This window comes from Durio zibethinus, chromosome 13 (assembly GCF_047325235.1).
Source record: "Durio zibethinus cultivar Kanyao isolate XHJ-2024 chromosome 13, ASM4732523v1, whole genome shotgun sequence".
In the NCBI taxonomy this organism is placed as follows: domain Eukaryota; kingdom Viridiplantae; phylum Streptophyta; class Magnoliopsida; order Malvales; family Malvaceae; genus Durio; species Durio zibethinus.
In genome coordinates this window covers 12714376-12786464 of record NC_143174.1, presented here as the reverse complement: position 1 = coordinate 12786464, position 72089 = coordinate 12714376, and the positions used below count along the sequence as shown (strand labels likewise).

Below are 72089 nucleotides of genomic sequence, written 5' to 3'. Positions count from 1 at the left end.
GTTTCAATTCCAAGAAATTGATCCATGATCGATTTTGAATCAATAATTTTGTACATTTTCCATGTTGAAACTAGGAACTTCTTGGATGTAGCATCTTCTTTCATGTACCTTGCATCCAACTTATCCTATACTTTTTTGCTGATGTGCATGTAATGTAGGTATCAAATAAAGAATCGAACATACCATTTAAAATGCAACCCATGTATGCATAATCATTATTCTTCCACTTTTGCCTCTTGTCAGTTTTATCCTCTCTCTCTCTCTTTTTCAATTTTAGAGTAGTGAGAACATATGCAATCTTCAATGTTGTGATGAAAATGTGAATTTTTTATTGCCACCTTAGAAAGTTGCCTCCATCAAACCGTTTCAATATTTGGAATTTGGTTGTCATCTCTTTTTATGGAATTGAACTTGTCCATATTGCTTGAAAATAAGCCTTAAAGATTGTTAGAAAAAAATTAATGTATAAAAATATATGAAATCAACTTGTGAATTCTTGGATATTGTGATCTTTTTGTAGTCTCCTTGTTGTGTAGTTGGAGTAGAACAATATGGACCTTCAAACACAAATGAAACAACTTCAAGGCATCCTACAAATGCCACTTTTCTTAAGGTTTATTTCGCACCAACTAGTTATAGTATGCAAAAAGAGTGAACTTAAATACCTCCAAGATACAATAAAGCCTTGTTTGTTATTACATTTGCACTACCAAAACAAACTACTAAGTATTCCTTAGTAAAAGTGAAAATACATTGTCTTCAACAAAGTTTTGTAGCAAACAAAGCTAAAGAAACTTATTTTTGAATTGGGAAAAATTTAGGAGGAAGAAGATAGTTATTTTGAATTGAATTGTGTTTTTGAAATGATCTCACATTAATCTTTATTTATACATATTAAATCATGAGGTTCAGTCTTTGATTATATTGTTTTAATCTAAGATAACCTCATTTTGATTAGTAATGTCTTTCTAAAAAATTACAAACACACTTGTTCATTTGAATAAATTAACTTTTTATACAAAGAAACCATTTTTATGTTTCTAAAAATTATAACTTTGCACTCAAAGCGATCAATTTAACTTAGAAAGCATTTGGCTACCCCTTTGTATTTCCAACTTCTATGATGCTTTTGAAATAACGTAGTCAACCCCTCTTTAAAGCAATTGACTTTTTTCATCTTACAAAATGTATTTGGTACATGAGTAGTCAATTCTTTCATATAGCAGTTGACTTCTCTCAAATTCCAAAAAGGTTGCACATTCGGCCTCTTATAGGATAGACAACTTCTATTTGTTAGCTTTCAACTCCTATAATCTCAGACTATTTTCCAGAAGATTATCAAACAATAGCAGTTAATCCCTTAGGGTTTGAAATTGACTCCATTCATATCTGGCCATAGCAAATGATTGCTCTAGGCTGATGGTCGATTGTTATTTTATATAGAATCTAAATTTAATTTCTGTTTGTCAAAATAGTCGACTTTATGTACTTAGCAGTTGACTACTCTTCGTAGAAGCCTAAGGCAATCAACTTCATTGAGCATGGAGTCAATTGCTTACATGTATAACCTTTTCATTACGATTCTTTTAAGTCTAAAATCAAGTTATTGATCGTAGGAACCAAGTGTTATTTATTAACTTAACATGATTTTTCTTTGATTAAGTTATCACTTAATTATATTTTCATATTCTAAAAATATTTTTTAACAAATATTACTAGTATTAACAACATATATATAAAGGTGATCAAGCACCATTCATTCCCAAGTATATTTCAAACATTACAAAAGGGTTTTATCAATGGTGACCATATCCTTTATTCCAAGCTCATTTGCTTTCCTCATTTTGCTAAAACTCTCATTTTTCTCTTGCTAATTCTCTATTCTTGGAAAAAGAGTTATGGTTTCCTAGGGACAAAGAGCAGTAAATGGATTACAAGAAGCTTCCTCTTGCCAATTTTCATCTTTCACATTAATTTTCTATTGGAATCAGTTGTTCACAATCAAATGTATTTGCCTACAGCCAACAACATGAATTTCTAAGTGGTAATCGTCTAGATGGGCTCTTAGGACTTGGACGAGGCAAGTTTTTCTTTGTATCCTAAACTGCCAACATTAATAGAAAAATGACTTTTACCAACAAAATTTTTTGTTGGTAAAAATCAATATTCTATCAATAATACTTTTACCAGCAAAAAATATTTTGCTGGTAGTAAGCAAGTAATGTTATTCCATCGATGAAAGTTAAATTTTGTCGATAATAACTTGGTAAAAATTTCATAGGTAAATTCCATTAATAATCCATCGCTAAATTCAGTCAATAATCCACCAATAATCCATTGGTAATTGACCAAATGTCAATCACTAATTCTATCAGTAATGTAATCTATCGACAATACTAAAATTTCATTGGTAATAACAAAATTTCGTCGATAAAATCCATCGGTATAATTTCAATTTCATCCATAATTTGATCAATTTCATCTATAATAATTTAAGAAACCTATAAACATGTGTACTTAATTAAAAAAGCTTATTATTTCTATTATTATTAATAAAAATAAAAAATCCATATATCAAATTCACATAATAACTATTAAATAAGTCCAAATTATAAATTTAACATCTTTAACATCCATAAAATATAATACTAAGTCAATTCATAACATCCATAAAAATATCCATAACATCCACATCCATAAAAATATCCATAAAGATAAAAAGCTCATTATGCTACTATATCTTTTTATCTAAAATCAGTGTTGCCATCATCAAGTCTCGAAAATTGTGTTGGTAGAAATTGTCTAGACCCTATCAACTGCATCATCTGATCCATAAAAAACCTAAGCTTAGTCCTCAACTCATTCTTTAACTCATCAATCTATTCTTGTATTTAAAGCTGAGGAGGCACTGATGATGGACCACAAATAGAGTAAGACATTGCTGCTGTAGCAGTGGACTGATTTGGGTAAAAAAAATCTTTAGATCTATTTGCAAATCCAAAGCCATATACATGAGTGCATGTAGCTTTAACCTTTCTAATAGTAGTCCATGCTTGCGGATCAAAATCTTGATGATTAGAAGAGTCTTCACTATATTTCTGAGATAATGTAGCAGCATAGTTTTTCCAAAACAAGTTTAAAACAATTATCATTCCAACACAACTACACTATCTTTCCAACACAATTCATTACCATTTATCCTACAATGTTTAAGCTTTCAATTACTACACTATCTACTTCATCAAAGAATCACAAAGCAAAGTAAGTAATAATTTTCACCTTTCATAAAGTCATTACATCTCAATAAGCACAGTACACTATATAGTTCAATTTTGAACTTCCTATAATGTTTTAGTCTTTCAATTACTACACTATCTATTTTAACAACAATCACAATGCACCACTAGAATCACAAAATACGCAATAGTTTTCACCTTTCACAAATGTGATCTCATTGTAATATACTATAAAGATAGTTCATCGACAATAACAATACATAACCAGAATCACAAAGTAAGTTACGAAATAGTTTTACTTTTCACAATGTTTTTGCATCTCAAAACACATAACATATTATTTATTTTAATAAAGCAATTGATTCAGGTAAATTCTAAGTATACAGGTCGTACTAGTAATAATAGTGATCTTTCAGTCAAAATGTCGATTCCACAAAGATTAGGTAAAGAACTTTCTAAGCGATGTAACTATTATCACCCAACATTTCTATAGTTGGCTCGATCAACAAATGATCATAAAAATTTACTACTACAAAATTAACAAGTAGTAAAAAGCTAATATGAAAAATAACAACAATTGACTAAAACAAGTCACGAAAAACAGTGAATTATTTCTATGAAAAGAAAATGTCACTAAAGTGCCCACTATAACTAGTAAACACAAACTATATCTAATGGCAACCAATTTCTCTTAAACTATTCTTAAAAATACAAGAATAAGTAAGGACTAAAGTAAAATGCAAGGTTGAAATTTAAATATGAAATGCAACTACAAAAATTCAAGAGGAAGTGAAAAAACCAAAACTACTACCTAAACCCACTCATAAGTTGAATAAATGGAAATACACTTAAGATAGAATATGTAAGAGAGTTGAAAAACTAAATGAAGAGTAAAATTTTAGAAGAAAACATGTTGGAAAATACATCAAATAGTGAACAGAAACTAAAACTGCATATAGCATTTATTGGAAATTCATTGAATTTGCAAAAGAAAAGTTCAATCTACAATTATACACAAAAAAAGAATTTCTTCTGAGCTAACAATATATTCATCAACAAGTTTTTCACAAGATTTAATGGAAAAATCGTAAAAATTAAAAAGAGAACCAACTTAACAAGCTATAAATCTAAATAGAACGCAAATAAGCAATAAACAACATATGTTCACCAATTTCTATCCAAACAGCCATTGGATTCAAGTAAACTCAAAACAATCAATCAAAATATAACAAGTAACAAGTAAATTACAGATCTAAAGAAAAGAGAAAGCAAACAAATTGCCAAGGAGAAAGCAAATCCATGCCAAAATTGGTTGCTCAAGTCTAGCTTGCATTGTCACTTACATCCAGCTAGGACTTTCAACTCTGATCTGGAATGCTATGATGTGACTTTGAAGCTAATTTTTGACTATGTTGTAGCTTTATGAATGAGGAATCTATGAAAAATAATTGAATAAGAATTAGCTAAATTTGAATGAGTTTCCAAAAACTAAAACTAGGTTAGAAAAAATAGTTTCAAAAACAGTTTAAAGAGCAACTAGAAATCAAGTAGATTAAGCTAGAAAATGATTGAAATTGTAAATTTCATTGCAAGATTCTTGAAGGCCATTCAAAAATACAAGGTAACTGTAAATTTAGAGTAAGATTCAATGAAAAAATCTGGAAAATAGATTATTTGGATGCTAAGAAAATATAAAATGTAGGAAATGAAATGTAGGAAAATAAAATAAAATAATCTAAAAACCTAAGCTAAGTTTCAAATGGCCAGCCTTCTCCCCCTATTTATAGGCAAAGGGGAGGAGCCTTAGGTCCTAAAAAATCTCCAAAAAAAATCTCCAATTGGCTAGGCTTCTAGAGGCTTCTTCCTTTTTACGTTTCATGGTTGGTTGCACACTGCTTGGTGTAACAAATTTTGCAAGCTTCATTCACCCCTATTTGCTAATCTAAGGAGTCAATTCAATGGCCAATCACAACTTCCTAAAATGCCAGCTCAACTCATCTTTTAGTCTTTTTAATCCAATCTTGTGACACCACTGCAAGCTCACTCAATCTTCCCTCATGCATGTCCATTATCCATGTGTTTCTTGCATATTTCAAAAAAAAATTTAACTACAAAAATTTCAAACAATTCATGAACATATTTATCATACAATTCTCTAGAAAAACTATGAAAATAATACTAAAAATCATGCAATAAAAGTCAAGAAAAACTTCCTCAAAATCAATATAGTTTCTTGACACTAGTTTAGTCCATTTGCACAAATTACACCAAAAATCCTCCAAATTGTAAAAACAATTAATCAAAATTCCTCATTTTTTCTATTTACACCTACACATGAGACAAATGTACATTTAGGAGCAATTTGCCCAAAATCCCAAGGGACAAGCCAAAATATAAGAAAAATTGCACTAAAAATGAGCATGAAAATACTAAAATTCTAATGCAATCAAACCCCCAAACTTAAGCTTTTTTTTGTCCTCAAGCAAAACAAGATTGAGCAAGAATCAACATATAGTCTCATTGTTTCATTCAACATGAATGCCTTATGAATTGATCAATGAATATAACTAAAGCAAAATCATGAACAAGTGCTAATATAAAAGCATCCACTTAAGTTAAAATCATTCGTAATTATGGTACCACAAGCAAGCAATACCTCTCATACATCCTTGCATGAAATCTAGTAATATTATGCAAAACATGAAACTTCAATAACAAAGATCAATAAAGTGTGCATAAGTTTCACAGGTTTACTCATCATATCTCTCTCTACTAATGTAGATAAACACATGACCAAAGATTATTTAGGACTTCAATAAGCTTGCAATACAAGGTTAAGGTCAAGGTATGAGAAAAGTCATTTAGGCTAAAGTACCCTAACAATACATTATTTGTCTAGGGTCATTCATAATTGAGCTTCCAAGGTAAGAAAGGTAAGCTTGACTAAAGAATCATTCCCCCAAACTTTGATTTTGCCCACTTTTTCTTTCTTTTATTCTTTTCTTTACTTTTCACCACTTTATTGTTTTTGCTTTTCTTCCTTTTTTTTCATTATTTTTTTAATTTTTTCTTTTTTAATTTTTTCATTCTTTTCCAAGTTCCTCCATTCCTCCTTAATAATGCATAACTCACAAATAGTACATGAATGTCCTAATGCATATAAGACAAGGGACCAAAAAAATAAGAAATATCAAAATGAAGGCTTGGTCTTGTAATGTGGTTTCAAAACAAATAAAGGGCATCATAAGGCTTAAATGGGGTGACTACGAAAAAATTAGATCAAGGTTGTCTCGAAAGGCTCAAATGATATAAACATGGTCCATATCATTTTTCTAATCGTGTCCTCTAAGATTTCAAGTCAAGAAATGATCAAAACTAATTCTAGAACATGAAACACAACTTCAAAGACCAATGAAAAAAAAATATCCCATGCTCAATCACTATAAAAAATCTAATTCAATGATCAAAGTATCAACTCATAAATGAAAACCTTATTCAAGAATTCACTAAACCTAAGATAATCTCATATTCCACACATATTCAATATTTTTCTAAAGCTATATCCATTCTTAATCTCTATATAGGTTTCGTTAAGAATTAATCAAAGAAAGCATAATAATGATTCAAGCTACCACAAGTCAAGCTCAATTTCAAGGCAAAACTCAAGAAAAATTAGAAAAATTTTGAGCAATTTTTTCATACCTCTAAACTTAAATAGCACATCATCCTCAATATGTAAGCATCAAGCAATAAAGCCCAAAAAGATATGAACAAGAAAACTCTTCTATCATCATGGAAGCATGGTGGCTAAATTTTCCATCAATACTTAGTCAAAACTAATGCATCATTTTTAAGCTCTTATTCAACCTACAAAACAAGGAAAACAACTACATAAAGAAACCATATTAATACTTGCAAAGAAAAGATAAGCAAAATATAAATAAAATAAAATAAGCAAATGAACAAAATATAAAATATAAAGCTTAGGTTGCCTCCCAAGAAGCGCTTTATTGAAAGTTAAAAGCTTGATGTTCACAAGTGTTAAAGAATTACACCACTTTTAGTTCCCAAATCTACTTATTTCATTCTCTTTCTTTGCACCAAATATGTAATCATAAGCTTTAAGTGAATGTGGTACACACGGATAGATTTGTAGTCCATCTTTATGATTAATATAAGTATATTGCAATCTAATCAAATAGAGGTCATCATTGGCTTTTGCACCAATAATATGGGTACCACCATGGAGAATCTGAGTTTTAGCTCTATAATAAAAAATTCCTTTATAGATGGTATAAGTGTAAGCTCAACAAAGGTTGTGTCTAATGTTGGAGTCAAAGAACCCTTATCACAATCATTAAATAATGGATTTTCAAACACATGCATTTTCAACTCATCATATAATTGATTTTGAAAAAATTGAAGAAATAGCATGGTTATACTATAAGGTTCACTTTTATGTTGATTAAGTCTAGTGCTAAAACTTTCTTGCAAATCAATGTAAGAAATTGAGCCATCCTATCTAAAATCATTTTCACTTACCTTTTCCTCCATAGATGGTCTAAATAGAGGAAACTCAAAGAATAAGGTGTTTAAAGCTTTAGGTACAAGATCCAAGAATGAAAAAGCTACTAAATAAGTAAGTTCTTTCCTAATGAGTTCCTTCTTATTCTTAAGCATGAAACTAGATTTAATAAGAAATGTGTCTAAGGGGCTTAAGTGATCTATCTAATAAGTTCATCTTATCAACACATCTATCCACCTCATGTCCTTTCACTCAATTAGGTAGATGATGTTTAAAGAACTCGAGAAATGGCATGATTGCAATATCAATATCAACTTCTTATTGAATACTATCCTATGTCTAATTCCCCTCAATGATCCATCATCATCAACTCTCTTAGTGAAAAGCATGTCCTTTACCTCCACTATCTCTTCTTCCACAACTTTAATAAAATGTTGTGAGTTCACCTCATCATCATCAATCCACATTAGACCTCTTCTCTTCAAATGATTCCCTAGTATATGCTCCTTCTTCTCCTCCTAACAAAGTGTTGAGTCTGTAATACTAAGCATGGAATCATGAGGGCAAGTAATTAAGGTATGTACATATTGGTATTTGCCCTTCAAATCAAATCATATTTTGGCTAAGACATTGTCATATTTGTAGTACTATGATATTTGATATCTTGTAAATGTCTTATTTTTGTAATCATTTAGCTTTTATATATATATTTCAATGTTGATGCTTATATGATAGAATCATCAAAATATAAATAAAGTTTTGCAAGGGAATTACAATGAGATTGTAATTATGAGATCATCATTGCATAAAAGTTATATGTTCTAAAATTGTTCCTAGTCGATGCTTTATCAATAAGAAGACATTGACAAAAGCTATTGAGATTGGCACATAGTTATGCTTTTGCTTATGAAGTAAGCAACTGATCTCATAGGTTTAAGTTTGAGTAAATTTAAGCTAACATCTGAGTGCTTGTTACAACAACAAGTTCACTGAATATGACCCAATATGAGAATGCTATATGATAGTTAACATATTGTCTACAGCTACATTTTTCTTTGATAGTTGTATAAGTGATCATTTGGCTTGAGATTTCTTATGGTTCTAACCAAGAATACTCCAATCGAATATATTTGGGCATAGCATGAGGCATATTAAGATGCATGAAGTAATTACGATGGGATTCATCACCTTATGTGATCAAGTGAGTACGTCAACTGGTCTCAATTAAATTAATTTGAGAAATCTTTAACCAAAGTAAAATAAGATTTTAGAATTGTTCTAAAACTTATTTGAGTTAATGTTAAGGACAAAACTTAACATGGTTGAACAAGATTGAGTAAACACTAAACCATACTTAATATTCAAACCGAGATACTATGTGATGAAAGGATATTAATTATACACAAAGACTATTCACAAATAGGTTGTTAAGCCATATTAACTTTTCTTTAGCAATTAGGGGTAATGGAAATGAAACTAGCATTGATCATGATCTACAAACATAAGATTGGCTAATTGAAGAATTGGTGATGAAGATAAAAATTTTGTTTGTCTTCATCAATAATCGAATACTAAGGCTTATAATGCTTGTATTTATTGCCAACATGCTAAAGAACCTAATGGGTCACACAATAGGATAATTGTGAAAGATTAAAATTGAGATAAATTAAGCTGGATTTAATTTGATTTTGTTATGATCAACAATAGAGTACATAAAAAATAAGAGAAAGAATTTACCTTTTTTGATATATTCGGTTAGCATAAGGTTAATTGTGGAAACTTGTAAGCAATAAACCTAATGTGGCCAATTACTTCCCCTATAAAAAGAACATCAAGCCACCCACTCTTGTAAAAGTAACCAACAAGCATCTAGAGATCACTCAAAAAAATACAAGAGGTCTTGCAAACACTTGCTAGCTATAGTGTGGCTTTGAGTTCTACCATACTTTAGAGAAGGTTTTTTCAAAAGAATTCATATGGATCACCATTAAAAGTCAAACATTTGGACAACTTCTTGGCTTGAAATCTATTTGGAAGATCACTAAATTGAATCAAGGAGTTTTCGGCATTCAAGGAAACACCTTTAGCTGAAACTATGCATGCTTATATATACATGTTGTTTGTATAATCTTATTGATTGATCTTGGCATTAGGGAGTTAAAATTTATTAAAAAAATTTCACTGCTTGAATCCTAATAATGGTACATATTCCCCTTCAAGTGGTATCAGAGCCTTGTCAATATAGATTATACAAATTAGAAATTTATTTAGTTGTTCATGATATCAAAACTGTTTTGATTGTAATCTGTTATTACAATGTAGAGGCTAGAAAATTAATTCTTTCTATATTATTTTCATTAGATTCTTTTAGAATATCAAGACATGATGTCTTAGGATGAATGAAATTAAATTTTATGATTTGTGGATATCATTTGCATACTCAATGAATTTTTTGTTCACAATTTGTCCATATTAGAAAAAAATTTTGTTGTAATGATATTATGAAAATTGTTTCTCATTCTAGGGATATTATTTGGCTATGAAATTCATGAAAATAGACATATTGGAAATCCTTGTGTAAAACTTTCAAAATTTTTTGAGTTGATTTCGTCATTCAAAAGTTGATGACAAGTTCAACCTCGAAATTTGCCAATGGCAGTTAGGCATGTAAAATATGCATATATGCATGGTTGCCCTAATATGATTATGGTAAGTGGTTTTCTTGATGTAGCTAGTTTTCTCAAAAGTTAAGAGACTTAAAAAACTTTCTTGCTAAGATTTTAATGACAATCTACTTGGTAATCACTATTGGGAATCTTAGGGAACTTGTTTACCAAAATTTCAAGATTTGCTTTCTTGATCACCAAATGTAGTGGACTGTTTTTATAAAAGTTAAAGTAATTGTTATTTGTGATTCAAGAATCATGATCAAAGGCATAAAAAGGCATGAGAAAGAGTTTAGTATTCTTGGATGGTGGCTAGTAGGGTCGGTACAGCAAAAGATGGCCTAAACTACCTAATTTCCATAAAAACTACCCTAGCTGCAATTTGCTTTCCTTCTTGGATAAGTTTTCATCCAAGCCCTAGATTGGTGCTATTTCTTGTTGAATTTTTCTAAATAGTTTGGGTTGAGAAATAAGATTTCATATAAAATTCAAATTGAATTGGACTTTCTAAATTGTTTAGAACCTCTAATTAATAAGAAACTATTCCACTACAACACCTAGTTGGACTAGGAAAATCCCAATGTATGTAATTTGGCTTGATTTTAATTGATTGACATTTCTAAATGGTTTAGAGTGATGCTGACCATGTTACACTATAATTCAAGTAATATTATAATCCTTAATTGGTTAGGAAATTATGATTGCAAATTACATGTTCCTAAGATAATATTAGACATATTAGGCCATGCTAACTAAACATGTCTACCTTGCATCATGTTGAGTTGGATCGGTGATTGATGTATGATATTGATATTGATTCGAAGAATGGATGTCCAAGGTCATGAATTTGAACCAAACATGATAATTGTTGTAGTATGCTTATTAGTTATGGGATAAATACCATGTATGCTATATTGATTTATTGTTATACATATTAGAATTTATATGTGATAAATGCCATGTATAATTGTGAGATGCATGATAAGATTACATGTATTGGATATCTGATGAATACTTATGCATGCATGATTAGACTTATGATGAATAAAAAAAATTCCTCATGAGAAATATTAAGTCTTGATGCCTTTCATTAACATAAACAACTGAACTTGCTACTGGTGGGGCTTGTTGAGACAAAACTTAAAGCACTCATTATTCAAAATAAAGTTGTGTTATTGTTAATGGGTCTTAGTTAACTGTAATTGTTCTCGACGTGAAAAATTTTACCATATAATGATAGAGACAATGATTTGCCGAATCACGTAAAATGTGATTAAATAAAGAGTTGTCACCCAATTGATCTAGGAATCACATGAAAATGTAATTGATAAGTAAGTTATCTACCTAATTTACTTATGATGGCTTGTTGAGACAAACCTTAAGGTTATGTTAAACTATATGGGATCCTAGCCCACTAGAAAAATATGATACTTTCCAAATTGATAGTGAGGGCTATTGATTTGATTAAAATAGTGGGAGCAACCAATATATAGATTTGGACCTTATCTATATTGGTATTGAATAAAGTGACTGATACTTGTTCATATTTTATAGGTTGCAAAATTGAGTAATAACTTGTCGCTTCATAGCACACTAAATGCTAACAAGCTCACAAGACCTAACTTCAATGATTGCTACCATAATTTCAAGCTTATCCTAAGGAAAGAGAAAATGCTTTATGTTCTTGATGAACTAGTTCCATCAAAACCAAGTGCTAGTTTTGATGATGCAGTGTGGTAGGTTTATAAAACCCATGGTGGCTAGCATGACAACTTAGAACTATTGATGCCTAATAATCATTGTGCACCTTAAAAAGTTGTTTGACAAACAAGGGCACACTAAGAGGTTTCAGACCTCTAAGCAATTGTTCTAAATAATGATGTTTAAGAGCACTTCAATCAAAGTGTATTATTTTAAGAAGATCAATTGGATTGAGAAACTTAGATAATTGGGATTTGTGATGTCGTGAGTTAAGTGTTAACTGGATCTTGTCATTTCTTCCTAATAGCTTTTCATAATTTGTAATGAACTTCAATATGCATCATATGGAAGTAACATTACCATAATTGATGAATATGCTTGGCACTACCAAAAAATTCATTAAAAATCAAAAGCCTAAGGCTCTTCTAATTTCTTCATCTAAGGCCAAGAAAAAGTTAACCAAGAAGAAAAAAGGTAAAAAGATTGATAAGAAATGGGATGTAAGTAAGGCTATCAAGCCTACTAACAACATTAAGAAGGACAAGGGTGCATGTCGCCATTGTTGTTAGGAAAGTCATTGAAAAAGGAATTGTAAGGTCTATTTAGCAAGCTTGAAAGATAAAAATTCTAAAGAGACTTCTACTTCATGTATGTTTATGATTGAGATCAATCTATCTCTTCTTGACACATCTTCTTAGGTATTGGATGTTAGATGTGATTCTCACTTATATAATGATATACAGGGACTAAAAAAGAGTAGATGTCTAAAGAACAAAGAGGTGTCCTTGTGTGTTGAAAATGGTGCAAGTATTGTTGCCTATACCGTAAGGACTTATTATTTACCTTTACCTTTTAGTTAAGTTTTAGAACTAAGGGATTGGTATTATGTTCCTGTCATAACTCAAAACACTATTTTAGTTTCTTATTTAAGTATGAATGATGGATACTCATTTAATATTAAAGGCAATTGTTATTCCTTTTATTTAAATGATGTGTTTTATGGCATTGGAATATATGATAATGTATTCTTAGATTAAACAAAAATGTTAACAATATAAATGTTAAGGCTAAACTAGATAAACCGAATCAATCTTGCTTGTGGCATCGTAGGCTCGATCACATCAATGAAACAAGAATCACAAAGTTACATAAACAAGGATTCTTTGATCCTTGTAATTATGAATCATACGAAACTTGTGAATCATGTTTACTTAGAAAAATGACCAAATCACCTTTTACTGGAAAAAGTAAAAGAGCCAATGTGGTTCTTAGACTAATACATTTGAATGTATGTGGCCCAATAAACACTAATCCTATAGGAGGATACTCCTATTTCATTACATTCATTGATGATTATATAAGATATGATTATATGTATTTAATAAAACACAAGTTTGAATCCTTTGAAAAGTTCAAATAATTTGGAATGGGGGTTGAAAAGAAATTGGTAAAAGTGTTAAGACACTTAGATATGATTGAGGTGGTGAATACTTAAGCCATAATTTTCTAAGCTATCTAAAAGAGAATGGGATTCTTTCATAACAGACTCCACCTGGAACACCATAACACAATGGTGTTTGCGAGAAGAGAAATAAAACCTTGTTGGACATGGTTTGACCCATGATGAGCAATTCAAATCTTCTTATATCCTTCTGGGTTATGCACTTAAAATAGCCATTGATCTTCTAAATATAATTCTGTCTAAATCATTGACAAAACATCACATGAGATATGGAAAGGTAAAAGACTTAACTTGTCACAAATAAAGATTTGGGGGGTGATGTTTATGTAAAGCATGCACAAGCCAACAAACTTGGAGCTAGATTGGTTAAGTGTAAATTTATGGGATATCCAAAAGAAACTATTGGATATTATTTCTACAACTCTGAGGAACAAAAGGTGTTTGTTTATAGACATGCTACTTTCTTGAAAAAAAAGTTTATCCTTAAAGAAAATAGTGGAAGTAAAGTAGAACTTGAAGAAGTTTAAAAGTATAAATTGACACAAGAATGGAACTTGAGCTAATGGCTAAGACATCAGATGTGCAACTGAAAGCCCAAAGTACACAAGAACCCCATAAATCAAGTAAGACTTGCCAAGCTCCTGAGAGATACGAATTTCTCATGGACAAGGATAAGTTTATCATAGATGATGATCCTACTACCTATCAAGAAGCAATGTTGGACATTGATTCTAAGAAATGGCATAAGGCCATGAAATCCGAAATGGAACCTATGTAGGCAAACCAAATATGGTCTTTGGTGGAACCACCTGAATGAGTAAAACCCATAGGGTGCAAGTGGGCTTTCAAGAAAAAAATTGACATGGATGGCAATGTACAAATGTACAAAGCCAAGCTAATTGCAAAAGGTTATAATCAAAAGCAAGGAGTTGATTTGATGAAACTTTTTCACCCGTAGCCATGTTAAAATCCATTAGGAATTTGCTTGCCATTACTGCATACCATAACTATGAGATAGAAAATAAATGTCAAAATGGCATCCATTTATGGGAATTTGTAAAAAGATACGTACATGACACAACCTGAGGGTTTTAAATCCAAAAAAAATGCTGACATGGTGTGTAAGTTTCAAAGGTCTATCTATAGACTTAAGCAAACATCAAGAAGTTGGAATATACATTTTGATGAAGCAATTATAGAATTTAGATTCATCAAAAACATAGATGAACCTTGCGTATACAAGAAGACAAATAAAAGTGCAATCATTTTCATAATGTCATATGTGGATGACATATTACTTATAGGAAACAATATCCCCATGCTATAATCTACCAAGTATTGGTTATCAATAAAATTTTCCATGAAGGATTTGGAAGAAGTAACATATGTGCTGGGCATAAAAATCCAAATACATAAGGTTGCTTAGTCTCTTACAATCCAGATATGAGGTTGCTTGGTCTCTTACAATCCAGATACATAGACAAAATGTTAAAAAGGTTTAGCATAGAAGAATACAAAAGAAGATTCACGCAATGTCGCATGGCATAAATCTTTCTAAAGATATGTGTCCTAAGATACAAATTGAGAAATATAGCATCAATAAGGTTCGATATGCTTTGGCAATTGGATCTATTATGTATGCAATGTTATTTACAAGGCCTAATATCCCGTATGCTTTAAGTATAACAACTAGATATCAAGCAAATCCATGTGAATGTCATTGAAAGGTCATGAAAACAATCCTTAAGTACTTGAAAAGAACTAAAAATATGTTTCTTATCAATGGTGGAGTTAAACTCCTTGTTAAGGGTTATTGTGATGCAAGCTTTCAATCCAACAAAAATGATAACAAGCCTCAAAATGGTTATATTTTTACTATGAATGGTAGAGCAATGAGTTAGAAAAGTTTCAAACAGAGTACAACTATAGACTTCGCAACCAAAGCTAAATACATCTCTGCATCTGAGGCTACAAAAGAGGTCATTTGGATCAATAAGTTAGTAACTAAACTAAATATTGTTCCTACATTGTTAATTCAATAACAGTTTATTGTAACAACAATGGAACGATTGCTCAAGCCAAGGAACCAAGGTCTCATAAAAAAATCCAAACATGTATTAAAACGATATCATCTCATTAGAGACTTTATTTCTAAAGGTAATGTTGAAATCGAATGAGTACCCACTAAAGATACTATTGTTGATCCTTTTACTAAAACTATGTCCCAATAAAAACATAGTAAGCATGTACTCAAATTTAGTATTAGATACATGAATGATTAGCTTTAGTGCAAATAGGAGATTGTTGGTATTTGGCCTTCAAGCCAAATCATATTTTGGCTTAGACATTATCATATTTGTAGTACTCTGATATTTGATATCTTATAAAGGTCTTGTTTCTTCATCATTAAGCTTGTATACATATATTTCAATGTTGATGCTTGATGATAAAATCCTTAAAAAATAAATAAAGGTTTGTAAGGGAATTACAAAAAGATTGTAATTATGAGATCTTTATTGCATAAAAGTTATATGTCCCAAAATTGTTCCTAGTCGATACTGTATTAATATGAGGACATTGACAAAAACTGTTGAGACTAGTACATAGTTATGCTTTTACTTATAAAGCAAGTAATCGATCTCATAAGTTGAATTTTAGGTAAACTTGAGCTAACACATGAGTACTTGTTACAAAAACAAGTTCACTAAACATGACCTGATATGAGAATTCTATATGATAGTTCACATAGTATTTATAGCTACATTCTCATGTGATGTTGTATAAGTCATATTTGCCTTAAAATTACTTATGATCTTATATGATGAATGTTATACTTTAACTTATGGTTCTAACCAAGAATGCTCTAATCGAGTATTGTTGGACATAACATGAGGCATACGAAGATGCATAAAGTAATCAATGTGGGATTCATCACCTTGTGTGATCAAGAAAGTATCTCAACTAGTCTTGATTGAAATAACTTAAAAAATCTTTGGCCAAAATGAAATAAAATTTTAAAATTGTTTTAAAATTTATTTGTGAGTTAATGTCAAAGACAAGATTTAACATGGTTGAACAAGATTAAGTAAACATTAAACTATACTCAATGTTCAAACCGAGACACTATTTGATGAAAGGATATTAATTATACATAAAGACCATTCACGGATGGGTTGTCAAGTTATATTGACTTTTCTTTAACAATTGGTGGTCATGGCATGAAGCTAGGATTAATCATCATCTATAAATATAAGATTGGCAAATTAGTGAATTGGTGATGAAGATAAAAAGTTTGTTTCATCAATAGCCGAATACTAAGGCTTACAATACTTGTGTTTATAGCCAACATGCTAAAGAACCTAATGGGTTACACATAATGGGACAATTGTGAAATATTAAAATTGGGACAAATTAAATTGGACTTGATTTGATTGTGGTATGACAAAAAATAGAGAAAATAAAAAACAAGAGAAAGAGTTTCTCTTGTTTGGTACATTTGGCTAGCGTAGGATTAATTGTGAAAATTTGTATTCTAAACATTAAACCTAATATGGCTAAATACTTCCCTTATAAAAAGAACATCAAGCCACATCATCTTATAAGAGTAACCAACAAGCATCTAGAGATCAATCAAGAAAATATAAGAGGTCTTGCAAACACTTCCTAGCTATAATGTGGTTTTAAGTTCTACCAAACTTTAAAGAATGTTCTTTCACAAGGGTTCGTATGGATCACCATTAAAGGCTGAACACTTGGGCAGCTTCTTGGTTTAAAATCTATTTGGAATATCATCAAATTGAACTAAGAGATTTTTGGCATTCAAGGTAACACTTTTAGCCAAACCTATGCACGCTTGTATATATATGTTTTTGTATAATCTTATTGATTGATCTTGACTTTAAGCAATTAAAATTAAAAAAAAAAAAAACTTTGATAATGATACATACCTTCAGTCCATTATGACTTTGTTGCCCAAGAGTCCTTACAAATGCCTCTTGGTCTTGTTGGAATTTTACTTGAGTTTGAACAATTTAGTAAGCATCTCTTCAAAGAATGGTTTCGTTTCTTATATAGGAGGTGTTAATGAATATGGTGTAGAAGGAAAGTGATGTAAAGAGGAATGGTGTTGTGATAAAGAAAAATGTTGTTTCGATGGTACTTAATATGGCACTAGAGATACTTGTGGTGATGGTGGAGAATATTTGGGTGGTGGAAGGTATTGTGAAAATGAATGCTTAATAGGATAAGTTCAAGTGTACTTAGATGGTAAATAAAAGGAATATCCTAAACTAGTATTCCACATGTGCTTATAATGACCCTTCCAAATTTGACTAGTGTAGTTGTTTGTATAAGATTAGAAATGTTGGTCAATGGTACGCCTATCATTATAGTAAACTTCACCATACACTTGACCATTAGTATGTGGGCTTGGAAAGTTATGGACAAAAGTAGGCTTAGGATCATACCTAGCTTTAATGGCCTCTACTTGACTTTCTAGAGAGTCTAAAGTTTCAGATAAAACTTTAAACACTAACTTTCTTTTGGCTTGGTTTTCCTCACTAAGCCATGGTCCTAGGTAGTCATTAAAATAATAAGGTCTAGCATGGTCCACATGGTGCTTAGTTACTTCAAAAGTATTTGACTTCCATATGAAAAGGAAAATAAATCCTAAATACAAATCTACACAAAGAAAGTTAGTTTGTGAACAACATACAGAAATAAAAACAAGACAAGTTAGTAACTAGCCTAACAAAAGTACACTAAGGGTAAACCAATCTATAGAAAAGTATGGTGAATGACAATATTTGCCAAAGATTTTTTATACCTAATCCTTGGCAACGGCACCAAAAACTTGATTCAAGTAAAATGCAAGTATACAAGCCATATAAGTAATAATAGAGATATTTCAATTAGAATGTCAATCCCATAGAGATTAGGTAAAGAAATTCCTAGGCTATATACCTATTATACCTAAAATCGCATTTGGCATGTATTCGAAATGCATTGAATTTGCAAAGAAAAATTTCAATCTACAATTGTACATTAAAAAAGAACTTCTGAGCTAAACATATATTCATCAACAAAATTTTCACAAGATTTACTAGAAAAATTGTAGAAATTAAAAAAAAAAAAAAAAACAACTTAACAAACTATAAATCCAAACAGTATACAAATAAGCAATAAATAGCATATGTTCACCAACTTCTATCCAAACAGCCACTGGATTCAAGCAAACTCAAACCAATCAATCAAAATATAATAAGTAACAAATAAACTATAGATCTAAAGAAAAGAAAAAGCAAACAGATTGCCAAGGAGAGAGCAAATCCATGCCAAAATTGATTGCTCAAGTCTGGCCTACACTGTCACTTACATCCAGTCGAAACTTCCAACTTTAATCTAGAATGTTGTGATGCGATTAAAAGCTAATTTTTAACTATGTTGTAGCCCTATGAATGAGTAACTTGTGAAAAAAAAAATTGAACAAAAAGGAGCTAAATTTGATGAGTTTCAATCCAAAAAATAAACTAGGTAAAAAACAATTTCAAAAATAGTTTAAACAGTAACAAGAAATCAAGTAGATTGAGCCGGAAAACAACTAAAATTGTAAATTTCATTATAAGATTCTTGAAGAAAACTCAAAAACACACTAGAAACTATAAATTTAGAACAAGGTTCAATGGAAAAATTTGAAAAATAGATAGTTTGGATGCTAAAAAAATATGAAGTGTAGGAAATGAAAGTGCAGGAAAACAGAGAAAAAAAATCTAAAAACCTAAGCTAAAAGTTCCAAATGGTATGCCCTCTTCCCTTATTTATAGGCAAAGGGGAATAGCCTCATATCCTAAAAAACTCCAAAAAATATCTCCAATTGGCTAGGCTTCTTTCTTCTTGCATTTTATGGCTAGTTGCACGCTGGTTGGCATAACAGATTTTACAAGCTTCATTCATGCCTATTTGCTGATCCAATGAGTCAATTCAATGGCTAATCCCAGCATTTTGAAATGCCAACTCAGCTTCTCTCTTAGACCTCTTAATCCCATCTTGTGACACCATTACATGCTCTCTCAATCTTCCCCCATTCATCCAAGCATTTCTTGCATATTTCAAAAAAAAATTTTAGCTGCAAAATTTCAAACATTTCATGAATATATTTATCATACAATTCCTTATAAAAACTATGAAAATAATACTCAAAAATCATGCAAGAAAGGTCAAGAAAAACTCTCTTAAAATCAATATAATTCTTGACATTAGTTTAGGCTATTTGCACAAATTACACCAAAAATCCTCCAAATTGTATCAAAAATTATCCAAAATTCCTTATTTTCTCCATTTACACCTACATATGAGACAAATTATCTTTAAGAGTAATTTTGCCAAATATCCCAATGAACACACCAAAATATAAAGAAAATTACACTAAAAATGAGTATAAAAATATTAAAATTCTAGTGCAATCAGTAATATAGCAATTTGAAAGTATTCACAAAGTCATTGGATAGTCACAATGTCCTCAACTCTTGCATCAATAGCATTAGAAGCATTCACCCTAAAATTAGGATAGATAGCATCCATAACCATTTTACTATATGAATTTTCTAATCTTACTTCACTAATCAATTCAAAGGTATCCCTACTTATTGATGGTTGTCCTACTTCTAACTCTCCATGTGAGACCCAACTCGTATAATCAAGAGTAAACCCCTTATACAAAGGTGTTCACACACAACATCTGTATTTAAAAACCATATATTCTCACATTAGGTATAAGGACACCTAATATTTTCATTACTTACAAAGTATGGTTAAGAATAAGCAAATCCAATAAATTCCTCTCCACCATCACAGAAATTTTGACTAGTGTATCCATTTACATATAAATGAGAATACACCAAAAGCGATCTTTGCCTATTTTTTCAACCCTAATTGCATCATCATAAAGGTCTAAAAAATTCTACTCTTAGTATATTAAACCAAAAAATAAGCAATTAAAAGTTAATTTTAAGCAATTACATAATTTTAAACTAAAAGAAGATAAATTTTGTTTTTTTTTTTTATCTTTTTTATAGCTTTTTATAGAAATGTTTGTTGAAGAGAATTATGTAACAAAATTAAATAATTTCTTTTTTATTGGCTAATCATTATGAACAAATGATTCATGATTATCATTTTTACTCAAAGAGATATACTAAGGCAATGTTCAAAGACTTCCTTTCTTAACTATGAATTGTATGTATGCTAACAATAATATAATTTAATCATAAAAGTGTTCAATTTTTAATTTTAATGTTTCAAATTTAAATTTTAATAATCTTAAATATAAAAAAATTGCATGGATCATCCTAAAACAAAAATTCAAGTATCAATTTCGAAATATGAAACTAAAAACACCTAATATTTTTCTCATTACATGTATAGTTTCTCTATATAATTTTCAACATCAAAATTTAAAACAAATTATTGAAATGAGTATAAGATTAGGATTTAGGACTTAACTCAAATCTTTAAAATTATATAACAATCATTGCATTCAAGTGATTCAAAATTCTTAATTACTTGAACTATTAAGTTTATTTAATCTATTACTTTTAAGTTTATTTAATTTATTCATATTACATATTAATGTAAACCTTGTCAAAATACAATTATAGTAAAAGGAATTTTTTAATATTTTTATTTTTAACTATCACCTTACTATTTTTGCAATGTTATTAAAAAATAGTACAAATTTTTTGGATTTCAAATGTGATAAATGCATACTATTTATGTATCTCTAAAAAAATATCAAAATCAACAAACCAAATAATAAAATTATACTGGGGCAAAAATGTTGCAATGACAAGCTTAAGGGCCGCACGTATGGGCTCGAGGGTGGCACCAAGAGAAGAGCACGGGCTAAAGGGCAAAGACAGAAAAGAATGGCATGGGCTCAAGGGTGAAGACATGGGAAGAAAGGCACGGGCTCAAGGGTGGACGTACAAGGTGAAGGGCAGCTCGGGGACGAGGGCACAAGCATTGGGCCGGCAAGGATTATCAATGAGAGAGAGGAAAGGAAAGGAGAGAGAAAACAAGAATTAGGGATTCAAATCGGGGAAGAAAGGAAAGTGGAAGGGGACTTTGACTAAAAACAGATTTCTCGTGTTGGATTATCAACGAAATCTGTCACTAAAAAAAAATTTCCTCCAAAATTTTTTTTTTTAATTTTACTTATCGAAATTCCTTTTAGCGATTGATTTTATCTGTCAGTAATTCATCATTGAAACTTCTAGCCATTAATTACCGACGGAAAAAATCTGTTGTTAAAAGTTGCTCCAAATGCTTATTTTCTCGCATCAACTTTTAACAACGGATTACTAATAGAAAATTTTTCCATCGCTATTTTGTTAGTAAAAAAAATTTTACTTTTTTTATATTTTCGTCAATAAACAGTCGCAAATCCATCAATAATTATCAACAAAAAAAATTCTATCAATAAAAATCTGTAGATATTAGACTTATTTCTGGTTGTGCAATAATTATAACAATTTTTTTCTCATTGTTTACCATCAGATAATAGCTCAATTGGATACAATAGCTTTCGTAAAACCAAATTTCCAAAAGGAAATCAAATCGACACCAATGCCAAAATCATTCCAAACCAAAGGACACCTTTTTACAGCCTTGACATAATCGGAATAAACGTGGTCGACCACAGTGTACCCATTAAAACTTCAGTTTTCCAGACTGCCGGTGCGATCATTGAATCCAGAACTGTAATCACGCTTCTTCCTCCCACATCATATGCTCAACTCAAATTGGCATTTCAGAAACGGATGGCCAACTATCCAAGGGCACCAGCGCTCTCTATGCTGGACACATGCTATGATTTTGCTGATATTATTATAAGACCTGCAACATTATGATCTTTAATGGCGGTATTGACGTGGATGTCGATGTCAGTGGGCTTTTATATATGATAAATGAATAACAAACGTGTCTGGCGTTTGCCAAAAAAAAAAAAAAAAAAAAAACGCTCGTGATGTGGCGATTTGTGGAAATTTTCAGCAGAAAACGTAAGTGACATAGGATGAAGTTAAAGGAGGGTTGGATTTGCATTCGGACCCGGTGGTTGTCGATAAGATAAAGTACCAAGGAGATCGGAAATAATCTTCGTATATCTAAATACTAGTGATAAGGGATTTAAATTGGGTGATTTAAATTGGACTACATTTTTCAATCGTGTTGCATTTGTTATAGTTATAGATATAATAGACAAAATAACAATGATCACGTTTCTAATGGTCTTAATTTTTTTTTATTTATTTTGTATACTTTATCATAAAATAAAGTAAATAGTAATTATAATAATAACAACACTTATTTATAATATTTTTAATTTTTTTCATTTATATGTTAAAATAAATTTTTTAGTTATGACTCATAGCTTAATATATATCCAACATGTTGTTCATTAATATATTTATAAATTTTATAGACATAAATTCTATAAATATATATACTTAATCTAATTAGGAAGAATAGTGATGAACCTTTAAATCTTCATTTATAAGATACAATTATCGGAGAAGGAGATTAAAATCTAATTCTTTGAGCAAAGGCACTTGTATTTTACCATTAGATCAAATATAGAAGTGCAACATTTTGAATAAGTAAACAAAAATAATGCAACAATTAGCAATACAACAATAATCAAACTCACAAAAAAAATCAATTAATAATAACATTAACAATATCAAAATTATATAATAAAATTAATCCTTTTCTAAATTAAATGTTTTTATATTCATTAAACTATAAAAATTAAATTCAATGATTAAGAGATAACATACCTCTTAAATTTTCATTTATAAATCAGTAAAAATATTTCTCAAATTCCCATTTCCCACCAAAATTTGTCTTTTCCTCCAACAATTGAGTTTTAAATGCCACGTGACGTCAGCGTTCACTTTGTAAAGGTGCCCTCTAAATTTTTTTTTCTCTTTTTCTTAAGCCTCCCAGTAACCTTAATATCAAATTTTCTACAAATTCAATAATGAAAAACATCTTCTCTTTGTTTTCTTGTTCGAAAATCAACTTGCCAATAGCAGAGCAAGGACTTCAACCTTTCAAATCCCCATCCCATTCTCCTTTGTTTTCCTTTCTTCTTTTATGTCCACTTTTCCTCCCCATCTCCCAACAAAGCCACCGTAATCCAACACAACCAACCACCCTCGTGAATTGTCCAAATTTTAAATTGTTATTTCTTATTTGTCTATCCCTCTCAACACCCTAAAACTGAGGTTATATGGGAGCTTTCTCTCCAGACCATCACAATTGCAATTTTAAAAAATGGATATTTGTTTCTTACCATAAATTTATTCCATTTCTTATTTTCATTGAGTCATAAAGTTATTGGATTTTAACTTAATTGTTTGAAGTTGGGTTAGGTTTTTTTCTCTAGTTTGATTCATTTTATTGTTTCATTTGAGTAAAAAAATAAAAAATTATTTACGTTCTGTTACGTCTCGTTATTCAACTATTGACTGTTACACTGCCATTTGCGGTCACAAAGCACCACTATAAGTGTGAATGCCATTTATTCCCCCATTACGGGTAAATAGCAATGATAGAAGGTGCCTCTACCACTAAATAGTAGTCCCTCCTTTGCAACATCATCGCTATTTGAAATCTATTTGTGTTAATATCAAAATAGTTTAACAAGTCTAATATATATATATATATATATATGAGGAGAAATCTACTTATACTAGTGTAATTTTACATTTTTTTGGATTCTTGGATCAAAATTAATTAAATATATGACTCATTTAAATCAAAATTTGATCCTAGAGTCCAAAAAATTGTAAATAAGTAGATCTCTACTATATATATATATATATGAAGAGGTATCCATTTATATTAGTGTAACTCTTACACTTTTTTGGATCTTTGGATCAAAATTAAATCCATAACACAATTTAAATCAAAATCATATTTTTAAATTTAGTAATTTTGATCAAAGAATCCAAATATATATATATATATATAAGCTATACTAATATAAGTGGATCCCTATATATATATATATATATTTATATTTATATTTTATAGGAACGTTTAAATTCACAAACCAAGATTGCAACAGATAAATCTTAATTTGTGTATGCTTTGTATATTTGAAGTTGATGAAATAATGTGTTAATTAAGGTTTCAATTTTTTTTGTTACACATGCTTTAACTTACTTATAACATTTGTAAAGCAATTATTCCATGAGGAGAGAAAACATTGCAAATAAGTAAAACAAAATGTTCTAGGAGATGATACAAAAGAAGATTGGAGCAGACCCTAAAGTATTAAGTACAATAGAAAGTGATGATAAATGGTGAAGTAAGGCTGGGCATAGAGAGAAGTAAAGCTAAGAAATGCACTAGGGAAGAGAGAATTATAGAGAGAACTTGAGAGAAGAATTTGAGAGCATTTGCCAAGAATCCAAAAGAATGAATTGTTGGTGCTCCTATAATAGGTGTCACACTTGAAATCAAATCAATGCTTACACTCAAGTCTATGTGATCAACAAGTAATAAATGTAAGTTAAGATTGTTCCCATGGAATTATTTTTGTTAAGTATTAAAATTGTGTCAATCTAATTTTATCCAAACAATTGAAAATGAACTAATTAAGGTAAAAATAATATAAAAAGTTAAAGTAAATAAAAATTTAAAAACAAAAATTTAACGTAATAAACAAGTAGGAAAATTTTCAAAGTAATTAAATTCTCATATTTCAATTCTCTAAATGTTCAATTTAGGATCTAACATTTGAGTGTTGTCTTAATTAAGGATATCATATTTAATTTAATTCAACTTAGCACTAAATGTGTTCAAATTTGTTCAAAAAAAAAAATTCATAACAACTATGTGATGCACATGTTTTTAATTATAATTTTCATTAAATTAAGTCATTAAATTTTTTATTTAATAAAAAAAATGTTAATTCCTACAAAATTTAATGAGGAAAAAAGAGAAGAAAAAACGAGATTGGAATAAAAAATCTAACAAACAAAGGATCATAGAGAAAGGTAAAGGTAGAAACAAAATTGGAAAAAGGTGAGGGAACATGTGCTACAGTTTTGCAGCAATTTGATTTAAACACCAATAATTAAACGCTAAAATAAAAAAAATTGAAAACCTAAGGTTTCACCAAGAAAAATTGAAATTTACATCACTTTCCAATATCTCTATTGACCATCTCTTCATAGCTAAAGATAGGATCAATCCTTTGACACATCAATTGTTGTTTATGCTTATTGACAAAATCATTAGCTTTGGCATCCACCTCATCATCTTTCTCTATAGCTTTAGCATTCACTTCCCACATAGTAACTGTCCAATTACTCTTATTCTACATCTAATTAGGAGTACTACCCATTTTTGCCATTTTAGTTGTTTTGGTTAACCTTGCATTTTGGGAGCTTTTTTACCTAACAAGTGGCATTAAAACTGAAAGTTCAAGATGTGGGAAGAGGCAAGCCCAGAAGAGCTTGATTTAAGAGAATAGATCAAGTTCATGGTTTGAAGATCGGTTTGTATGAAACGTGAAGCATGAAGACACATAAAGAAGATTGTTACGAAATTTCTATTGTATGTGCAGCCAAGATGTCTAACATTAATATTGATGATTTGATGAAATTTGAGTCAATGTGAAGATTGTTAGGAATAGTGACTCAAATCTCATAAGAGCTTTGTTTGAAATTAGTAAAATATTACTTGATGGATAAGATGACTTGCAAAAAAAAATTTGTAATAGTGCATTTGGTTCAGGGGAATCCATAAATTTTTCCTCAGAATCTTGATGGTAGGTATTTGATTCCCACGTTTGGTTTAGGATAATCTGATTATGAAGGAAAATGTTAGATTTTCAATAGTACCCAAAGTCTCGAAATAAAAAATCCACCTCTCCCTATGGTATTCTAGGATTCTAAAGAGAAAAGTTACCTTATTTTTAAATTTGACCTAAATAAAATTTTTATCACATAACCGTTACCCATTTGAAAAGCAATTCTGGAAGTTACTAGAACTCAGTTGTAGGTTTTTTATAACAATATAATTTTTTTTATTTTATATTGCAATTAAAGTGTTCCAAGAAAGAAATGCCTTAATTAATCATCAATTAAGGCATTTCTCTTTAGAAACGCCTTAATTGATGATCATTTAAAGCATTTTCTTCATCAAATGCCTTAAATGATCATCAATTAATGTGTTTTTTAATTGATATATTTTTTTTTTTGCTCTCAAAGATCATGTTATGACATGAATGATTTTTAGTCACAGTTTGATAAAGATTGAAGTGTCCATCAATTAAGGTGTTTTAATGGAAAAATGCTTTAATTGGTTATCAATTAAGGCATTTCTTTATACAAATGCCTTAATTATTGCATATTAAAATTTTGTTTTCCCTCTCAAAAACTGTGTTAACAATACGAATGTTGTAATGTTTAATCATGAAGCAAAAGAACCTATATTTTATACATAAAATATGGGATTTCTATATATCAAACGCCTTATTTAATGTCTTCATCATGTTTTAATAACCAATACGTTCCTGAGTTTTATTTCAACATATCTCAGCTCAAAGAAAATACTTTTCTCTTTGAACCAACTTTAACTTTAACATCCGTCATTTAATTTTTGTCCTATTAAGTTTATCTTTTCTTTTCTTACAAAAAACATTATGTATATTTATTTATATTTATTTATCTAATCTGCTTTATTTGTTGTATTCCAATATTTTCATTTTTTTTCATATTTGTAGATGTTGTTGAAATATAGATTTTTGTTTCTAATATATCAAACTTGTTTTGTGGTTTATCTATTTTAGCTCATTCATCTAGAAATGTTTTGTTGTTGATTTATATTTTCTTTGATGATGTTTAATAGATCCCATGTACTATATGCCAAGATTTCCTTTCCATTTTTTTTCATCTTTAATGAGATTCTATCTTCTAAATAATTAAGGCTGGTTTATCACTACAAATGAAGATGCAATTGGTAACAATGCTTATGATGCATTTGAATCCGATGGAGACTTTGTTGCATGTGTTATGTTTTGTTGCTATAACTTTATTATGTATGAACATTAGAAAATGACATAGACTATTTTATGGTAGAATATTTTATGATAGGCTACATATTAGAGAGTTAAACTTAAATGTAATGGTCTTTAAGAGTGATAGACAATGTATAGATAATACTAGAATGGACATGAAAGCTTTTGCAAAATATATCATTTACTTAAAATAGAAGAATGATTACAATCATCTAGACATATGTCAATAGAAGAACTAATTATTAGCTTCCTCCACATCATGGCCCATCATACAAAAAATAGGGTTTTAAGCATCAAATGGCCTAATCTGAAGAGACAATTAATAAACAATTCTATTTTGTGTTGAATTTTGTTTTAAGACTGCGTGCACTGTTGTTTAAAAAATCCAAATCAATACAAAAAAGTTCAACAAATAATAGATGAAAATGATTCAAAGGTTGTTTGCGTGCCTTAGATGGGACACACATTAAAGTCAAAGTAAACACAGTTGACAGGACTAGATACAAGACTAGAAAAAATGAAATTGCTACTAATGTCCTCGATGTTTGTACCTCATATATGTAATTCATATATGTTTTATCGAGATGGAAAGGTTTTGCAGTAAATGGCAAAGTGCTAAAAGATGCCATTACATGCAAGAATGGGTTAAGTCCACAAGGTATTATTTTTATTATGTTCAGATTATATTTATAACGAAACACCTTTTTTCCATATTATTAATGTTGTTCCACTATAACAAGTAATTACTATCAATGTGATGTCGTATACACAAATAGGAAAGGTTTCTTAGCACTTTATAAAGGTCAATTATACATCTTAGTGATTAGAGGGCAGGACTCTAACCGACGATCGTATGGGAATACTTCAATATGAAACATTCTTAAGTAAAAAATTGTATTAAGAGATGTTTTAGTATATTGAAAGCTAAACAGAAAATTTTAAGGAAGACATCATTTTATTCAATAAAGACAGTGTAAAATCATTTTTGCTTGTTGCCTTCTCCATAATTTTATTAGGTCTAAGATGATTTTTGATCCTATTGAAAGTGATGTTGCTAAAGGAAGTATTAGCCAACCAGATGAATCTGAACATCAAGATTTGATTATGCATGTTAAACTATTTGATTCTTGGATTCAGTTTAGAGATAATCTGACGAATGAGTTGTTCACCCATTGATTGTAATCCTGGGGATAAGTACATTATAAAAATGTTTTGTATGTTATAACATTTGCTTAATATATTTGATTTATGTACCATATAGTTAAGTGTAGAATTTACTTTATATCAATGTTGAATATATGTTTACATTATACCTTTTTTTTATTCTTAAGTGTCCAATGTATATTACAAAATTAAGTACACATTTCTTCATTTTCATTCCATGTGTATTCATTTAATTCATTCATTTGATGGGTTTTTTATTTACTATATTGATATTGTTGTATAATATCTAACCATGTGATCAGGAGTTGAACATGTCTTTATCACGTGCCATTCCATTGTAATCCATTTGAGACCAACCTAGAAGAAGAACCAAAAGTTTGGGGGTAGGTAACCATTCATGGACTCAAGAGGAGGATTTTCATCTAGTTCAATGCCTACATTTTTTGGCAGAAAATCCTAGATAAAAAGTGAATAATGGAACATTTCATGTCAAATATCTAGGTTATTTTGAATGAATATTGGAGCAACTCATTCTTACTTCATAACTTAAAGCCACCCCTATATCAAATCCAAGGTTAAGCTACTCAAGAGACAATATCACATAATTAGTTATATGAAAAATTATAGTGGATTTCGATGGAATGATCAAGAAAAATGTATCACAATTGAAAAAAAAGTTTTTGATTAGTGGGTTCGAGTAAGTTTTTTAATATTATATTATGACTTACCTTACTTATTTACTTTTTTTCTATTTTTTTATTTGATTTGTATTTGTTTGAACTTTTGGCAAGCACATCCACATGCTAGAGGGTTAAAGAACAAACATTTCTCCTTCTTTGATAATTTCAAAGTGATTTTTGGATTTGATAAAACAACCAATCAAAGAGCCAAAACAGCAACCGATGTGGTTGAATCATTGAATGCTAATGATAATGCTTACTTCTCTCCAGAGATTGATATCTTTACTGAAGGAAAAATGAAAAGAAAAGATGATGATGAAGAGATCGTTTGACTTTCCTCCTTCTAAACACACTTAAACTGCACTACATTTTGTATACAAATTTATACAATAATTTTTGAACATATTTATTTAATTAAGACATGAAGGAAAAAGTTGTAAATATGCAAAATGTGTGGCATGTTATACATTCATTTATTTATAATGGATATCATTCTTGTATTAATGAAATAAATATTTGTATTGACTAATTAAGGCTTTTTTTTATTTGTAAATTGTGTGAATGACAACACAATTTGAATTTATAAATTTCATATTTATATTGATAGAAGAATGCTTGGTGGTCAATGTTGTATGTATCACGAAATGAGTTAAATTTAAATTCACCATTAGGATGAACAAATTGCCCTAAAGTGATCACATTGCACTTGTATAATCACACCATGATATAAGACAAAAATAAAACCAATAAACTAATAAAAATTAACAAATATCCAATCATAGTATCTATACAAAAAAAAAATAGATCAATTTATATATATATATATTTATAGCCAAATAGGTTGTCCAGTGCTCAACATTTTGCAAATGTCGAGATATAATCACACCATTTTTTACAGATTTCATCAATTTCTTCTTGAGTGAAGCTTCTTTTGTTTGTCCACTATAAATAAAAAATAAGAAGTCAATGTTATTCAAGTCACATAAATTTATATAAGTTTAATTGAAAGATATTACTATTATATTGTATTAATACTAACATGGAATAGTGTGCTCATAAAATTATATAAAACAATTTTTTTCATAAAACAAATGACATAATATCCACATTCGGTAACTCTTGGTTAACAAAAAGTCTGAAAAATAAAATTGAGTGAGTTGCTAAACATTTTTCTAAACAAACTCAGCATAAAAGAATATATTTTTCACTCACCAATAATGATACCCAATTGAACTTTTATTCTTATCAACTGCAACCATTTTCCTAAATTGAATAGAAAAATAATAGTAATTATATAAAAACATAATTTAATCTAATTATAACTTATTAATACAATATAATACCTCTTTATTAAGTTGGCAATATCGGTTTTAGGCATTGGCGTTGGTTGAGTAGAGTTAAATAAGTATAGCAACCATGAATTTGTATCAATTACAATAAGTTGCCAATGACACCTGCAAAATAATGGTTATGATATAAAAATAATAAGCATGATATTAGATGTCATAAATAATACAATTATTACTATAAATAGAACTTACGCAAAATTATAAGGCACCAAAAAATAATAAAACAATTTTTGCATACATTGACCCACATGACGAGAATGATTAGTGATAGTGCCATTGTCATGACTAATCAAATTTAGGTCAACGAATCTAAATTTATGTGTTATTTGTCTCGCCTTTCTCTCTGTATAGAAAACTACATGACGTTAATCAACAATATCATTTAGTAATACTACCTAACATAGAATAACTTATATTGACAAAATATATTTACATTAATTGATAAGCTAACCTTATATACGCAACAATATCAGATGTTGATATCTCATTCATGGTACAAAATGCCCTAATCCCTGCCTCTCAATATAAGACATCGATGGATAATCAAATAATCCATACTGTCCCTCAATAACAATAATGTTTCCTATTGATAATTAATCAAGTGTATAATTAGATAATGCATTAATCGTAGACTCTGCAAAAGTCACTGTCTAAGTCGAAACATCCTGTTACAAAAGAGTATAAAATATAAGTCTTAAAACCAATTCAAAAAATATAAAATATAAATAATATTCTATAAATAAACATAATTAAAATAATGATGATTACCACAATTTGGGCTTGCTGTAAGACTTAATTTAGAAATTCATTTCCCTACAAGATGTCTGTAATAGATTGTCCTCAGGGCATGTTAGGTTGCATTGTTGCCAACATTACCTCAAAAGCTGCGAGTCGTTGCTATTGATCATTTAAGCGTTACTCTTACTCATAAGTCTTTTTGTTACTGTTGAATGATTGCTTCATATTATGCATTTTTCATTTGGAGAATTGGGTTAATTCTTGAAGAACTGTGATGGCAACACAAATCTATCACTCCCAAACTTGGTCATGTCTATCTTTCGATCCTAATGCTAGAGATAATGGATCATAGTCATAATCGATTCGCAAGTCATTGGATTCATATCTCGTAACAAATTCATCATGAAACACAAAATGATAGTGTGTAAAAAACCATATACAATATATAGTCATACATACGTGCACATATATCATACGTGATAAAATAACTAAATAAACTTACAATTTTTTTAGCCATTTCTTCAATTGCTTCATCTGCGAACGATCCATCTTTGTGCATGTCCTTTTTTTCATACATCCCATCTAGAAACTTCGATTCTAGAAGATGACTCTTGAAAAAGAATCATTATAAGTTTCTCAATCTATGTTTACATGTTCATAAATATTCATATATGGGTATAAAATAAGTGTTTGAATATTTACAAGATCATGCTAGATATTTTGCATAATCCTTTTTCGATATCCGATGGTAATATAATTGTTTAACCTAAATTTTTTTTTGTTGTTTTTTGATTTTTTGAAAAAAAAAACATAAGATAAATCACATATTAAGATATTGAATATATTAAACAAAATATTATAAACAATTAACAAATTAGGTATTCATCCCGAAAATTCATCTGATAAACGATCTCGAACAAACTGTGACTTCTCTTCATAATTGATAACATATGCATATGTCGTTGAAGGATCAACCAACAATTTAGAATTATCAGCGCACGATAAAACATATTGGGTTGTCAATATGCTCTTAAAGTCTCTGAATGCTTTTCCAACGGATTACAATACAAACTTTTTATATTCAATTGGAACATCAAACAATTCCTAAAAAATTGAATACATTAAATTCAACACATTAATTCAATTCAATTAACAATTACAAAAATTTGGATATTGTTGAATAAATATACCACAATTGAATCTCATATACTAATTTTTCTATTATCAAAAACCATTCGCCAATTAATTGAGTAAACACATTGTAGCTTTTTATTATTCAATTGTATTAGTCATTTGATTTTTCAAGGTTCAAGAATGGAGAATGAATCATTTAAAATAATCAATTAAGGTGTTTGTAAACACAAACACCTTAATTAAGTAGTTTTAAAAATTACTTTTAAATCAATTAAGATATTTATGTGCAAAAACGCTTTAATTGATTTAAAATATAATTTTAATTGATGATCAATTAAAATATTTTTATACATAAATACCTTAGTTAATCACAATCATAATAAAAAAGTTAGATCAATTAAAACAGTTATATACAAAATCATTTTAATTGATCAATCATTATAATTTCTAGAAATAATCAATTAAGACATTTGTGTATTGATCAATTTTATAAATTAAAAGACTAATTAAGGCATTTATATCTAGAAACATCTTAATTGATCGATCATTATAATTTTTAAAATAGATCAACTAAGAAATTTGTGTTCACAAATACTTTAATTGATATGTTTCATGGATGATAAAACGCCTTAATTCAGACATGAAATTCAAATTAATTATTATTATCTTTGGCCGCACAGCCGCCATCCTAAATTAACTTTACCACCAAAATCTAAACAGTAACCGGCAGTGACAAAAGACGAGACCACATGACGTTCCCACCCCACTCACCCTGGCCAACCTAACAACGCAATGAAATCAAGTGCGTTAAATCAAATTTCCCGACGCTTCAAAGCAACTGCCCAGCGCAACAATGACATCCAAGCATCGCTTCACAGTCTACTTTCCCCATTACAGAAATATGAAAATCAAAAGGTAAAACGCACGGAGTAAATAACAAAGAAAAGTAAAGAAATGGGAAACCGTAGCACATTTGTTATTTGTTATCCATTTTATCATCTACACCCATCAATCCCTCCAAAAAGGGACTCCAATTCACATAATCAAAAAGGAAAAGATTAAATTTAAAATTTGAGAGAAAAAAAAAGTTTTCAAGATTAACCTCCGTTGGTCATTTGTCATCATCATCATCATCACTGGACTTATGGTGATTAACCTTAGAACAACCCATTCCACGCGACGCCGCTGTCAGAATCGGTGGCGTAAGCGTGTCAATCACAGTGGCCGACGACATCTCCATCTGGCAAACCCTAATAGCACCGATCAACCTTTCCGGTAACTCATTCTCGGTCTGCGCCTCCACCACAAATCCCATATCGATTGTTACGCTCGTCACGTGTCCCAATGCGAGGTGCAAAATCGCGTTAGCAATTGCAGAACTCGAGATATCCACGTCAATTTCCAAGTAATTAGCTCCTCTATGATAATTGCACGTCAAAGATTTACCTAACAAGCACGCAGCGTAATTGCCCACCGTTTTTTTTACGATCCATGGTCCTTTGACGATCCGGTTGACAATCTTGAACCGTTGATTCCTGAAGGCATCGTCACAGTTGATGAACCGGTAAAGTAACGAACCGGGAGGAAGAGGATCCTCGGTGGCGAAATAAAAAACAGCGCTGTAATGATCTTTACCTGGGACCTGAATATTGACAGCGAAAACGAAGCTTTTCAAGGATTGGCCTTGAGATTGAGCTTTTCTGAGCGCGTGAGAGACACGGTTGTCGGGACGGCCAAGTACGTTGTCGAGCTTGGAAGTGGATTTTAGCCAGTCCATACCGAGGGGAGCTAGTAGGTAGTCGCCGGCGGGTGATTTTTGTCGTTTAGTCAGATAGTTTTTAGAACGGAGAGAGAAGAGATCACCGGGTGGTGAGGCCCAACCATTGGTTCCATTATCAAGGTCGACGTATCGCAGGGATCCACCGTTGATTGACTCAGCGATCCAATCGGGAATTGATTTAGTAGCATCTGTCAAACCGGATCTGGAGTATTTGCAGGCAGAATCCGCGGCGTAGCCTCTGCGTTTTTGCTTAGTCGGGCACATGATATTTAATTTTCTTCTCTTTTTTGTTTTTCTTTATATATATTTTTTTTCTTCTTCTTCTCCGCCTCTTTAATACCGAAACAAAATCAGGCGGAGAGAGAATGACGGGGGTAATTTTTTAGAGTGAGAAGAGTGGCGGAGGGGGGCAGCGATGGGAGTGGCATGATAAAAGGTGGAAGGAGAGGTGCCCCCTGGGTTTCCACGAAACTACGACAGAACCACTTTGTTACGGGGCACCTATAGAGAGGATTTTATAATCCTTTGATTTTGTAATTTGTAGAGTGGTTGAATGCAGGCCTCACCCTCCGTATTAATAAAGCCAAATGCACCTCGACTTTTTTTTTTTCCAATTTCACATTTTACTTTGATTTTTTTTTTCCTTTTTGGGTTTCGTAATTTGACATTTCTTATTTTTCACTAAAAAATTCTTTAATTAGGCATAAGAACAAGAAATAAAAGACATTTGAACGCAACAGTTTAGTTTAGAAAAAGGAAAAATTCTCTTCACTACTTAAATTTAAGTAGTGAAAGTTTTTTTTAATTTATTTAATGGTTAATAATATATTTTCATTCAAATTTACAACTAAAATTTAATAATTTTAAATTAAATATGAAAATAAATAAAAATTAATTAAAAAATAAAAATAATTTGAACAAATATCAAATCATAAATTTAGATGAAAGTGTATCATGAACTCTTAAATAAAATAGTAAAAATTTTCTTTATTTTTTAAATAACGAGAAAATCTTTTGCCCTTTAAGAAATAGCCACCAAATAAAAATTGCTTTGATTTTGCAATTAATAACACAAGAACCTTACCTTACTTGTCAAATTCTAATATAAAATTATGGGAATTGGGATTATGGGTTATTCCAAAATCAATGATATTATCATTTCTTATATAAGATGGTCTCCTTTTTTTAATAAAACAATCCTTTTATTTAATCAAATTAAAAATATAGGAGTAAATCAAGATTCAAATCGAATATTATCTCTCTCTTTTTTTATCAAATATATATTAGATATATTATTACAAAAAATGATCAAGTTATTCAAATATAAAATTTTTTTAATTTTATATTATTTTTTAACTATTAATTTTAATATATTTGAATAATAAGAGAGATAAATTAAAAAATAATTTAATTTAATTTTTAAACTTTATTAAAATTAATTATTTAAATAATATAAATTTTTTTAATTTTATATTAATGTAAGTTGATTACTTTATTATTATTATTATTATTATTATTATATATAAAGACATATCTTTAAATCTAAGTAAAATACATAATGTCTCAATTTAAAAGAAAAAATGTAAAAAACAAAAAAAAAGGAGAATGGCAACTAGGTAATTCGATCGCAAAACTTCGAGGGAGAATTGGGAAAATGAAGCGTGGGACGATAAAGGTATCAGCCGAACTGGACGCAACGCATATGACGGTGTTTTCTTTGTCGAGACACGTGGCATATGTGTCCACCGAGTAAAACCAGGATTTCTTTTTTGGTGAAATGAAAGGTGGGATTTTGATCCGTGGGATTCGGAAATAATGCTAACTAGAAATTTCTCCCCGCTTTTGCCCGGGTCACAAATTTTTTTTTATTTTTGATGTAAATTTAAAAAATTTTTAATTTAACAATTATATAAAAATTTAAATTCGTATATTTTTAAATAAAATAATAATCTATTAGTAAAATATTTAAATTTTCTTAAAATTTTTTAACTAATTGAAATCATAATAATTTTATATAAAATAAAAATATGATCTAAATATGTTTAATAATACGTATATATGATTTTTATTTATTCTAAAATTTTATTATTACTTGAATTTAATTCTCAAGTTAAAAAATATATATGCATATATTATCTTCAAAAATTAATCCATTATTATTACATTTAAATTTATTAGTTTATTATAATATAATGTTTTATTTATTTATTTATTTATTTGTTAAGCAATCAAATATATATAGATTACAATCATTTTTATTTTTAATAATTTATCTGACTTTAAAATTTTGGAGAGGGTATAACTTTAATAGTTTGTGTAGACTGTTATAGATATCATAATAGTTCCCATGGTGTATCTATTATTGAACCATAATGGTAGGATCATTTCAAAACAAAACTTTTAGCAGCAATACTTACCATTGTCAGACGCTTGCATCTAACAAATTTTGGTTCTGCTTAATTTCACCACTTTTATAAAAAGTAGTGTTTTTCTTGAAATTATGAAACATTCAATGTATTGTATTAGCATTTTTACGGTTTATAAATTCTCCTTACGAAAATATATATTTTATTGATAATAACTATTTTTTTTTTTATTTTACTCCTTAACAAAATTATTTATATTTTATTGATAATAATTATCTTTTATTTTACTAATGATAATATTAATTTAATTTGCACTGTTATCATCCAAGAAAATATATAACAATTTATTCAAAAATATAAAGATTTGTCAATTTTTATACTTAAGCCATTACGTGTTTATTTGATAATTAAAAGAGAGTTAAACTTTACATTAAACAAATTTGACACAAGTTCATTTAATTGATTGAATAAAAATAAAAATAATTGTATGTAATTGATTATTTAAAAAGTTAAAATACACCACTTTTGTCCAACTAAAACAATAAATAAATAAAAAAATAATTAAAATTCTTCAAAATCTCTCTATTAAAATATTAAAGAGTCAATTTTTAAAATCTCCAAACTGTAACGAGTGAGGACATGTGTAATATATGTTACATTATTGATTAATGGAGCAATCAATTGGATTTTATTATTATTATTAGATGGAAGTTCAAATTTTATCTAAGAGTAAAATAAAATTATATATTAAAGTTTAAGTTTTTAAAGATTTAAAGTTTAAAATTTTTATTCCGATTGACACCTAAGAAATCAATATAAAAGTAATTGTATTTGTAATTCAACATAAAATAAAAACTATCATGTGAACACAAAAAGAAGATCTATTATTTTGAAATACCAAATACCGAAGAAAAGTAATGGTATAACAAATATTATGAATAATTTTTAATTAATAATTTCAGGTAGGATGATAAATAGATTTCAAGTCATATATATAATTATAAAAAAAAAAAATAAAGAATAACTTAAAAAACATGATAGCTTGTACATCAACAGTACACTTATACTATTTTTATGGTGATAGAATACCCATCTTATTTATTACAATGATAGGAAAAGTATTTTAATTAAAATATCTTGATTTCTGTTGGGTCAAAGTTAAGGGAGAAAAATATTTTAATTAAAATATCTTGATTTCTGTTGGGTCAAAGTTAAGGAAGTCTACAACAAAGGCTTGTTTTATTCCAAGTTTAGCAACAATTGCAGCAAGTGATCTTGGCATTTGCAACAATAAAAATTGAAAAGTACTATAGTGAATTATATAACCTACATAATTATAAGAAGCAAATAAATAATTCGATTTAAAGACCTGTTGTAAATGCCAAAAGAAAAATACTTTTCACAAATTCAGAACTATAGCTAATTATTTGTTTAAATAGTAAAAACATGCATCAACTGAAAATGATTATGTATGTGCAAACCTTCTAATAGATCTAATATACATCAACCAAAACCATACTATGCATAAAATAAAATATTCTCCATCCATAGAAAACAAGCATGCATAATCAAAGAAAATAAAAAAGTGAAACTGAAAATTTGATATTGAAAATTAAAACCATTAAATATTCCTAACACACCATAGTTTTAAGCTATTCCATAAGTTTAACATGAGAATGGTTTTAAAAAAAAAATTGTTAAATTCAAAGTTACAGCTCAAAATTTTATGTAGCATAATAACATAAGTTTCTTTATTTAAAATTTAAATAAAAACACCTTTATTTGTTGCTTTAATGGGTTTTTTATATTCGTACAAATAAGGTAAAAAGAATGATGCAATTAAAGGCTATAATTTGGTATGTACTATTTCTTTAAAAATCACAAAGGCGAAAACACATAATAAGAACTAAACAATAAAGAAATAATAATGATGTGCATGAGGAGAATAGATAAAGAAAAGGTTTACCAGGAATATAAGACCATGTAAAATTCTATTAGACTTCTGAAACTTGTAAGAATTCTTGAGCTTGCAACACTTAATGGAGAACAGATTAAATTAATATCTTTTTTGGATCAAAGCCAAATCTACTCATTTGCATCATTCGCTATGTATCATCCATTGCTGCAAAAAAAAAAAAAATCACAATTTACATGATGAAACCCTACAAATAGATGATAAATCCAAGAACCAGAGGAATTGTAGACGGCAATCTAATATAAAACATAACAGGAAGTTCATGATCCAATAGTAATCATTTTCCTCCCCTAAAATCATACTAAATAAACCGCTCAAGCCTAACAAATTGAGGAAATGCCTGGTAATGAAAGAATCATTATGAACTCTATTAATAAGGGTAAAACAAAAGGCAAAGGAAATAGCACAAGCTTATTAATTTGGTTATCTACTTTTTCCTCATTAACCTTACCTTTAACTCGCAGATATGAATTGATTAACGAGAACGGTTTTGCAGCTAAAAGGATCAGCATGACAAAGTTCAAAAGCAGATCAAATCCCTGCAGCTTCATCATATTTGTGAAGGAGAACAGAGCAACCCTAACACATCAGCCCCTACCAATGTTAGATCACGCATTATACACAATTGCCCATTGTGGTTAGGCTCAAAGAGAGTAGTGCAATACAAGCAAGATACATCTTACCATCCTTTGTAAATTGGCACATAAGTTGCCCCACATGTCACAAATGGGTTTCTAAAATCATAGTTCAGCTGAGAGGCATCTGTCATATTTCTCTCAGTGGCTTATAGCACTTGCCTTGCTACCTTAGCTTGTAGCACATAAGCTAAGAAAGTCTCTCAAAAAATTGAAGTGCTGAAGGAGAAAAACCAATTAAAAATCACATATAAAAAGCTTCTTGCATACAAAATTAGAACAGTACCATGAACAACTACTAACATAGCTCACATCAACTGTGCTTAGGTCAATTCCATTCTGCAACATTGATCTAAACCTTTGAGCCAGTGGAAAGGGTGTTTTGGCTGCAAGAAAGAAAAACAGCAAAATAGAAGAGGCAATCACATTACCATTTACCAATAGTGCAATAACATCAATAAATAAACATCTTAATAACACTAACATGATCAGTTAAGTTAGAGTTTTTGACTTCAACACAACAAAGTATTTTGTCCAACACTATGTCACAAAGAATGAAAAATAAAACAGATCCAATCTAATAAGAAAGGGGTTTACTTTGGCAAATTCATAACATCAGATGCATGAAATCAATTTCGTAAATAAATATGTAAATTCAATCTCAAATGTAGCATTAAAAGAGAAATACTCAAAAATCTTGGAAGTAAAACAATAGTAAAGAACCAGACATGCAACAAATCCAAAGAAGAAAAAGTTGACACATGAAAAAGTGAAAGTCTGACAGCAACAACAAGTTTACACAAAACAGTCAGTTCTCTAACATAAGCAATAACACTCAAGCACATTAACACTAAAGGTCCAAGACCATAAAAATACCTGAGGTATAATCATTGAGAGGTTTTTCTTCATAATGTCCATAGCCATTTGGGGTCAAAGAACATTTGCGCTTGCACATTTTGAACATGGCCCTTGGGGACAAACAGTACTCCATTTTCCTACAAAGTGCAATAATATTACCTTTAATTTCTCTTACTCTGAGATGAATATATATGTAAATGGATTATTTTCCTTTTATAAAAGCATTTGGGTTAGCTTCTGTCCAATGGCTTCCATTGTGAAGAACCTACAATTTGGCAAAAATTAATTAATCAAAATTTCCCTTAATTGTCAAAGATGTTCATCTATCAATTATACACTAACATGAAACTAATCAAGAAAACCAAAAGCAGCAAAGGAGAATTCTGAATCTAATAATTCATGAGTGACCAAAAGAGAGTGTTCATCATATTCCAAGTAGGCAATTTTATCTGTATGGGCATTGAACTAAAAGGATGAAGCATTCCATTACCTTCCACCATGGGATTAAGGATACTGCAAAGACAGGACAGAGCAGCAGCATCTCCTGATCCTTTCTTTCGGAACCACAACGACTGTTGTGTTCAATTGTTAACTTTTAATTAAAAACTCCCACACTACAATCTCTAACGTGCCGCGTTCTTCGTCTCTCAGCTTTGTTTTTCTATATTTCCATTTTACTATAACAGTTTTATCTTCTTTTTATTTTGGTCCTTCCAACTTATCTTTCTTTTTTTTGAATAAGAACATTTAAAATTTTGGGTTTGCAACATAATTGCAGTTTCTTTATTCCCTTCTCTGGCCTATCATTGCCTTTTTAGTTTGAGGAAGTGCAGGGGATTTAAGTGGCTAAGCTATGGCAAAACGTGAAATTTACACTGTCTTAATAGTCTTAGTAATGCATGTAAATCTTATTACATGTCACAATCATGTTAGTTTGATAAATCTACAGCACAGTAGCCTTGTAGGAATTAGTATGATATTGCAGACTTTCACACATGAAAATCAGCATGTCTTACTTTTGATACCCTAAGCCTTCAAGTATGAAAGAGACAAATTCCCAGAACATTACAGGCTTGAGATTCGTGATGAAAAAAGCCTGCATATTGAGAACATCTCCTTTATTCATAGATTCAATATAAATTAAAATATGAGAAAGGTTTACATATCTAACAACACCCTAAGGGAGTACTTTTCCAGCCACAGAGACTATCCGAGAATCTAGAGTTTCTGTTGCATAGATATGAACATGAACAACATTCTTTGCATAAGTAAAGTCAAAAATATTTTCACTACTTCCTGCAATAAACTGAAATAAGAAGCCCTGTTAGTATAAAAAGGATTAAATATAAAAATTCCATGTTCCATCATAACATAAATAGACAATTTTTCCAAAATAGCAAGACAAATAATAGAATTTTATAAAAAGACAACTACTTGCACATTTCCATAAAGCATCAATAATCTAGGATGCATAACAACAAAGGATCTTACATGAGATAAATCCAAACATGAGAAATTGAGGCTAAAAGTGAAGAGGTTCTTAAAGGTACATTGTTGTATTTCACTTTCAGCCTATATTCTGATTATCAATGTAGAAATATCCATTATGATATAATTGATAACATCAGGAAGTTTCCAAATGAATAAGATACTCACACATTCAAAAAATACTAACATATGAAGAATACAACTGAGAGGTAATCTAACTTACTGGTTATCCCTGAACTTGAATTCCAAGGAGAAATCCCTATTGATGTGGATGAAAATGAAATCCCACCAAACCTAAAAGTACCAAGTGAAGTAAAAGCAGCTAGAACAAAGAAGTTAGACAAACTTCACGAGAAAATCGACTAGTTTTCCTATGCTGTAGTCATAAATAATAATCAGTCATTACCCAGAGTAAAAGAATCTTACACTTGGCTAAAGCTCTGATCCAACTAATCATACCAATATAAAACTTCTAATAGCACCAAAACATGAAAGTGCAAAACAAGATCACTTTCACCTTAGGTAAAAAACAGAAACTCTAACATGATTATAATTAAAACAACAACTTAATGTTAAGCACTTTTTGTTCCTTTTCAACATTTCTTGGTTTTTGGTGTCTTTATCTAATTCTAGCCCTTAGTAATGCTAATTGCTATATTTGCTTAGATAAAAACGATCTAAACAACAAAATTAAAAAAAAAAAAAAAAACCATTTCTATAACAACCAAATCTTCAAAAGGACCAAAACTTCATCGATTAATCTTATAAAATGCTACATGCACCAAGAAATGTTGAAATTATCGATATCATCAGCACTACGGCACAAACCGTCCTCGTTGTCACTGCCATTTCCAGAGGCCTTCAGGAACACCAAAACCAAATATCACATTATGTAACGTTTTACAACCAACCCCCACCAAAAGGTTTCTAGAGGGTGAATACCAAAAGGGTATTGCTTCTACCCTTTTAATTTTTTTAAAATACATTGACGATGTGTCTAGCAAATTACAAAATGGGAAGTCAGGGGATTAAAAAACTAATTCTTAAAGAAAATGAGGAAGAAGAAAATATACTGAAGTAAGAGTATGAATCAAACTAATAATTAGCACCGGTTTTAGTATGAATCAAACTAATAATTAGCACCGGTTTTATCATAATCGCTATCGCAATCAACAAAGGAGACGTCGGGTTCTCCCATGGAGACATCTTCGGTAGCTTTATCAATAGTGACAATTGAATCGTCGAGATTGGAGCTATCGGTGGTAGCTTCCTCGGCATTGGCATCTTGGAAACGAATCTTGGTCCCTTCAAATTTGCTCAAAAAGCTCATCGAGGTTTGTACTTTCCAAGGTTTGCTGCATGCAAGTTCAAAAGCATCTGGATAAATAAAGCAAAAATTAACAAAACATATATTCGTTTAATTATGGATTGAAAGCTCAAATAAAGGATCAATTCTATGACATTCGAACAGACAAAAGGCATAAAAAATAAAAAAATCGTTCACCTCTCTTGGATGACAACTCACCAGATTTTCCTTTTTTTCGTCTTTCTTCTCAGAGTCCTCAGCCATAGCCTTAGGCTTCATTTGGATTCACTCGCAGCATCAGAGTGAGGAAAATTTTTATCTTTTTGGTATAATGGCACCATTTTATTTTGTTTGGATGTCCACCAGTGCACTGTGATTGAGCTCCTCCACTGCATTGGAGCAATAATTCTCCATCGATAAAAAAAGAGTTCAGTGAGCCACACTAAATTGGACCATTTACTATAATACCATCATTTTTTTTGTTTTGTATTTATATTTAAATTAATTAATGTTTTATATTTTACTTGTTTAATATTATTTTATTAAATTTTAATTGATATGAATATATTATTATCAATTTTAAAAATATATATTATTTGGCATAAAAATAAATTTTAATCATTTATTAATTTTATAAATGTCAAATAATTTAAATTTTTTGTTATATATAAATTTTAATTTAAAGTCTTTAATAGTTATTTTTTTTTATCTCATTACAATTCACATCACCATCATTGTTGTATTTGCATCTAAACACATATCTCATCATAAATTTTAATCTTATTGTTATAGTGATTAAACTCACTGCTACCACTGTTATCAATCTCACCGAAATGAATCTCATCACCCATCCAAATGAACCCTTACTAAATTTGTCAAAACCTTAAAAAATAATGCGTATCGGCAAAATCAACCTTGAATTTAGATTATCTATACAAAATGCATGCACATAAGTCAACTTAAAGTATTCATTCACTTACATCTTTATCGAAGTAGCGAATTTCTGTAAAATATTTAGGTTCTACTCCATATGGATTAGGAGATACTTTAGTAAAAGCTATTGATGAGGTAGGAAGCCTCTGTACAGATGTTAAGAGAGCCTGTAGCTCAGCTGAAACATCCCATTTTTTTCAGAGGTCAATTTCGTTTCAATAATAGTTTCTACAACCCTCATACCCATTGAAAGCACCTAAATAAACAGGAAATATGATTATAGATATTAAGATTGGGGCACTTGATTCTCTGGCTTTACTTGGGAGTGATAGAGATTTGAAGAAAGAAATTGAAAAGGGAATGGGAAGCAATGGAGGTGACGAGGATAAGAAACTTCTGAAGAAGAAGAAAGATAAAAATTACGCCTATAATCCATTTGATTTACATTGCTGAACTATCCTTGTTAAAACCAACTGGGGACAACTTTTATATTTTTTATAGATTATTATTATTATTATTAAGATAAATTACACAAATAGTCACTTAACTATAAGGGTCATTTTAAAATGATAACCAAATTATTAAAAATTTTAATTTAGTCACTAACGTTTGAGTACATATTTTTCTTAGTCACTAAGCCATTAATCTCTAATAAAATCCTAACTGCACACATCATATATGATGTCAATTGCCACATGGCATGTCTATATAATCAAAAATACTGCATGGCTTATCATAATATATAGATCCGTGGACTTATCACTATATATGGATAAAAAGAGTCACAATAAATCTTTTTTATTTAGGTGTGATTGGCCACTTGATTGAATCTATCATATTTAAAGAGTAGTCCCAAGACTAACTTAGGTATCTTTAAATAATAGATCATGATCTACAAAACCAGAGTTTAGGTTTGAGAATGCGGTTATGCATGAAGAATGTTATAGCATCTTCACAGCGCCTATCCCAAGGATGGTATCAGTTTGATTCCAAATTATCCAAGCCTTAAAAAATGTTTATAATTTACCAAAATATTAAATATTAAAAATTAATCATAAAGTTGTCCCAATAGTTTGGTAGTAATTTAAGATAATTTTTTCACTTTAGGAATATTCATAGGAACTAATGTCCCACTCTGAAGAGGCTCTGTCGTCGGATTTATTAAAGGATTTCATTTGAGAAAAATTAGTAAGTCTCCAAATAGTTTGTTAGGACTTATTTTGAAACAAATCTCCCAATAACTTGATGAGATTTTGTTTGGAAAAGGTTTGTAAAAATTTTGAGAATTTCATTAAGTTTCTCAATAGTTTGGTAGGACTTAATTTGAAATAATCCTCAAATAGTTTAGAGGATAAAAATTATTTTTCTTTTTCTTTCATTATTATTTTTTGAAAGAAAATAATTTATGAAATTTTTCAATAGTTTGGTGGATTACATTTTAAAAGTTAAATCCATGAAAATTTTCTAATAGTTTGATAAGATTTATGAATTTTTTTGGAAGAATTTTTTTTTTTGGTTGTTTTCTAAAAGAATTTTTGCAAAATATTTAACAAATAATGAATTACTCGGCAAAAATAAATAAATAACAAAATAAAATAAAATACATGAAACAAAAAATTAAAAATAAATAAAAAAAGTAAAATATAAAATAAATAAAAATAAAATAAAAAAGAAACTTACAAAATGAGTTGGATCTAAAAGCAATTGGACATATGGATCAATCGAACTGCATGTGGGTCAAGATCTCTCCCAAAATGATGTCATATTATTTTAAGAATGGAGACAAACCCAACATTATTAAAGGACAACCTTCAAACCTAGTACTAGTCTATGCTATCAAGAATCAAGGCCTAGTAAAACCAATTTATGGTCATCTACTTAAATCACTATACGGCACCTTTGAAATGGTTCTTGACAAAATGGTTTGGCATACATCAAGTGGACTTCTAGAACACAACTTCCCAAGTTAAATTTTTTTTTATGCTTATGGCTTCCACGTTTGTCTTATTTTTCTTGGAAATTTCAAAAACCTGCATTGCTAACAGTAGACTACCGAACTAGTTGCTATTATCCTTTCCTGATCTAATCTAATTGTAAAATAGTAAAACAACTATGCTACTATTCACTTACAAGATCAACAATCTAGGAACTCAATTTAAATTTCCAGTTTCCGTATTCTTCTCTTTTGGTATTGCAAAGCTGAAGCTTCCCCAAGACAAAAATCATAAACCACCGAATATCAAGTAAAATTAGCCATCAAGCCGTCTGCTATTTGCTGTTATTTGCTAGTCTCGCCATTGCCCCGAAGGACTTCTTCTAACCTTCTCTTTTATGAAAAACTTGGCTAGGAACAGTAACCCAAAAATCAACCTCCAATTCTTTCCTTCACTATTTTTTGTTTACTGATGATTTCTTGCTCTATTAGCACTTCTTGCTTGCTTTGTTTGTTAATTAAGGCCATTGGTTGTTGTGTGATTGCTTCTATATTTGCCTCTCTAGTTTGCACGGCTCCATTTTATAATTGAATAAACATTGGCTGCAGTGTAGGAGAATTAGCCTCTGATTGCCCCCATTTTTTGCTTTTTTTTGGGTCCATTCTTTATAGATTCAAAAATTCTTTATTTTAGCCGATAAATTGAATGTGAATTAATTGCATAAATCAAGCACTGAGATTTCCTACAAAATCTGAAATGTAATTGCATAAATCAAGAACCAAATTTTGCTGCAAAATTTTAACAAAAATTTCAAACTTTTCTCTTTTTTTTTTTTTTGTTTTTAGACAAGTAAAATTAAACAAAATTAAATAAAACAAATTAAATCAAATTAAAATTAAAAATTTTCTTATTGGGCTCAAAGTTTCTCAATTGAGCTTAATTCACAACCGAAAGCTTATTTTCAATCTTAAAAAGAAAAAATTTTCAAACAAAATAGGGTGTCTACAACTGCCATTCTTTGCACATTTTTGTTAGATAGCAATAATGCAAAGATCTAGACACCCATTCTGTTCCAAAAGTCAAAGCAATAAATTGAAATGATTGGGATTGAGCTGTAAGCAAAAAAAATGATCGAAATGAAAAAGTAGAGAAGATGATTTGGACTAAGTCGAGATCAAAAAGTCAAAAAATTGATCTGGACTAAGCCAAGATTGAATGATTGGGACAAAATCGTGAATCTAAAGATAAGGCAACTAAAATCGAGTTGAGGTCGAAAATGAATAACTGGGACAAAGTCGCGAGTCTAAAAAATGATCTGGACTAAGTCGAGATCGAAATGAGTAACTGGGATTAAACCATAGGTCAAAAAAATAAAGCCAAAAAATTTCACTCTAAATCCAAAGATTCATAATTTGGACATTCAAAAATTTGTGAGGTTTCATAACAGAAGTTGAAAGATCCCAACAGTCCAAGTTTAACAAAGATTTAAGATTTACAAAGGCTTTCAGATTTGCAAAGGTCTTCAGATTTGCAAAGGTTTCAGGTTTGTAAAGACTTTCAGATTCATAAGAAATAAAGATTCGCAAGATTTCAAGTTTTGCAAAAGTTTTAGATTTACAAAGATTTTAAGTTCGTAAAGACTTTTAGATTCGCAGGAAAGAACGATTCGCAAGATTTCAAGTTTCACAAAGGTTAGATTCGCAAAGATTTCAGGTTCACAAAGAATTTTAGATTCTCAAGAAAGAAACTTTCGCAAGATTTCAAGTTTTGCAAAGGTGCAAGGTTCGCAAAGACTTTCAGATTCGCAAGAAATAAAGATTTGCAAGATTTTAAGTTTCGCAAAGATTCTAGATTTGTAAAGATACAAGGTTTGCAAGGATTTTCAGATTCACAAGAAAGAAAGATTCGCAAGACTCCAAGTTTTGCAAAAGTTCTAGATTCACAAAGATGCAAAGACTTTCAAATTCACAAGAAAGAAAGATTCACAAGATTTCAAGTTTTGCAAAAGTTAAAAAAATGATCTGGACTGAGCTAAGATCAAAATGAGTAATTGAGATTAAACTGTGGGTCAAGAAAATAAAGTGATCAGGACTGAGTTGAAGTCGAAAATGAATGATCGGGACGATGCCATGAGTTTAAAAACAACCAAGATCGAGTCGAGATCATGGATGAATGACCAAGACGATGCCGTGAGTCAAGAAAATGATTTGGCTTGAGCTGAGATTGGAATGAGTGATATGTGACAATGTGACGCTACAAATGCATGTCCTATCTAGGATGCAAATGTAAACACAATGTATATAATGCCGATGTCATGAAATTTTAATTATGGTGACAAGATTCTCAAGGCTCCACCAGTTTTTCTTATCTTCTTGGTGATAATAATCTCAGAGAAGATTTTATCAATAGATTTATGTCAGCTTTCTCATCTGATCACAACTCACAGGCCGTGTCAACCAATCTATCACTTAATTATGTCACCTTGTTTGCCCCCTTATAAATTATTTTCTCATGCTTCTTTCATTTATCTTATCTTAGATTTCTTTCAAAAAAATAAAAACCTCTTTATGAAAAATATCATTCATTTAGTTACCATCATTCAAATTAGTGACAAGCATGATACATTTCCTTAGTTCATTCAGAGAATGCTCAATTGGTGAAGGATAAGAAAAATAGGTTTTTATTATTGAAAGAGCAAAAGTTATGGCTGAGAACAACTCAAGGGTGAACAAAGACAAAATATTATGAATCATTCAAATAGGATATTAACATAAAAAATAACGATTATTCAGACAATCTTGAACTCAAACTCAGAATCATCTTTCAAAAACACATTCCATTAATATCTTCAATCATTAAGCTAATCATCATCCTCATTCCTGAGACCTTCACATGAAGTTATTTTTTCAAGTTTTCATCTTTACTTAAACTACCCCTTCGGGTTTTTAGTTCGAGTCTTTCTTTTTTTTCTTTTTTCTTCTTGTTTTTTTTTTTAATTTTTTGTTTTTTTTTTACCTTGTTTTTTGCTTTTTTTACACTTTTTTCTCATTTCTTTTTCATTTCTATTTCCTTTTTATTCATCCATGACACTTTGATCAAAGCTTCAAACAATCCAATGGCAAACTCACCCTAATTCAATTCATGATTCTCCAAATTAAGAATTCATGTTTGATCAAAATGAACTTTTAAGAGACATAACATAGGCTAAGGTAAAGGTTCCCAAAGAAATGGATAAAATAGGCCCGAGTTGTATTTGTAGCGTAATCAAACCAAGATTCATTTCTTCATGTGGAGCACTTTGACATTTTACCCTATCAATTCTTTTTTTTTTACTTTTTTTCTTTTTTTTTTTTGGTAAAGCACATTTTCATTTCATGCCATCAATTTTTCTTTCATTTTCATTTTCATTTTCATTTTCATTTTTGTATTTCAAGAAAAATAAAAGGGCTTTACCTCTAAAATTACTGAGGGTAAACAGACTTTTCGACTTTACCTCTCAGAGTGGGGGTGATCTTTGGTTAAGGTTCTTCAAAAGAAACTTTCAACCAACTCAAATGGGGTAGCAATGGATTTTTTTTTTCTTTAAAAGGATAGAAGAAAGATGGCCATTTCTCATTTTAAACATGAATACTCTCAACGAAGAACATTCATTAACTAAAAGCAAACATGTGAATGATTGCAAAGATCATGTATTATATCACTTTCGAGATTCTTCTTAAGATTTGTCTTTTTATTCAGTAGTCCCAATAAATCAACATTCTTAATCTATCAATCAAATTATCATGAATAATGGTTTTCAAAATTGAATCATGAATTATCATCATAACTGTCTGAACATTCAATATTTAGAAATGAAGAATGGAAAATAAGTATAAGAAAGTAAAAGTAAATGATGGTGATTCACAAAAAAAAAAGAATATCATAAAAATACATCATATCTGTCATTTTTATTAAAATGATGAAAAATAAAATGAAATTCAAGTACATAAAAAAGATTCATATTTTCTAGAAATCCTAAGATAATAATCAATTCCACTTAACCTTTCCAATGTCATGCCCCTTGATGATTGGACAAAGGGTCTTTATAAATATTTAGCTTTCCTAATTCATTAAAGCTCATCAAACCTGCTCAAATCAAACTTTGCACCTTATACTTGAAAATAAGGCAGGTTCTATAGAGTGACCCACATTCTCATTATGATAGTCATATGTGGCATTAACATTGTACCATTTGGGATAGGATGACTTTAATGTTTTTAAAAAGACTGGAGATACTAGGTCATTCTTGACCAATTCTAGAAATAGCTTAGTATAGGTTATGAGAATAGGATCAATGCAAGCTCTCTCTTGATTACCCCTAAATCTTCTTAAACTACTCGTTTGATTGTTAGGCTTTATAATTGGTATAGTAATAAGATTGGGCCTATATGCAGGTGCTTAAAAAGTTGGTTGATGAGGACTTAGAGTGATATTGTTCATGGTTGGGAAATAAGGCTAGTAAGGAACTTGTACAATATTATTGGTTGTTGGGTAATAAGCAAGATGAACATATAGTGGATATAAAGCACAATTTTTGGGTTGCTACCTCTTAAAACTCATCGTTTCGGCTTCACCTTATTCTTTCTTAGGCATTCCACCTACTGTCAGTCTTTTCCTCCTCAAGACTATCACTCTTGATGGTATTTTCAATAATCTCCCCTGAAATCATCATATCAACAAAATTCTTTATTGCATTCCCTATTATCTTATCATAATATGGTGGTTTTAAAGTGCTTACAAACAAAATCATCGTTTCTTTTTCAGTTAAAGGAGGTTGCACTTAAGCGGCGACATCCCGCTATCTTTAAGCATACTCTTTAAAAGACTCAAATGCTTTTTTCTTCATACCTTGTAACGAAAGGTGATCAAGGGCCATATCTATAATGTGACAGTATTGATTAATGAAGGACCAAGTCAAATCTTTTCATGATTTAATGTAAGTCTTATCCAATTGAACATATCATCTTATAGTATACCTAATCAAGCTATCTTAAAACACATGCATGAGTAGCTTTTCATTGTTGGCGTACATTATCATCTTACGACAATACATCGTGATATGTGTAATGAGGCACTTGGTACCATTATGCTTCTCAAATTTTGGTACCTTAAATTTTGAAAGAATTACAACATCTAAAACCAGATAAACGTTGGTAGCATCCATGGATCCATAAAAATTAATACCTTCTACAACCCGTAATCTTTCTTCTATTATGCTCATAACTTGATCAATTTTAAAATTTTTTGAGGACACATTCATCTGTAATTTTATTTTTTCTTTTGTCTCATTTATTTTCAGATGGGTTCACCTGTTTTTTCAGCAAAAACATGATTGGTATAGCTTTAAACATTACCTTGGTTGTAATTTGGGAATGTGATTTGTTGTTGCTGAAAGCTTGGAATGGTTTGGGCCTGATGCAGAGCGAAACCTGAAAAATACAATGGCTTAATATCTTTATGTGATATGTTTTTTTTTATTGCTTTCCTTCTGTTTATCTTTTCCAAAGCTTTGAAGATTTTGCTTAGCTTTCCCTCAATTACTTCCTGGGTTTTTTTTAACCTCTCAAATCAGTCTATATTGTCTTACTCCATCTTTCTAGCTTTAGCACGAGTGTAGTATTAGTGTTAAGCTATCTTCAAACTTTGATTTCCCATAATTATGGTGCAAATTTAGAATGATGTTTATGGACCCATCAGATTATGCATGAAAATGAATGCAGTGTTGCATGAATGCATGCATACACAATAAAAAAGGTTAGTAAGTATAATATGCAATCTACATATACGTTTATGAATATGCATAAAAAAAAAATAAAAAGAAGACAAGAAAATCAATTAGTTACCTTAATAAAAAATAAAGAATAAACACTATAAAGCAAGTAAAATAACAATATGACCCTAGATTTAGGTTAACTATAAAGAGTTGAAGGACATAGCTCTACCTATGGTTAGGCTCTTAAAGTTAACTATATGCGATTTGGATTATCCCTAAAAGGTTCCCAAATTATTTCTTACATCAAAGTCCATTACAGACTAGTAAGGTACCCTGATTCTAACCCATCATAGGTTACAAACGAAAAGACGTCAATTTGAATGGGAGTGTTTCATAGGCCCATACGAAGATATAAAATCTCATTGGGCATAAATACTTCATTCCTCCTAAAGGTAGGCTCGGGTAGAGAGCTTTATGTTATGTATATGCAAATGAATGACATATATACAGTAAATAAATGAATAACTAACAAATATAAGTAACAAAAAAGATAAATAGGAAAAAAATCCCAAATTTATTAAGCAAGGCTTAAATAATAAGAATCATTCACTGGCTTGACTCTCGATTTCTCTAGTGGAGTTGCTAAATTGTCATAACTTATAGATACATTGACTTACTGCTAGATATGAATAAGAAGAGTCACCACCAATCTTTTTTGTTTAGGTGTGATTGACTACCTGATTGAATCTGTTCTATTTAAAGAAGAGTCCCAAGACTGACTTGGGTATCTTTAAATAGTAGATCTTGATCTATGAAACTATAGTTTAAGTTTAGGTGTGTGGTTACTTATGAGAAAGGTTATAGCACCCTCACAGGGCCCATTCCATGGATGGTACTAGTTTAATTCTAAATTATCCAAACCTTAAAAAATGTTTATAATTTACCAAAATATTAAATATTGAAAATTAATCTTAAAATTGTCTCAATAATTTGTTAGCAATTTAAGATAAGTCTCTCACCTCATGAGTATTCATGTGGACTAGTGTCCCACTCTGAAGAGGCTCTGTCGTCGGGTTTATTAAAGAATTTCATTTGAGAAAAATTAGTAAGTTTTCCAATAGTTTGGTAGGACTTATTTTGAGACAAATATCTCAATAACTTGGTGAGATTTTGTTTGGAAAAGGTTTGTAAAAATTTTGAGAATTTCATTAAGTCTTCCAATAGTTTGGTAGAACTTAATTTAAAACAATCCTCCAATAGTTTGAAGATAAAAATTATTTTCTTTTTTCTCTCATTATTATTTTTTGAAAGAAAATGATTTATGGAATTTCCCAATAGTTTGGTGGATTCCATTTTAAAAATTAAATCCATAAAATATTCTCCAATAGTTTGATAAGATTTAGAAATTTATTTGGAAAAGTTTTTTTTTTATTTTTTGGTTGTTTTCAAAAAAACTTTTTGCAAAATATTTAACAAATAATAAATTACTCAACAAAAGTAAATAAATAATAAAATAAAATACGTGAAACAAAAAAATTAAAAATATATAAAAAAAACTCAAAATAGAAAATAAATAAAAATAAAATAAAAAAGATACCTACAAAATGAGTTGGATTTGAAAGCAATTGGACATACGAATCAATCGAATCGTACGTGGGTCAAGATCTCTCCCAAAATGATGTCATATTATTTTAGAAATGCAGACAAACCCAACATTATTAAAAGATAACCTTCAAGCCTAGTAAAAGTCTATGTTGTCAAGAATCAAGGCCTAGTAAAACCAATCTATGGTCAACTACTTCAATCACTATATGGCACCTTTGAAATGCTTCTTGACAAAATGGTTTGGTGTACATCAAGTGGACTTCTATAACACAACTTCCCAAGTTAATTTTTTTTTTTTTATGCTTATGGCTTCCACGTTTGTCCTATTTCCCCTGGAAATTTCAAGAACCTGCATTGCTAATAGTAAACTGCCGAACTAGTTGCTATTCTCTTTCCCTGGTCTAATCTAATTGTAAAATAGTAAAATAACTCTATTACTATTCACTTACAACTGCGATCAACAATCTAGGAACTTAATTCGAATTTCCAATTTCCTTATTCTTCTCTCTTGGTATTGCAAAGCTGAAGCCTCCTCAAGATAAAAAATCATAAACCACTAAATATCACCAAAAATTAGCCACCAAGTCGTCTATTGTTCATCGTTGTTTGCCAGTCTTACCAGTGCCCCAAAAGACTTATTCTAAGCTTCTCTTTTATGAAAAACCTGACCCAGAATAGCAACCCAAAAATTAGCCACTGATTCTTTCCTTCATTTTTTTCTATTTGTTGAGGATTTTTTGCTCTATTAGCAATCCACACTTGCTTTGTTCATTAATTAAAGTCGTCGATTGTTGTGTGATTGCTTTTATATTTGCTTTTATAGTTGAATAAATGCTGGATGCCGTGTAGGAGAATTAGTCCTCTGATTGCCCCCATTTCTGATTTTTTTTGGTCCGTTCTTTATAGATTCAAAAATTCTTTATTTTAGCCAGTAAATTGAATGTGAATTAATTGCACAAATCAAGCACCAAAATTTCCTACAAAATTTGAAACGTAATTACATAAATCAAGCACAAAATTTGCTGTAAAATCTTTAATGTAATTTTCAAACTTTTTTCCCTTTTTTTTGTTTTTAGACAAGTAAAATTAAACAAAAATAAATAAAACAAATTAAATCAAATTAAAAATTAAAACTTTTCTTATTAGGCTCAAAGTTTTTCAATTGAGCTCAATTCACAATCGAAAGCCTATTTCTAATCTTAAAAAAAAATTCTTGGACAAAATAGGGTTTTTAAATGGCTAAAGCTAACATATCATTAACAATAAAAATTAAAAGAAAATATGAATTTCTTTTTCATTTTTTTCCTTTCGATAATAAAATTTTTGTTTCCTTTCTTTTTCTTTCCTTATCTTTACTTTTCTAACCATCCATTTCCCTTTATTTCTAATAGGTAAACTAAAGATTGAGTTAAATAGGGTCATCATCAACAATTAAAACAAGCATACCAAATGTAAATCGATCATTGCCACCATCTTCACCATTGGAACCACCAATTCTCTCATTCTTTATCGTTGATAAAATAAACAATTGAAACAATCCATAAAAAAACAAAGCAAAACCAAAATAGCCATATAGTAAAAAATTTGAATCTTTTCAAATTTTATCCATTGTTTTTAAAACCCTAAACAAAGCCTAAATGACCAAAACCCTATGAAAACCCAAATAACCAAAACCTTAAAACAACAATCATTATCCCTCCCAAACCACCTTTTATCACCACAGAAAAATCTTATTTTTTACCTTAAAATACTACAATCGAACAAAAAAAAAAAGAAAAAAAAATAAAATATCAGTTTCATTCTCCATAAAAGAAAGCAAAACAAAGTATAAAAAATAAAAAATAAAAAGAAAGAAAGGGTTTTGGGACTTGAAAATTAGAGGAAAATAAAGTAAAAGGTAGAGAAAAAATAAATTAAGATGTGGTTCAATTTAGAGTGACAAAAGTGTACATTTTGGGTTTAAAATGGCAAGGCTAAATCTTAAATCTAGGCTTTTCAAGGATTTAAAAAAAAAAAAAAAAGAACTAATTGAATGAATGAAAAGAAAAGAAAAAAAGAATCAAGAAAAGCCTTTGGGGCATTTTTGGTGTTGATGAATGGCAATCAACGCAATGAATGTGGATCAAAAACTAGATTTCTTAAGGTTTTTTTATAATTGTAGCTATATTTTATAGAGAGAGAGAGAGAAAAAAAAGAAATAATGGGGAAGAGAGAAGAGAAAAAGCAAAGTGTGAAAAAAAAATTTTAAAAATTGATTTTTATACACAATAAGCTAATGTAATATTTAATAGTTAATGTGACATGTCTAGTCAACATTTTGTTAAAAATTAATGGATAAGTGACAAAAAAAAAAATTTTCAAACGTTAATGACTATATTGAAAAATTTAATAGTTTAATGATCATTTTAAAAAGACCTATATAGTTAAATGATTATTATTGTTATTGTTATTGTTTATTATTATTATTGTTATTATTATTATTGTTATTGTTGTTATTATTGTTGTTGTTGTTGTCAAAAGAAAAATTAATGATCATAAATTTATTGGCATGTTCTGATAATATATTGAGTAAATTTCATAGAGGTCTTTAAATTTTGAGTGAAATTTAAGTTTTCTTTTTAACGTTTAATTAAATTGCATAATCATTCAAATTGAGAACAGAAGCTTATTACTTTTTATTTCCCTATAATTGGGGTCGCACAACTCTATTTATTTATTCACTCAACCCAACTTTGAATTCAATTATTTTTTTTGTTCCGCACCAAAGATTCAAAGACTATTTTTTTTGGATAAATCCAGAAAAAAGTGTATTCTTAGAATTCTCTATTGATACAACATGCTTTTTTAGATCTAGTTCAGTTATTGATAGAGTGAATAGATCTACCATTTCTTGAAATCTCTCTTCTGATTCAAAATTGTGGTGTAATGTGTAGTCCATTGATGTAATGTGTATCCTCCCTATTCTAATCATGGAATAGATGAAATAAATCAAAAATTGAATTTTTGTTCAAGAATGAATCCTATTAGAACTACCTAGTTCATCTTTCGAAACCATCTCACATCCCAGATATGATGAAATAGGATGAATTGAGACAGTATTTTATAAATAAGTTATTATCTTGAATATATTAATTTTTTTTTAATTTTTTTATCACCTAAAAGGGATAAAAGAAACATCTTGTTCTTTCTTCAACAATTTCTGATCTTTAGTGGACCTTTTATTAGAATTTGAACTCAAATGATGTTCTGACCCTTCTGTCAAAGAAAAAAGAACAAATGGATCTTGTAGAATTCCTAAGAAAAAGTCTATTAATTTTAGAAATGGACATTCCACCCTAAAGATGTTCACAGTGTTAACAAAATTTGGGCAATTACATAATTGCCCATACCCAAACATGTATAATGGACCACACCGTCAACAGCTCTTCATCGTTTTCTTTCTCTTCTCCATATTTTCATCTGTGTTTCTCTTCCTCTAGTTAGGTTCATTGATTTTTTTCTCTTTCTCTTCATTTCATGGCTAAAACCTGAACATAAACAATGATTTTAGTTTCAAATTTTAAGGTTAGGCTTACTGATTTTTTTTTTTTTTTGGTAATTTAGAGTTGGTGGGTTGGTAATTATCTTGACGGTAAAAGTAGACAAATTTGTTAAAGCTTTGGAGCAAAGGCCTTTCACATTAGAAATCAAAGATAATTTCAAAGTTTTCATCTAACTTTAGAAATGAGGCATGCATAGTTTTTTTTTTTCTTTACTTAGTGAATTTATTAATTTTCATGATAGTTTTTTTATTCAATAAATCAAAGAGAATGTCAAGTTCTTGTTTGATTGCTTTGGAAGCATAAGAAAATAATGATAATATGGCAAGAAGTTATCTTTTAGTTATGATTTATCCTAGTTTAGCTTAAAGATATCATTTCTATATAGGCTATTGATATTTAAAAAGAAAAACAACTCATTTTCTTAGAAGTAAATAGCTTTCATTAATTAATTAAGTGTGCTTTTGTAGATATAGGAATTTAGAGAAAATAAGCACATTCTTCCACCTAGTATAACTCCCCTTGTATTTGTAAGCCAAACAAATTTTATTTTTAGTTTACGCTTGTGTTATGTTAAACTTTTAGTTTTGAGGCTTTAGAAAAGTAAATTGGTTTTTTCTTTTTTTTTTCCCAAAAAATTGTTGTATTTAGATATGTTAATGAAAATGGTTTTTATTTCATCTCTAATAGATGGGTTCTATTATTGAATCTACAATTATTTCTTGCTTTGTTAATTTCATTTTTTTTAATCTTCAAATATTCTGATACTTGTATTTGTTGGCCAAATTTTGCTTTCAAATTTTAGCTTTTCATTTTTTGATTCTAGCTTTTCCTATGCCCCTTTGATTATTATATGATATGGAATTCGATTATGTTGTCTTTTCCAATGTAGTTTATATTGTTGGTTACTTAAATTTTCAATTAGTGGGTGTTTTTAAAGATATAAAATTGCTTGATGAAAATGTAATTTATAATAATAAGCTAACTAAGATCAAGAAAATTGCCTAGAAAATGTCATATGTAGTGGATATTGGCTAATTGATACTTGTAATCTTTGAGAATTTTTTTCAAGTATGAGGTGAATAATAATAAATGAACATCTCATATCAATTCCAACCAACAAAATCGAAACTAGTTTTTCTTCATGATAAATCTCATCAATTTCAACTCATTTCTAAGATTTTTTTTTTATAACTTTTTAATTCATTTTATAGTTGCAAATGATAAGGTATTTCTTTCCCAAACTAAGTACTTGAAGTTATTTTCCATTCAACGGTAAGTATTTTAAGTTATTTTCCATTCAAGGGTGTAATAATCTCTAGAACACCTTTATAACAGATTTTCTAACATTGAATTAATAGTAGGATCATTTTGTCTTACTAAATAGATAACTTTGGAGTGGAATGTCTATTTCTGAAATTAATGGATGACTTGAATTTCAAGTACGAGGTGAACAATAATAAATGAACATCTCATATCAATTCCAACCAACAAAATCGAAACTAATTTTTCTTCATAATAAACCTCATCAATTTCAACTCATTTCTAAGATTTTTTTTATAACTTTTAAATTCATTTTATAGTTGCAAATGATAAGGTATTTCTTTCCCAAAGTAAGTACTTAAAGTTATTTTCCATTCAAAGGTAAGTATTTTAAGTTATTTTCCATTCAAGGGTGTAATAATCTCTAGAACACCTCTATAACAGATTTTCTAACATTGAATTAACAGTAGGATCATTTTGTCTTACTAAATTGATAACTTTGGAGTGGAATGTCTATTTCTAAAACTAATAGATGACTTGAATTTCACTCAAAATTTAAGGACCTTAATGGAATTTATCGTAATATGTTTGTTTGTTCTTTGGTGACACCATGACATGGTAATAGTGATGACTTTTCCTTTTATTCCTTTTGATTGATTATAAATGAGATTACATACTGCCTATAGACTAAATTAATGCATTTTTGTTTTAAAGTGTCAAAATTTTGCAAATGATATTTTACATGTTTCTTTTTTTTTTTTTAATTAAACATTATCAAATAATGAAATCAAATAGTTATCATGCTAAAGTTATCAAGGAATTTGGGATGATAGATTAGAGAATAAATACAAAAGAGGACTTATGTTTGTTAATGTGTTCAAGGCATGGGCTCTCAACTTTCAAGCTATTTTCCAACACATTTATGGTTCATTTTTTAGGATGGTGGCATCAAAAGTTAGAGCAACAACGTCACTTCCCGTCGTTATTGCAAGTTTTTATTTTTTATTTTTGAATAATCTTAACAAATAACAATATAAAAAAATTAGAAATAAAACAACAAATTGTCATCTATAACTAACAATAAAAGTATGTTTCTTTTCTGTTTTATCAAATGAATGTATGTTTATTTTTTTATTCCTTTTTTGAGTTGTTCCATTCTTGTGCAAATAAAAAGCATTCACACAAAAGCTTCTAGAGCTTACGTCCGTAGCTTCATAATTTTTCAAAAACTATATTAAAAAGGTAAAAAAAAAGCTAAAATAGAAGTTTTTGGAGCATCTTAAAACTTAAGGCTACTGATTCACAGTTTGCCCAAAAACAAATTAAGAAAGACAAAAAGAAAAAGAGGAAATGGATTTCTACGAATGCAATATAATTCTCGAAAATTCATTTTTGAGAATTATATTGCATTCTTCAAAATTCATTTTTGAAAATGCATTTGCATTCTCAGAAATCCATTTTTGAGAATGCAATATAATTTTCCCCATCATTGAGTTTAAAAGGAGAAGACAAGTTGAGTGTATAAGTTATTAATGATATTTTTGTCATTTACTAAAGGTTAAAATTGATATTTGCTTTGTGAATTTTTTGAAAAAAAAATTTTAAAGGTGTATAAAAAAGATTTTGTGGTATATTTAGAACACCCTTCCTTTTTTTTTTTTGTTTTAACAGATGAATATATGTTTATTTTTATTAATTTTTTTAGTTGTTCAATTTGTATGCAAATAAAAAGTACTCACACAGAAGCTTCTGAAGCTTATGTACATAGCTTCACGATTTTGCAAAAAAAATTAAAAAGGTAAAAAAAAAGCTAAAATAGAAGTTTTTAGAGCATCTTAAAGCTTAAGGCTTTAGATTCACATTTTACAAAAAAAAAAATTAAGAAAGATAAAAAGAAAAAAAAAAAAAGGAAAGAGATCAAGAAGGTAAAAAGGACTACTACCTCGATGGTTTTCCTTCTGATTTATCCTAAAATTATAAAAGTTTTTTGTATGAACTTTTTTTGGAAGTGTAAAAACTAGTAAATTTAAGAGGAAAAATGATTTGTAGTTATGAGATTTTCAATTGTTTTAGTGAGGAAAGGTACAGAATGACAGTGATGTTGGTGAAAGAAGTAAAATTTGTTTTAGTCTTTTCTCATTTTCTTGCTTTTTTTTTTCTTTTTTAGGTTAAGGGGCTAGTTCCTCAAATTTGCTTGCTATTGCATTACCTTACCTTTTCTTTTGGAAATTAAAATTTAGGATTTGTTTGGAGCAATAATATCAATTTTTGCAATATTTTAACACTATAACTATTCAAAGAATCCTTTTATATACTTTATTTGGCTTGCATGTTCCCTTTTTGCATTTAAAAAAAATTGAATGCTTGTGATTTTCTTTTCTATGAGTGGATGTTTAAACTTTTTCTTTTTTCCAATTCCATTTTATTTGTGTAGAGATTGTTAATTTGTTTATTTTTGCTCAAGTTGAGATTTTCACAATGTTAATTTGTACTTTGATGCTTTAGTATGTTTAAAAGCTCATCAAGATTCAAACTTAGTATTTAAGCTTTTTTAAATGGCACAATAATATATTATATACTATTCTTTATTTGAATTTATTAATAAGTTCAACTCTATTGTTCTTTTTCTTTTTTCTTTTAAGATAATGGTGGCATTTTTGCTTGATTAATTAATTCTACCAAGGAAAGGGATAATCAAGAATGTATCTTAATCAATTGGGATTGAATTTTTAATGGATAATTGGAAATTTCTTTGACAAAAAAAGTACATGCTCTTTGCTAAAATTTTAGAGGAAAAGTTCTCTTAGGTTATTAATTTATTTTTAGTACATACGTTAAAATTTGAATTTCATGAATATTGATTAATAATTGCATTCCCAGCAATCCATATAGACTTATGAGAGAGAAAGGAAAAGATAGTCAAGGAGATGATTAAAATATTCTTAAGAGCTCAAATGATTCACGTTTTTTCTTACTTGAATTTGAATGTGAATTATTAGATACACAATTAACCTTTTTCATTTATCTTTTGAGTAGTACTATATTAATTTTAAATTACATGTTTTCATTTCAAATATATAATGAAGTACATGGGCACAGATTGAAACCCATCGATATTTTTTACTTTTTCCAAAAATTTTTTTTTCTTTTTTCCACTTTGATGAAATGTTCATATTTTGAGATAAAAAGGTTTTGTTTTTGTTGTTGTTGTTGTTATTATTATTATTATTATTATTTTGGGAGGTCATATATGATGGTGGATAGTGCAAGGAAACCAATGGTGAATGGAATGGTAGCGAGAGAGAATGTCAACATTTTAAAGGTGTAATAGAGGAAATCAGAGGTGTATAAAAAGAACTTTAGAGGTGTTGATTGTTCTTTACTCATATGGTAATACAATTTATTTGGATCAAATGTATGATTTTTCAGTGAATTCATTTACATCTTTGAGTTAACTTATTGGTGTAAGTTAAAAAACTTAATTCAAGATTTTATTCAAGTGATCATTTTTTTTATGCTTTTTACAGGTATGATTATTCTAAATAACAGTAGCCAACTCAAAAGGTATGCCAACATATTGGTTTTTTTTTTGTTATTTTAATTATTTGTTTGGTTGGCAATAAAGAGTGGTATTTAAAGAAAATTTTTTTTGAACATTGGATATTTCATTTTATGATATAGTGATTGAGAAAGTTGGAAAATGGTGAAGAGAAGAGACTATGTCTTCAATTTTTATTTAGTCATCATTTTGCTTCTATGTTGTTTACTAGTATTTTAGTTGTCAAAATTTTGAAATATTTGATGAATCAAGAATTTAAGGCATTTTAGTTTTTTGCTTTTATGGTATGAATGATTACATTCATTACTATGATTATTTTAAAGGCCAAAAAAATTGCTAATGCAAATCCAATTTGTTATTTTAATTTCAAGTCTCTTATATTTCAATCCATGGAGTGTATGAAGAAGGGATCAATAAGATATGTAAGATAATCCATGATAATGGGATCAAGTTATTTTTCATACCTTAGTTGATTTTTGCTTTTGTTGTTGCCAATATTATGATGTTTATCATTATCATATATGTGAATAATTGTGAATTTTGTTTCTTGCATTACTAATTCCTTAGGTAGGTCTTCCTTTCTGTCTTTTAAGTGGAGTCCTCTTCTAAATTCTTTTTCTACCAAGTAAGTCATTTATTGCTTTATTGGTTTTTCTTTTCAATTGAATATTTTTGTTTTTCTTTTAAATTTTATCTACTTTTTAGTTCATGATTATTGATTTTAGGTTGCTTAAGATAAGGTTCTAGATGTAAAGAAAATGGCTGATGGACACCAGAGATAGCACCTTATCACTTGCAATTAGTTACATGAAGGAGTTTTCATGTGTAGGCAAACATGGCTTTTGTTTTTTTTTTTAAATTTTATCTACTTTTTAATTCATGACTATTGATTCTAGGTTGTTGAAGATAAAGGCTCTAGATGTAAAGAAAGTGGTTGATAGACATCAATGATAGCGTCTTATCACTTGCAATTGGTTACAAAAAGGAGTTTTTATTTGTTGGCAAAAATTTTGAGTCTTTTAGTCATTGGAATTCATTGTTCGTGCTTGCCTTGGAATTGATGTATAGTCTACCATTTGTAGAATCCTCTGAACTACCATTTTATATTGTTGCTTTTATGAAATTGTTTGTGTTTCATACCTATTTTCTTAACTTAATTTATGCACGCCTGTGCTATAGAATCAACAAAGGTATGCCAATAAGATAATTGTTTTTTACTTTATTTTATTTATTTTTCTTAAAAAATCTATTTTTTTTATTTTTCTTACAAGTTAGTTTGACATGTTTGGATTTTACTGTAATAAATGTTTGCCATTTGAATCTCTATAAAACTTTTTGCATTCCACATGGAAATAATAGACCTAGCATGGCACCTGTTGGTGTCAAGAAGCATTTTGCACCATTTTCTGCCTTTACATTTTGTGGTATATACTTCTTAAGATATACATTTGCATGTATATGTACAAATTTTTGTCTTTTCATCTTATGAATCTTTAGGCATCCCTAATAAAGAATTGCATCCCAAAAATTGATTTGGACTGGATTTCATTTTGTATCTTATATTTTTGGAATTCATTGATTAATAGTATTATTATCATAACTCTATAAAAATAACTATAATTGAAATTTTGAGCGTATCATTTCACAAGTTGTTAGTAATAGCTTTTAGTCATTATCATTTACCACTGGCATCATATTGCAAAAGATATCTAATGATGGATTCTTCTGCCATAAGATAATTTTCCTCAAATATTGATTTTGTTATAATCATACTGTAGGTACCTACTGATGCTTCAAAGATAGCTATCTTGAATGCAAATTACATGGCAAAATGCTCAAAGGTAGCTGTTTTTTTCTTTTGCAATTTGATGCTAATAATATATAAAAATCAAAAAGCTTTTTGATCTTCATGAAAAAGCAAGACTTGTCTTTTATCCTTTTACCAACAGTTAGAGCTTTAAAATTGGCTTTTTCATATTATGATACTAATATTGTTCATTTATGTTTTATCTTTTTTAATATATGGTGATACTTATTATGCCTTTTGACTATACAATAAGGTAGCTTACTTTTAGTTCATCATGATAAAAATAATATAATATGATAACACATTTATTTCATTTTCCTGTGGCGTTACGCGAGTTATAATCTAGTTTATATAAAAGTGTTCTTGCAAGATAAATAATTTTTTTATTTTCTATTGGAAAATTTATGAGTAAACCAAGCTAATATATAATAAGAGCAGTTCCAAATCTTTTATTATAAGTTAAACAATGCTTGCAAATCCAACTCCTATTTCAGCATATCTATGAAACCAATATTTTTACATATAAAGAGCTAATTAATAACCAGATAAAAAGTGCAATGAATGGTAAAAATTGTTGATCAAATGTAATTTGAAATGTGTTTTGTGTATTAAGCACATTTGTTCTTGTCATCCATGTGATATTTGAGCATTGGTTCTTTCCCTTTTTGCGATGAAGGTTAATTAGGTAAGCTAACATCAACAGGGAAGGTTTTCCCTCATAATCATTTGGTTGACAGGTCATATGAACTGTGCAATTTATTCCATCTTTCTCTATGGCTTGTTTTGTCATTGAAATCTAAAAAAACTCTTTTTTTTATTTTTTATTTTCAAGTGTATTCAATGGTTTGGGAGGATTATAAGATTTTTTGGAACTAGGTCAATGACACTCATCATTGATTCTTTCACCAATCTTTTTTCAAGATTATCAAAAAACATGAATTGCTTAATTCTTGTATGATCCTTAATTGTTATTAGCAGTTTGCATTTGTAAAAAAATATTTATAAGAGATGTAAAAAGAAAATATATTTAAGAACATAACGGTGTTTTGATGAAATAATTTTTACCTAGGATTAGGGACTTTTTCATGGTGTTAGTGCATCAAAATTTCTCATTACATGGTATAACAGTCCTATTGCATTCAATAAATGAGTTGTAGAACCACCTTTAAGAAGCATTGATTTCAAGAATTCTTGCTAGACAATTAAACTTGATATTTTGGAACTATAAAATGTATAGTTTGTATAAAAAATGTTTATGCAAACAATGTGCAAGAAAAGGTAACAAAATTTTAAAAAGTTACCATTGCTTCGCTTGAATCAACTTCAAACCAGTCTTCAATTGTCATTTTGATTTGTTTTTCTCCTCTTGTGTTGGAAGTCTTGGTGCAATGTTCATTCCAAAGGCAAAATTTTGCTATTTTGATTTTCGAGTTAGTTCCCATCTATGTGCCACATTATATAACCAATTAATAAATTTAAAAAATGAATCATGACATCAATACACAGTAATGAGAACTAAATATCATGATTTCAACACAAACCTTAATTGCAAATTGCTCAATAGATAACAGGTAAACTAAAAGCCTCTCATCCCATCAAATGTGACACATTGGTAATGTCCCTTGTGGATGCCCAACATGTAATCTAACTCCATCACATCCAATCAATATAGAAAATAGCTATTTAGTAAGGTATAAACAACAAAAAAAAAATTAGAAATGCCTGTATATGTAGTACAGGGGAAAAGAATCCAAATAATACAATAAAATAGAAACATTCCATTAAGACGAAAAATGAACCTATTATGTGGAAATTTTAAACTATTTTTGTGAGCATGGTAATTTTATATAACTTATCAACAACTTATAGTGCAATAAACCATAACTATTAGTATCTTCCACATATAATGAGGAAAGCACACATTTAAAAATTGAATATTTAACACCCTTGAAATCTAACTTACCCATCTTTCTTTTTCAAAAGAAAATGATAACAATAGTAACAAACTTGTTGGATCTCAAATGCTTTATAAAGATAGCCAATGCAAATACGAATTGCATACATGCTAGGTAAAAGATGTATAAGAACACTATTAGTTTTGTCCTTGGTTCTTAAAACCAAGCTAGAAAGCCAAACAATGATGCTCATGCTAGTGGCCTTTATGGTAGCATCCAAAAGAATGAATAAGTTAAAATGATTCATTCACCAATTAAGATGTATGTAAGAAACTAAGTAATATAATCTTACCTCAACAAATGAGAGGCAAATCATGAAAAGCTTTTCATTCCTTGGATACAAAAAAAGGTCAATCAAGAAGTTTGTGTTCGCATAATAGCAAAAATCTTGGGGCATGAATGCATCACCTTTATTAGTTTTTGATACTATATTTTGATAATTTTTTCAAAAATAAGACCAAATTGCATAGTGACAGAACTAACAGAAGATAGTAATGCAAATTTACTATAATTATAATATGATTTGTGCCACTTAAATATCAAATATCAAAAAAGAAAGAAAAACAAAATTATAATTGTAGACCCCATATTCTTAATGACATATCCACACAAAAAAACATAAATGTAAAAAAAAAAAACCTTGAAAAGATTACCTTGTTGATAAAATATTTATGTTCTTAAACTTGTTTATCGATCTTAACAACTTGTTTTTACAACATCTCCTTCGTTTGAATTGATTGTTTAAACAACATCTTCATTTTTGTCGCTTTCTACAATAAAACCAAACCCATATCATAAAATAAAAGAAAAAAATGCTAAACGCAAACTTCGATATAAAATGCCTTAAAAAGGAAGAAAAATATGGGTTTTCAACAATTATACCTTGGATTGGTCTTTAAACCTCCAATTGACCATCCCAAATGAAACATCTTGATTGTGAATTTAAAAAAAAAATCTAAAATGAGCTTATGGGATTAAAATAAATTACGAGATTGAAAGGCTTCAATTGTGTTTGAGATAAAAAAAAAAAGGCTTTATTTTTATTCTTGAAATGTAATGAATTAAAGGCCATTTTAGACTAAACATTCATAGCATGAGACAAATAGTGTAAAAATATTTTTATGACCTTTATACGACATCGCAGATAGAAGGGAGTTAGTGGTACAAGGATGGGCCAAGGCAAATTGTTTAACTTTTACAACAAGACAGGGAAGAACTCCTTACACCAGTTTTAGAACTTGAAATCCAGAAAATGATATGGTCCTTTAAAACTTTCAAAGCGTTAGGGCCAGACAAACTACATCCTTATTTTTTTCAGTGATGCTGGAATATTGTGAAACGAAAAGTCTGTGAGACAATCAAAGGCATTTTCGAGGCCAGGTCAATACCTGAGTCCTTAATGATACGCTTATATCTTTGATTCCCAAGATGGCTAACCTATCACGCATTGACCAATTCAGACTTATTAGTCTGTGCAATACCATTTGTAAAATTGTTACAAAGATTGTGGTCAGAGGCTTAGGCCATTTCTTAATAAAATCATATCTCTTTTCTATATTAGCTTTGTATCAAAAAGGAAAGGTTATGATAACTGTATTATTGTCCAAGAAATTATTCATGCTTTCAAAAAATGTAAAGCAAAAAAAGGGCAAATAACGATCAAACTGGATCTGAAAAAAGCTTATGATAGACTTGAATAGAGTTTCATTATAAAGGTTTTGTCTTTTTTTGACGTGCCTAAATCCTTGATTAACCTCATCATGAGCTGCATCTCATTTTTTTTAATCTCAATGCTTTTAAATAGAGGAATGCTCGAAAGCTTTAAACCTTCAAGAGGCATAAGGTAAGGGGACCCTTTATCCCCGTACTTATTCATCGTGTATGAAATTTCTTAGCTTAAGGATTTTGGAAGCATGTGAAGAAAAGAGATGGTTAACTTGTAAACCATCTAGAAATTACCCTCCATTTTCCCATGTTATAGTAATGAAAGAGGTGCTCAATTTCTTCTGTATCGAATCTAGCTAGAAGATCAAGCTCAACAAGTTACATATTTTCTTCTCAGCCAACATTAGCTGCAGTCATAGGGAAAGTGCAACAAATACCTTACAAATTCGTGAAACTAAAGATTTAGGTAGATACTTAGGGTTTCCCCTTCATAAGGGTCAGGTTAGTAAACATGAGTATTCCTTTGTCATTAATAAAGGGGCCAAGTTGACAAGATGAAAGGTAAGCTTGCTATCTCCTGCAGGAAGATTACTACTGATCAAATCTATTATGCAAATGATCCCTTCCTATTACATGTAATGTCATGCACTACCCTCAAGTGTTTGCAAAGAGCTCGATAGTATCAATAGAAATTTTCTATGGGAAGACTCAGAGTAGAAAAAGAAAATACACCTTTCAAATTGGAAGGAAATAACCAAGAATAAAGATGAGGGTGGACTAGGAATAAATGATGCCAAGATATAGAACCAAGCCTAACTAACCAAGTTGGTTTGAAGGTTTATCCATCACAAAAAAGAACCTTAGGCCTTAACCATTCAAGCTAAGTATTTGAATAGTAAGGATAATTAAAAACCAAAACAAAACCCCTCAATAACATGGAAAGTGATGAAATGGGCAGGTCTTATCCTCAAAAAAAGTCTTGGTTGGGTTATTCAAAATGGGGCAAACATCGATTTTTGGTATGACAAATGGATTAAGGGTGAAACAATGTGATCTCTGGTCCATTCAAGCTAAGTATCCGAATAGTGAGGATAATCAAAAACTAAAATAAAACCCCTCAATAACATGGAAAGTGATGAAGTGGGCAAGTCCTATCCTCGAAAGAAGTCTTGGTTGGGTTATTCGAAATGGGCCAAACACCAGTTTTTGGTATGACAAACGGATGGAAGGTGAAACAATACAATCTCTGGTCCCAGGGCCCCATAACAAAAATGAGGAAAGAATTAATGTCAAAGAAATTCTACACTTTCTTCATTTTCGGAAGGAGTGTCCAATCTCCTTCCAATTATTATCACAGGTAATCGAGGCTATGAAAGCTTGTCTTACTCAGTTATATAGACACAGAGAAGACATATCTTATTAGATAGCTACTGCAAATAGAGAATTTACTACCCGTTTAGCTTACAATCTTATAAAAGGAAAAGTGGTAGTGCTAGGAAAACTGAGTGGAATTAGATTTGGAGATTGAAAGTTCTACCTAAACTCTAATTTTTTGTTTGACAATGTATGCATAAGATTTTACCTATGAAAGGTTTTCTCATACAACATGGAATAAATGTTCAAAATAGCTGCATGTTATGTGGCCAAGGGTAGGAGGACATTCATCACATTTTACGTGAATGCTAGTGGACCAAGCACGACCAATGGAAGGTTGCGGGCTTATCTTTGGGTTGTAATTTTAGGGATTGGGTCTAACTTAACACTACCAACACTAGAAGATTAAAACACCATTCTATTCCCTGAGGCTTGTTATTCGTCCATATCATGTGGAAAGTTTGGCTGAAGAGAAACCATAGGACTTTTAAGGGTAGCAGTAGAAGGGTGGATGTAGTCAAGTATGCGATTGAGAAAACAAGGGAATTCTATGCCTTGAATTAGAGACAGGAGAAACGTCAAAGTCTTTTTCGTTCCTGTTAAATGGAAACTACTTGAGTGTGAACGTTTTAAACTAAACACCGATGGGTCCTCTATAAAAAATCCAGGGAGAACAGGGGTTGGCACTATCATTAGAGACCATACAAAAAAAAAGGGTGGTTAGCTATGCTAGATTTATAGGATATGGAACAAATACGTTAGCTGAATTATGGGCTCTGAGGGATAGGTTAATGTTGGCTAAACAATTAAATATTTCTAACCTAAACATGGAAATAAATGCTATTGCTATCATTTCTTTGATAAAAAAACCAATTCACTTCTAACCTATGTTTGCAATTTTTAATCGATGACTGCAGGAAATTGTTGCAGGGAATTAGTTGTTGTGAAATCATGCATACCTTAAAAGAGAGAAACACTTACGCTGATGTTTTGACTCGTTTTGGTAGTTACGCTTTATAACTTCTGAATATTATGAAAATCTTTTTGTGTTATTTCAAGATATTCATGTTTTTATTTTGAACTTGCTTGCTATTGATGCAATAGGAAAAACTTTGTACCATACTATTTTATGATCTTTTATCTAATTCCAATTTCTTCAACAAAAAGTTTTAATCGAAAAAAAAAAACGTTTAAAAAACCTTCATAAAATCTGTGTCACAAAAGTAGCAACATGCATATAAGAATAATATATTATTAAATTAAATGTGGCAGTTAATTCAGAAAATCTTTCTTTAAACAGCAGATCTTTTCCACACCAAGATTCCTGGACCAAATTTGCTGGCTTTTGGGCTGTCCTGATTCTGAAAATGATGGAATTTGAGAACTGTTAAGAGACTAGACCATTCTTCTTGCCAAATAAGACAATTAGTAAGATATACCCCACAAATAGACAACTCATTCAAAAGAAAGAGATGATTTTCTTGGGGAAATCAAATGGTTTGTAACTATATTTTCTAGAAAAGCCACCTACAACTTATGCAAGATTAAAAATTAATAAATTTAAACTTAAAACTTGAGCTAACCGATTAATGCAATCTCAATCAAGATAATATTTAACATAATTTTCAAAAACATCAGGATAATTTAATCATTAAGATAATCTCATTATTGAAATAATTTTATTACTCGTGATCTTAACTCATTTTATTTTATTAAAAATTATTAATTTTTAATAATTAAAAATAACTATATTTGATATTATTAAAAATCTAACATTCTCTTATTTAAAAATTTCAAAATAATCATGCATATTATAATAACTACACAAATAAATGATTTTACTATTATTTAAAAATAATAATATATAAAATACTAGTAATCTTTTATTAAATTCTTAATAAAATATAATTAAATTAATAAATTAAAAATATATATTATTTGATAGATAAACTAATTTTTATAATATGAATTATATAAAAATTATTTAAATTAAAAAATAAAATTCATATATTAAAATTAAAAGATTATATTTTATATATAAATTAAAAAATAAAAGAAATCACAAATTATTTTTGAATTTGTTACAATATATATTAGTTTGAAAATATAAAAATATAAAATAATTACAATTAATTTTGAAAAATAATAAAATTTTTAATTCACATATTAAATAGGTAATATTGACTATTGTTAATTTTACCTATCATTTCACCTTAGTGATAAAAGTTTCACACACCTTTAGATGATAATTAGATCACACTCCAAAACAGTTATTTAATTATTTTGGTGATCCAAGATCACCGCCACAAAAAATCATTAAATGGTTACCAAATACGATGATCTAATCACCATACATAGATCATCATGATCTTTTAAGTGATCTTCTCATATCAAACACTACTAGAAAAGTGACATTCAACCAAATTCCAATACTTGCAATCACTTCCCTTATTCCCAAGTTACGATATCCTTTGTTAAAAAAAAGAACAAATATAAACCCTAATAAACCTTTAAGCTATACTACAAGTCGCATCATCAACAAAGTAGATCAATCATATTGACTTAATCTAATTGCATCAGATAATAAAATCACAGTTAAGACTTTTGATAGCTCATAGCCTCATACAACTAGATTTTTTAGAGTAATAATATATGCTCAATTTCAATGTAAAATGCCCCACGTATTATATTGATTGCCTTTGGGCAAGTAAATAGACGTATATGACAGAGCAACAAGAAAAACATACATGCACATATTGCACATCCAATCACAGAAGACTTATTGCCCGTGTATCAAACAGAAAACAGAAGATGTATCCATTATAATATAAAATCATGATAATTATTATAATGTAATTGGGAAAAATAACCCCAATATGATTTAAGTAATCATGTTGTTGAAGATACTATTGCAAAACAAGAACAGTCAGGAAATCCAACAAATATGTCCCTTGGTTAATGGAAAGAACATGAACCTCAGCAGCCAAATACACACTGACATCTTATACGGTAGCAAAGACAATCCAACTCAAGAGGGTAAGCATAAAGGTGAAAGTCAAGAACATCTAGAATAACAATGTATAAACAAGGAATATGCAACGAATCTAAGGTTCAATAAAACATGAGTTACATGATAGACAATAGAGTCACAAAACTTCTTATAATCTTTTATAAACCTCTGTCTCTACATAGAATCAAATCCAGCTTTTAGAACATCCTGTGAAAGAAAAAAGATGTAGTTAGTTTGTTTTCTTCAGAATAAAAACAAGGGAGATACTAGAATCAAACACAATTACAAAAAGCAGGAAACTAGCTAACTGGAGAGCTATAACCAACCTAAATAAAAGAAGGCACTAAATTAACTGAGAATCTGCATTGACAAATGAATTCAGATCTATATGATGACAATATCCATGCAATGGATCCAATTAAGATAAAAAGTTCACTCCTTTTATCTTCTTACCCTCTCCGAATGGGGGTGCCATATATATGCTAGTTCCTTTATGAACACATTCTAACATTTTGCACCAAGATCTTCCCCTGTTCCGCAA

General features: G+C 29.4%; 1 protein-coding gene, 1 long non-coding RNA gene and 1 pseudogene across 10 annotated transcripts in view; all 3 read right to left on the bottom strand.

The window, feature by feature from the left end:
* Window positions 1-33691: 33691 nt before the first annotated feature.
* LOC111302843 (protein ENHANCED DISEASE RESISTANCE 2-like pseudogene) lies at window positions 33692-35065 on the bottom strand (annotated as a pseudogene). The gene has a single exon (XR_016326478.1). The product of XR_016326478.1 is annotated as a protein ENHANCED DISEASE RESISTANCE 2-like pseudogene (transcript).
* Window positions 35066-38851: 3786 nt separating this feature from the next.
* Window positions 38852-43581, bottom strand: LOC149515356 (uncharacterized). Of its 8 annotated transcripts, none has more exons than XM_089741878.1 (7): window positions 43372-43581; window positions 40849-43223; window positions 40377-40623; window positions 39804-39886; window positions 39549-39719; window positions 39317-39459; window positions 38852-39012 (listed from the first exon to the last, which is right to left on the bottom strand). In XM_089741878.1, exons 3-5 carry the CDS (start codon window positions 40489-40491, stop codon window positions 39672-39674), a joined length of 246 nt encoding a protein of 81 aa, XP_089598004.1. In that variant the 5' UTR covers window positions 40492-40623; window positions 40849-43223; window positions 43372-43581; the 3' UTR covers window positions 38852-39012; window positions 39317-39459; window positions 39549-39671. The 8 variants fall into 8 exon arrangements, with proteins under 8 accessions (XP_089598004.1, XP_089598001.1, XP_089598002.1 ...); XM_089741875.1 differs by having other exon boundaries at window positions 40377-41664; window positions 42070-43223; window positions 43372-43574; XM_089741876.1 differs by having other exon boundaries at window positions 40377-41454; window positions 42070-43223; window positions 43372-43574.
* Window positions 43582-71473: 27892 nt separating this feature from the next.
* LOC149515355 (uncharacterized) overlaps window positions 71474-72089 on the bottom strand; it is a 2560-nt gene continuing 1944 nt past the window's right edge. Inside the window, exon 3 of the long non-coding RNA XR_016326476.1 lies at window positions 71474-71755. This is a non-coding gene — a long non-coding RNA (uncharacterized LOC149515355). The remainder of the gene's footprint in view (window positions 71756-72089) is intronic.

Bases quoted from the DNA above. Each gene is read 5' to 3' on its own strand.
- LOC149515356 (XM_089741880.1), bottom strand. From the start codon at position 40,491: ATGGAGTACTGTTTGTCCCCAAGGGCCATGTTCAAAATGTGCAAGCGC. The intron at 39,887-40,376 runs GTATTTTTATGG...TCTTTCTTGCAG, and splicing joins TCTCAATGATTATACCTCAG to CCAAAACACCCTTTCCACTG. The intron at 39,720-39,803 runs GTTAGTAGTTGT...TTTCTCCTTCAG, and splicing joins GCACAGTTGATGTGAGCTAT to CACTTCAATTTTTTGAGAGA.